This window comes from Helianthus annuus, chromosome 9 (genome assembly GCF_002127325.2).
Source record: "Helianthus annuus cultivar XRQ/B chromosome 9, HanXRQr2.0-SUNRISE, whole genome shotgun sequence".
Lineage (NCBI taxonomy): Eukaryota > Viridiplantae > Streptophyta > Magnoliopsida > Asterales > Asteraceae > Helianthus > Helianthus annuus.
The window spans coordinates 144,379,650-144,451,738 of NC_035441.2; the positions used below are offsets into that span (position 1 = coordinate 144,379,650).

General features: G+C 36.5%; 4 protein-coding genes and 1 long non-coding RNA gene across 7 annotated transcripts; 3 read left to right on the top strand and 2 right to left on the bottom strand.

The window, feature by feature from the left end:
• Window positions 1-6,735: 6,735 nt before the first annotated feature.
• LOC110876199 lies at window positions 6,736-8,021 on the bottom strand. The gene is made up of 2 exons (XM_022124375.1): window positions 7,430-8,021; window positions 6,736-6,926 (listed from the first exon to the last, which is right to left on the bottom strand). Exons 1-2 carry the CDS (start codon window positions 8,019-8,021, stop codon window positions 6,736-6,738), a joined length of 783 nt encoding a protein of 260 aa, XP_021980067.1.
• An 847-nt stretch (window positions 8,022-8,868) lies between these two features.
• Window positions 8,869-10,906, top strand: LOC110878363 (putative glycosyltransferase 7). 2 transcript variants are annotated; one of them, XM_035977673.1, is made up of 3 exons: window positions 8,869-9,558; window positions 9,646-10,372; window positions 10,726-10,906. In XM_035977673.1, the coding sequence occupies exons 1-2, from the start codon at window positions 8,985-8,987 to the stop codon at window positions 10,368-10,370; spliced, it is 1,299 nt and encodes a 432-aa protein (XP_035833566.1). In that variant the 5' UTR covers window positions 8,869-8,984; the 3' UTR covers window positions 10,371-10,372; window positions 10,726-10,906. The 2 variants fall into 2 exon arrangements, with proteins under 2 accessions (XP_035833566.1, XP_021982347.1); XM_022126655.2 differs by having other exon boundaries at window positions 8,879-10,372.
• A 6,311-nt stretch (window positions 10,907-17,217) lies between these two features.
• LOC110878364 (galactomannan galactosyltransferase 1) lies at window positions 17,218-18,686 on the bottom strand. Its single transcript, XM_022126656.2, has one exon. It carries the CDS (start codon window positions 18,619-18,621, stop codon window positions 17,326-17,328), a length of 1,296 nt encoding a protein of 431 aa, XP_021982348.1. The 5' UTR covers window positions 18,622-18,686; the 3' UTR covers window positions 17,218-17,325.
• A 2,244-nt stretch (window positions 18,687-20,930) lies between these two features.
• Window positions 20,931-24,548, top strand: LOC110878365. 2 transcript variants are annotated; one of them, XR_002557869.2, is made up of 4 exons: window positions 20,931-21,093; window positions 22,061-22,064; window positions 24,301-24,401; window positions 24,499-24,548. It is a non-coding gene; the product is annotated as an uncharacterized LOC110878365 (long non-coding RNA). The 2 variants fall into 2 exon arrangements; XR_002557867.2 differs by lacking the exon at window positions 22,061-22,064.
• Window positions 24,549-41,324: 16,776 nt separating this feature from the next.
• Window positions 41,325-44,467, top strand: LOC110876202. Its single transcript, XM_022124379.2, has 9 exons — window positions 41,325-41,395; window positions 41,544-41,792; window positions 41,869-41,989; window positions 42,084-42,232; window positions 42,298-42,555; window positions 42,629-42,730; window positions 43,666-43,737; window positions 43,905-44,206; window positions 44,302-44,467. The coding sequence occupies exons 2-9, from the start codon at window positions 41,715-41,717 to the stop codon at window positions 44,465-44,467; spliced, it is 1,248 nt and encodes a 415-aa protein (XP_021980071.2). The 5' UTR covers window positions 41,325-41,395; window positions 41,544-41,714.
• Window positions 44,468-72,089: the final 27,622 nt, after the last annotated feature.

Here is a 72,089-nt window from a genome sequence, read left to right on the forward strand (position 1 = left end):
TGTAAAATACAAATATGGGTAACACGTATTGGGAATTCAAAATTCGTTGAATAATACAAAAATCATAATAGACATATTAAAATTTTTATGTTTACAGAATAACACATAAGATATTAAATTCCTAACATAAATATTTAAGGTTTAGGTATTGGAAGAACACCTAAAGGACTTAAACCAGTGGCATAGCTCTGATACCACCTTCTGTCACAAACCCCGACCCTACCCTAGGAGCGCGAGCCGCGAGCCAGTCAGATGGTATCGACGTTTATTAATTTGGCAGCGGAAAGTTTCATCAGGACCGTAGTTAGGAAATATTTTTATCAGAGTTAAACACCAAAATGCTTAAAATAGATAAACAGAACAAAACCCAATTTTTCATTTATAGGGATAAACTCTAATTATATGAAAATAATTCTTCTTTTTATTTAGGTAACTTTTATAGCCACTTTTCTAAGCCTTTAGTGCTCTCCAGCGGACTTTTATAGGCTTCACACTAAGTTGCCTGTAACACATGTTTAAAACATTTTATCAGCAAGAAATACTGGTGAGTGCATCCCAGTTTAATCAAAACAGGTTTTATCATTTTACAGCATTGGGGGCAATCTCGCAATTACATTTGTTTATATTTCTACTTTAATTACCACCCACGGTACTGTCAATCCATGACTGGTGATAATGTTACTACTCATAGTGTAGTAACAAATTTTGTATACAAAACCCCAACATACCGACGATAATTGTTGAATACAAATACTCAATCACCGTTGAATATAATTTAAAACAATTGAGGTTTTGTAAAAACAGTTTGCAAAAGGTTTCACAAAAAGAGGATTACTCACAAATAGTGAGAGAAAACAAGATGTACTCACACTTCTAGATTTAGGTATTTCTACAGGCTTCCTGGTAATATTATAGCTTCCTGATAATAATGTAGTTTCCTGGTTAATTTAAACATTGCACATGTGTTAGGTAAAATAACCCAAACTGCATTAACCGTACATCTCGAGACAGAACTCCAATGACTGAGTCAGGCAAGGCCTTGACATGCATTACGGAGTCCTAAATCAATCGGGTGTACACACGAGACAGAATTCCAATGACTGAGTTGGGCAGAGCCGACATGCATTACGGAATCCTAGATCAATCATGTAGGGTAATAGCAGGGTTATAGTACTTACAACGAGGCAGAGCTTCGCTTCTTGGGGGGGGGGGGTATTTGGCTATATTTTCCGCCTACAAAAATTGAGAGAAAAGAATTGGGAATGATCGGTTGAAATGGCTGATTTCTGTTCCTTATATAGCTAATTCGTGACTCCCTCGCGCCCCGCGACGTAGACAAGGCGGGCCATCGCGCCCCCCCAGAGACTAAAAAGGCGGTGTGAGGTTGCTGAGTCACCGGGTGATGTTGACGCGTGTCATGCCACGTGGCATTCGGGGGTGTTCGCCAAGCAATAGGCTGTCGCGCCCCGCGACAGCTTTGTCTTCGTTCGTCGCGGCCCGCGAGCGAAGGGCAAATCTTGTTTTTTCTTGATTTTTGCAAGTACGAAGGTATCTCGTGTCCGTTTTTCATGTACGGGATGTATTTGGCAGCGTTTTAGGGTTACATTAAGGGTTCTAGGAGAGCTGTTACATCTGTGGTGGTTACTGAAGGAAGTACGTGGCTTTAATTTTGTTAGATTTGTTGTCATTTCTATTTGCCTACCTATGTTTAGCTATCTTTTGGACATAATAGAAGGGTATCTTAAAAATTTTAGGAGAGTTGTTATAAAAACGACTAATTAGAGTCGTATTTTGTCGGAAAGATTCAACTGAGTAACATGTTCCATTTTTAAAAAAAGCAAAAAAGTGAAATGACCAAATGTGTCAAAAGTATTTGAATGCTTAAAATGTTCTTAATCGTTTTATTAAAAAGAAATCTTATATCATACTTTTTATAATATGTTTTCGCTAGTCATAAACAATACATCAAACATTACAAAATGTCTATATATAAAAAATAGAATGCACAAAAGTTGTTGAAACGTTGGACTAACATGACTCATATCCTTTTGACACGTAAAAAAATCACCGTTTTGACATGAACCCATTACAACCTCAGAAAGAAGGAAAAATAAGATTCAAACACTTCATATTAGAAAAGAAACAAAAATCCCATTACAAATATGTGATTGATCTGAGTAGTTGATAACATTCACCTTACGCATAAATTGTTGTCAAATACAAGAATAAATCGGAAACCACAAGTAATATGTAGAGTATGTGAGTTATAGATCATATAAAAAATTTAAGCATGATTATTTTAAAAAAAATATTAAAATTATAGGTTTTAAAAATATAAATAATCGAATACAATAACATAATTAACATGCAAATTTGTTTTACCATTCATCGTCTTTTTAAATTCATATGTATAATTAACATAAAATTTTGTTTTAACATTCATCATTGTTTCAATTTCATGTGTATATAAATTTCATATGTGTATGCAAATGTAAATAACATATATAAAATAAAATGTTAAATTATCTCTTATTGTTAATATCAATGTATACACTACTATGAAGTTGTATTTAATGTGTCTTAAATTCGAAAACATAGAAGCTCTATGGTCAAAGCAAAAGGTTATAAATTCAAGTAGTCAAGAACTTGTTAAATTATATATAGAGTAAATTACTATTTTGGCCCCTGTGGTTTAACCAGTTTAACTCTTCAGTTTAAAAAGGAATCTTTTAACATATCAGACCCTGACCCTGAGATTGCATTTTATAACAGTTTTGACCCCTAACACTAACAATGTTTCTTTTCTCTAGTTAAGTCTAAGGGTATTTTGGTCCTTTTATAGCCTAGGGACTGTTTATGTAAGTTATAAAGTTCTTTTATTATTTATATATTTGTGTAATTACTTAATTTTTTTATTTCACGATTGAGTAAATTACAAAACTCCTCCTTCATGTATGTGTGTTATTACAAATCATGTCCTTTGTCTTCAATAATTACATTAACCATACCTAATGTTTACTAATCCTAACATGTTATATCCTTTACCCCAAACCCAGTTAATTTTATCAGTTAATTGTAGTCATGCGGGACCTACGTGAGGGCATTAATGTCTTTTAACCTACCAATCTTTTTTCCCATTTAAAACCCCAAACAACAACCCTCATTTAGGAAACGAGGAACAAACCCCTGCTTCATCATGTGTACAACTGTCAAATTAGAGCTCTAAGAACCTAATTCAAAAAGGATCTGTAGTTTTCAGAGAGAATGATGTTTACGAAATCGAGAGTTCAGAAGTTACGACGAGATCGGTGTATTCAGTTTTTATGAAAGTGTTGACAGATGGAAGAGATTCAGATAATATGCAAGTTACTGAAGAAAACAATGTCGTTTTCGTTTCATCTCGACGAGTTTCTCCTAAGCCTAAACTCGAATCGACTTCTCGTTTCAAATTATCAGATACAACAATCAACAAAGGTGAATCCGCATATTCGAAGACGTAATTCGAAGAGGATCTACAGGTTTGAGAGAGAATGGTGTGTGTGAAATCGAGAACTCAGAAGTTACGACGAGATCTGAAAGTTCAGTTTTTCCGAAAGTGTTCATAGATGGAAGAGATGCAGATAACCTACAAGTTAATGAAGAAAACGATGTCGTTTCAGTTTCATCTCGACGAGTTTCTCCTAAACCTAAATTCGAATCGACTTCTCGTTTGAAATTATCTGATGCAACAATCAGCGAAGGTGAATCAGTTGCTTCTGGTTTCGACGACGATTTTAACGATCGACGTGTGGAGATTAAGATCCGATGGTTCTGAATCGGTATAATGAGATTGTGAAGATGAAGCTTTGATTTTCTTCTTCCTTGTCTTCATCGTTGTGAGCAGTTACAAAAGCCTAATTGTTCTTCAGATTTGATGTTTTATCTTCAAGCTTGTTCAGGTGTGCAGGTTTTGGAATGAGGGTAGATTAGGGTTATTTTGGGGTTTTAAATCGGGGGGAAAAGATGGGTAGGTTAAAAGACATTAATGTCCTCACGTAGGTCCCACATGACTACAATTAACTGAGAAAATTAAATAAGTTTGGGGTAAAGGATACAACATGTTAGGATTCGTAAACATTAGGTATGATTAATGTAATTATTGAAGAAAAAGGACATGATTTGCAATAACATACATACATAAAGGACAAGTTTTGTAATTTACTCTTTCACGATTATAAATAACAAAATAAGTTTTAAATATACAAATAAACACATATTTCTTTAACAATTTATTTTTTTATATATGCTGTTTTAAAAAAGAAATTGTTTTCAACCTTTTTAAAACTGTCTAATGTATTTAAAATCATTTTTTTAAACTGTTTAAAATTGTTCTTTTTTAAGTCCTTCATTTTTTTTTAAATTGAGCAGTTCGTTTTTTACCATTCTTTTTAAAACCATATGTCTTTTAACAATTCATTTCTTAAAGTCGTTCATTTTTAAAACCGTTTATTTTTTAAAGCATCCCATTTATAACCATTTTCGTAAAACGTTTCTTTTATTGTTAAAGCGTTATTCGAATCGTTTATCTTTTTTGAAATCTTCCATTTTTAGACCGTTCGTTTGTTTGAAATTCGTTCATTTTTTAAACCTTTTATTTATTAAAACCATACGCATTTTATAACCTAATATTTTTAACATAATTTTTAGCATCTTTTGCTTTATTTTTATAAGTGCCATTTTTAGATCTTCGAAAAAAATCGTTCGTTTGTTTAAAATTGTTCATTTTTAAATTTCTTTGATTTTTAAAATCGTTCATTTGTGAATTCCTCTGAGTTTTAAAATTGTTCATTTTTAAGTTTATTTTTGAATTCGGCAATAAATAAATTATATAATACAAATGTTAAAAAAAGAAAGGTAAAAAATAAACAATTTTAAACAAATGAACGGTTTCTTAGAAGATTTTAAAAAACAACAGTTATAAAAAACAAATGTCATTAAAAAATTATCTTAAAAATAGAAGGTTTTTAGTCATCAGAAGGTTTAAAAATGAAGGAATTTCAAACAAACAAACAGTCCAAAAATGGAGGATTTTAAAAAGGAAAAACGATTCAAATAACGCTTTAACAATAAAAGTAACGCTTTACATAAACGGTTCTAAAAGGAACGCTTTAAAAATAAATAGTTTTAAAAAATGAACGACTTTAAAAAATGAATTGTTTAAATAAAAGTTTAAAAAATGTATGGTTTAAAAAATGGTAAAAAATTAACTGTTCAATTTTTTTTATAGCGAAGGACTTAAAAAAGAACGATTTTAAAAACAAATAGTTTAAAAAGAAACGATTTTAGAAATGATAGACGGTTATAAGAAGGTTAAAAAACAAATGTTTTTAAAAACGACATTTATAAAAAAACTAAGGGGCTGTTTGGTAGCCTCTGAATGGTCATTAAGAGGCTACCTCTTAATGGAACCATTAAGAATTTTACCAATGAGAAGGTAGAAGAATGTAACATGTGATGATTTACCATTCAGAGGTTACCTCTTAACCATTCAAACTTGAGGTTACCTCTTATTCATTCAGAGGTTTTAAACCATTAAGAGGTAGCATCTGAATGATCATTAAGAGGCTACCAAACAGCCCCTAATTGTTAAAGAAATATGTATTTATTTGTATATTTAAAACAAATTATTAAAGAAATACGTATTTGTTTGTATATTTAAAACGTATTTTGTTAAATAGTCGTGAAATAAAGAAATAAAAAATTAAGTAATTACACAAATAAAAATATTAAAAGAACTTTATAACTTACATAAAAAGCCCCTAACCTATAAAAGGACCATAATATCCTTAGGCTTAATTAGAAAAAACTAACATAATTAGTGTTAGTGGCCAAAACCGTTATAAAATGCAATCTTATGGCATGATATGTTAAAAAATTCCTTTTTAGATTGAAAGGGTTAAACTGGTTAAAACACATGGGTCAAATAGTAATTTACTCTTATTTATATAATATAATAATTCAAAATTAGCAAGTTTATTTTTCAGTCAACGAGCATTTAGGGGGAGCGGGGCACCCTCGGTGACCCCGTGCGGGGACCAATTTCGCCGATCGGGGCGGTGCCGCCATCCAGGCGGGGAGCCAAATCGGGGACCATGATCGGGGAGGAGGCACCGAAGAGGGGAGGAGAGAGAAGGTGGGCCCCCCATTCAATCAACCAATGATTTTTTTTCTTTTTTTTTAATAAAAAACAAGTCACCTAAGAGGGGAGTGCCGCCATCAAATTGGGGTGTGAGGGGAGTTTAAGAGGGGACTTGACGTGGCATAACCTGATTGGATGTGCGTAAGAGAGGGGACTCCCCTCTTAGGGGAGTGCCCCCCTCACCCTTAATATCAAATCTCTTGCCATCACTTTTCAAATGTTTAATCAATTTAAAGATAAGGGTGAAGGGTATAGTCAAACACCTTTGAGTGAAATCCTAGCCAGTAATATTATGCCATGTCAACTCCTCATTTCACTCCTCATTTTGCACTCAATCAGAGGGTATAGTCAAACACCCTAGGGTGTTAGAGTTATATATTTTTTATTTTCTAGAAATTATTCATAAATAAACAAAACATATTAAAAAATATAAAAACAAAGGTACTTTTAATTAAAATATAAAAACGCATTACATAAGAAAAAACCTAACTTAAAATATAAAAATAAATTTAAAAAAAAACTAATTTAAAATATAAAAATAAATTAAAAAAAAAAACCTAATTTAACCATTCGTCGTCAGAATCCGCTAAAAGGTGGGGTAAATCTTGTTCTCCAAGATGCTCCACAAGATCATATTTTAGTCTATAGTGCGTATCTTCATCAATGAGCTCGTTATAAACAGTGTCTTCGAAAACGGGCTCGACTGGAGGATCCCGAATATGTACCGGTGCAATCGCGTTTCCGTCGTCTTTTAGAATCATATTATGCATAATAATGCACGCATATACGACCATCCTAATTTTTTTAACACTCGTAGAACGCATCGGGCGATGAAGTATATGCCATTTTGCCTTTAAAACACCAAAAGCCCGCTCCACGTCTTTTCTTGCCGCCTCGTGTTGCCTCTTGAACTTCTTTTCTTTCACAATGTGAGGATACGGAAATGATTTCACAAACACGGACCAAGTAGGGTAGATTCCATCAGTAAGATAGTATCCACGCTTGTACAAGTGGTTGTTCACGTAAAATGGGCATTTTGGTGCAGTTCCATTTCGCTTAGTAAGAAATAACGGAGATTGTTGGAGCACGTTGATGTCGTTTTGTGAACCTGCTGGACCACAAAAAGCATGCCAAATCCATAAATGCTGAGAGGCCACCGCCTCGAGCATAACTGTCGGGGTGACTGTGATCCCCCCCTCATATATTGACCCCGCAACTCCGTTGGACACATTCTCCAAACAAAATGTGTACAATCAAGACTACCCAATATCCCAGGAAGGTGATGTTTCTCCTCATGAGCTTGGTACAAGAGCGCAACGTCGTGGCTAGTAGGTCTACGTAAAAACTCGGAAGCGTATAAATTACATACCGGTTCGCAAAAATATTCTAGACTTTCTCGTGAAGTCCTTGTGGACATATTTAAATACTCATCGAACTCGTCTGGAGCGTTGTCGGTTGCTAGTTGCTTAATCGCTGAAGTAACTTTTTGAATCGATGTAAAACTCTTCCTACCACTAGCATCCGCGACGTCTTGAAACCACGAGTTATTCGCTTGCACGTCACTCAAAATTTTTAAAAACAACCTTTTGGACATACGAAACCTTTGACGAAAAACATCTTCGTTGAATACGGGCTCCTCGACAAAATAATCTCTCATAAGGTTGTCGTGACATTTCACTCGATCTCGATGGACAGTTTTCCTTTTTCTAGAAGTGCCCGTATCTTCCAGTTGAGCGGCTTCGTTAATAAGATTTTGGAAAAAAATTAAACTACTATCGCTCGAGGAAGAATCATCGTCTTCACTAATATCAATCGGAAGGAATAGCGATGGTATATCATCCATTGAAAAAATAGGAGTGATGATTTTTTTTAAAAAAATAAAATTGGATGGAGAAGAGTTGTGTATTTTAAATTGATTGGAAATATGGGTATTTATATTAAAAATTCTAACGGTCGTAAATAAATTCAAACGGTCAAATAACGTTCAAACTATTAAAAAAATGGGTCAAAAATCAGTCACTTCAATAGGTGAACACTCACCGAATCTTGTCTTCTCTCTCCTGCTCACCGATAGCCTTGAAATGGAGGGTGTAGTCACCGAATCGGTGACTCAAGTCACCGCACAACTCAAACATCCTTATATCCTCCACCCTAAGATGAATTGTATTAAAAATGATTCTAATTACCATTACCATATAATATAACCCAACTTTACATGTATAGATTTAAAGTTACATATAATAATAATCTCAAATACCAACCAGAACAGAAAAAATAATAATTTTCCACAACAAGAATAAGATAAATTGTATTAAAAACGATTCTAATTACCATTACCATATAATATAATCCAACTTTACTTGTATAGATTTAAAGTTACATATAATAATAATCTCAAATACCAACCACAGAAAAAATAACAATATCCCACAACAAGAATAAGATAAATTGTATTAAAAAACGATTCTAATTACCATATAATATAACCCAACTTTACTTGTATAGATTTAAAGTTACATATAATAACAATCTCAAATACCAACCAGGACAGAAAAAAAAATAATTTCCCACAACAAGAAAAACATGAACAAGCCCAAAAAGCTAACAATTGGATGAAAGCGTAAATAATTGTAGAGACTACACTAACCATCCTCACATGACCAATATGTACGTGTCGATTCAAGTAACCCATCATGGTTAAACACACTGGGCCCCATTTCCCAACACCATTAAAGTCACCCTCTAAACCTTTAACAAACCACCACTCACATTTACTCTACCGACGAACCCACCCCTTTTTTCCAAAATGAAGTCCCCTGAACTTTACCAGTCCCCGTTTTCCGGTCAGATCGCCAGAAACACCGGCGGCGTACGGCGGTCATCCCTCTCCATCGCTTCCGACGCTTTCATTTTCTTCTCCGGCGCCGTCGCCGCACTTCTTCTCGTCTGGACTTTCTCCACTTTCTCAAACCCTCAACCTCAAACTCCACAAACTCATAACTTTGAGACACCGGTTTCTGATCCTAAACGCTCTGTTTCTGTCACAGATGATGTTTGTGCGGTTAATTCTAACGGGTTAAATTTCCGGTACGACCCGCCCGACCCGAATTTCTACGATGACCCGACACTCGGGTACACGATCGACACTCCGATAAAAAACTGGGACGAGAAGAGACAAGAGTGGTTGAAACAACACCCGTCGTTTGCTTCGGGTTCTGAACAACGGGTGGTAATGGTAACCGGGTCACAATCCGACCCGTGTAAGAACCCGATAGGGGATCATTTACTGTTACGGTTTTACAAAAACAAAGTAGACTACTGTCGGATCCACGGGTACGACATATTCTACAACAACGTTTTACTCCACCCACAAATGCACACTTTCTGGGCCAAAATCCCAGCGGTGAAAGCCGCAATGTTGGCCCACCCGGAATCCGAGTGGATATGGTGGGTCGACTCAGACGCGGCTTTCACCGACATGGACTTTAAAATACCGTTACAACGGTACAAAAACCACAATTTTGTCGTACACGGGTGGCCCAAGCTGATATACGAGAAGAAAAGCTGGACTAGCTTAAACGCGGGTGTGTTTTTGATCCGAAATAGTCAATGGGCGCTTGATTTTATGGATGTTTGGGCGGGTATGGGTCCTCAGACTCCGAGTTATGAAAAATGGGGCGAGATTTTGAGAGAGACATGCAAAGATAAAGCATTCCCAGAGTCCGATGATCAAACGGGTCTGGTATACTTATTATTAAAAGAAAAAGAAAAATGGGGGGATAAAATATACGTGGAAGGTGAATATTATTTCGAAGGGTATTGGCTGGAAATTGTGGAAACATTAGACAACATAACGGCTATATACAACAATATTGAGAGAAAGGTGCGTAGTTTAAGGAGGCGGCATGGAGAGAAGGTGAGTGAGAGCTATGCTGCGCAGTGGGAGCCGTACTTGAAAGATGCTGGGTACGGGAAGTTTAGCTGGCGACGGCCGTTTATTACGCATTTTACTGGGTGTCAGCCGTGTAGTGGAAAACACAATCAGATGTATTCCGGGCAGAGTTGTTGGGATGCTATGCAAAAGGTTTTGAATTTTGCTGATAATCAGGTTTTGCGTAATTATGGGTTTATGCATCGTGATTTACTGGATTCTGCGTCTGTTTCGCCTCTGCCGTTCGATTATCCAGCTTGATTGTAAGTACAGTTACTGGTTTTTTAAGTATTATTTGTTTTTTTGTTAACTAAATACTTAATTTTCAATTTAAGACGTATGTTAAAGTTGGTTTAGCTATTTTTATTGTTTGTTTGTGTGTTGAGTAAGATTAGATTATAGGTATAGTTTTATTTTGAATTAGTGTGATTGTCTAGTTAAAGGAACACGTGTGCGTATACCGACAAATCTACCAATACAAGTACCAATTGATTATGTAGACATAATATTATTAGAATCTGTGTATAAAAAAAGACTCGCAAGAGGCTAGAAAGCTGATTTTATTTTTTGTTTTAGTTGGAGAATATATATTAATATTTTTACGTGGTGATTGCAGATGGAAGCTGAGGAGAAAAGCAAAAGGGGGTGTTTTTATTATATTAGTATTTTTATTATACTATTGCTTTCTCCTTTTGCTTTTTTTATTTTTGTTTCTATATAAATATAGAAGTGCTGCTGCAATTTAGTTTGTGTATATTTTTATGACTTTAATTTGATGAATCTTTGTTTTCATCACATCTTCAGTTTGTTTATAAACTAGTAGATGCCCCGCCCGCGTTGCGGGGCGATGGCCGATTAAAAAAAGACTATTTTTGCTAGCGAAAAAAAAAAAAAAAAAAAAAAAACGATGATAAGACCGTAGTAAACCAATTAAAACAAAAAACCTTTATAGTTTTGGTAAAAAAAAAAACTAAAACGATGGGGAAAACGTAATTTTTAACTGAGGATCAAATCATAAATTTAATTCGGATATAAATTGTAAACTAAATGGACCAACGGGGGAGTACCAGGAAGTTGCCGGAACGACTGTAATTTTACACTGGGGGCAAAATTGTAATGTCACTAGGAAAACAAACAAAAACGATGGGAAAATGTAAAGTTAAGTTGAGGGTAAAATCGTAACCTGGCTGTGAGAAAAAAAACTAATGGCAAAACTATAATTTTATACGGGGCAAAATCGTAATTTTGAACCGAGCGCAAAATTGGAATTTTTAGCCAGGAGCAAAAGCGTAAATTTATTTTTAAGTGGGGGTAAAAACATAATTTTGAACTGATGGGAAAATCGAATTTTAAGGGAAAAAAACTAATGGCAAAAATGTAAATTGAAATGGGGCAAAATCGTATTTTTTTAACCGGGGGTAAAATTGAAATATTTAGCTGGGAGCAAAAGCGTAAATTTAGTTTTAAACAGGGGCGAAAATATAAATTTGAACTGATGGCAAAAGCGTGATTTTAAATCAGGATAAAATCGTAATTTTTTTGGGCCAATAGATAAGTGCCAGACAGCTGCCTGGCACTATTAGCCCTGCCGCCCATTTTGCCCAATTAAAGTTGTAAACTATTACCTGACGTCATCATCAACTTACATTTGTAGTAGTTTAAATTTAAATTATCAGGAAAACAAAAGACCTTTCTCAGTGATAGAACTAATTTTAAATAGATAGAGCATAGCAATTGATATATAATAAGTGTTAGAAAAAAGTGATATAAACGGTCAAATAACAACATTTAACACAAAATCCAGACGTGTTTATATTGTTATCACTAGGGGTGAGCAAGTTTAGGTCCGGACCGAAAATAACCGAGAACCGAACCAAAAATATACCCAACCTGACCCGAACCTAAGTAACTAGGTATTTAGATCGGTTCCAATTTTTCATATAAAATAGGGTCGGGTCGGTTTTCGGTTCTTTTCATGGTGAAACCCGACTTGGACCTATGGACCGGAACTGACCCTATATCTAGGGTAGTGAATCGGTTCTGTATTTTATATTTGATCAGTTCTCGGGTCGGATCGGGTAATGGTTGGGTAGGGTCAGGTTTTTCCTTTTGCTCACCCTAATTATCAAAGTTTTCTGTTTTAAATTGATGTTGCATTGACGTCCCTTCATACTAACTATAGTGTTAAGAACTATGATTAATGTTTTTCTTTTATTTTAAAAATTGATTTGAAAATGAATAATATATGCACGTGTCTAATCAATAATGATTAGAAAATGTGGGTAGAGCCAATAACGAAGGTTGTGCGAGAGGATATGTTGAGTATGTTGAAAATGTTTAGATTCTCCTCTACTATTTGGGAGAACTTTAGTAATAAATAGTTGGGCCAGAGTTAAGAGGCAAAATGTCAGGTGGTTAGGGTTTCTTTCTTTAATTAAGCGCTACTAATACATGAAAATTGTGTAGAATGCTTTAATCACATTTTTTAGGTCAAATATATATAATATATATGTCTTAGTAACAACTACATTACGATACTCGGGGTTAAGTTTGCTTGGGTAGTACGACAAAACCACCACCGCACCCTAGGTTTGGATCCATTGGCTTGTAGGAAGATGGAGATAGTTTTGTAGTACCCCATTGTATGGGTATGAATGAAGATGGAGAATGTCTTCATTAGTGGCGGACCTAGGAATTTTTTATGGGGGTGCGGAACATTTTTAAAAATTTTAGGCCCCTAGGTATATGAGTAAAAAAATCGGTTCGTATCGGGTCGGGTCGGGTCATGTAAAACAAACGAATATCAAAGTAAATTTATATAATAATAAAAAACATGTAAACTTTGTTACAAACATAGTTAAAACGTCGACGCCCTACGGGTTTTCATTTTTTGAAATCTATCCAAGACATCTTTAAAACTAATTTTTTAAACAATTCTTTCTCTATATAACATAAGTTCATTGCTCCATAACATAATGTTTCAATTTTAATTTTCAACTATCCAAGCCTAGAAATCATAACGTTAGTTGTAATCACCCTAAAAATATATAAACAACATAATAACCCTAAAAATAATCTAAACAACCATAAACAATGTCAAAACACACAAAATTTCAAACCTATTTAACAACTTTATTACCTTTTTTTCTCCTATAATATCAACCAAAATCATCAAAATAACAAAGAAACTTACCCGTTTTCGGATTCCGGTTAGATTTTTTTTTTAAATAAGAGTTTACTAAAAAAAATAAAATATTTTTTTTTTCGGATTCCGGTTAGGTATTAAAAGTTATATAATTTAGGTAGTATTTTTTTTTAAATAAGAGTTTACTAAAAAAAATAAAATATAAATTGATAACACTTTTTACCTACGGGGTGCGGACGAAAAATTTCATGGGTGCGGTCGAAAAATTCCAAGGGGTGCGGACGAAAAATTCCAAGGGGTGCGGATGGGATTTTCGACGGAATTTAACACTAAAATTTTTTTTCCCCGGGGGTGCGCCCGCCCACCTTGGAGTGGGCTTGGGTCCGCCCCTGGTCTTCATCAACTTCTACCTTGGGTACTTGTCATATGCTTCGAGTAGCTTTAAAAGTAAAGATGTGACATATGCCGGAGCTCGGTTACTCGGCATGTGCTCTGGGTACCCTTATCTTTCATTTGGGAAGAAGCATGTAATTGACAAAAGAAAGCCTTTACAAATTATTGTAGGGTGTTCAGAATTAGTTAGAAGTGACCGAAGCGCAAATACATTCAAATCGTGTAAAGCGAATGGTTCAAACCATAAAAAGTTAAGCCAGTTTGCGGTTTGTAACATGAAATCGTCTGTGTAAACCGGACCAGTACATTATTATTATTATTATGCATGTGTATATATATTATATTCATGAAATATATGATTATATGAAATATATGAGTATATATATTATATTCATGAAATATATGATTATATGTTCATATAAAGACTTGTCTAAAACCGAATTGTTTAATCTATTCCAACCCTCGTTAGGGGAGTGGGGATGGTCACTAGTGATAGAATTCCATCACTCACAAGCATCCAATCAACTCCTGCCATGTCATCAGCTACTATTCTATCACTCACAAGCATTTTGTAGTGGCGGTGGTCATCACTAGTGATGGAATTCCATCACTCACATTTTTTTTTTAAATTAGAAATTAACAACAAAAGACTAAAATTTTAAATTTCATTAAAATTAAAACATACTAGTTCAATTTAATATACTAGAAATATTTTAAGCTACAATTTAAAAAAATACTAAAAAAACTCTACTCCTTATCCGACTCATGAAACTCCAAACCTAAAGAACCTACTAGTTCGATTAAATCGTATCTCAACCGAAAGTGAGTTTCTTCATCACGCAATTCTTGTTGGATATTTTGTGGAACTTGAACTTGTGTAGGAGGATCCGACACCCAATCCGGAGATATTGCACGTCCGTCTTCTTTGATTATCATATTGTGCAATATGATACATGCATATACTATGCTATGTATTGCTTTCTTGTTCATCGCACGAACCGGTCGGTGTAGTATACCCCATCTACCCTTTAAAACACCAAAAGCCCTCTCAACATCTTTTCTTGCCGATTCTTGCAATTTTTTGAACACGATTTCTTTAGCCTCGACAGGAAATGAAGGAGCTTTCACAAAAACAGACCATGATGGGTAGATATCATCCACAAGAAAGAAGCCTTGTCTGTAATATCGTCTGTTAACATAGAATGGAGAGAAGGGTGCGGTACCATCCGTTATGGTTTGAAACAACGGCGACGTGTGCAACACATTGATGTCGTTGTTTGAACCTGGAACACTGAAATATGAATGCCAAATCCATAAATCATTCGACGTCACTGCTTCTAGTATGATAGTTGGTCTTTTGATGTCACCCCTAACATACGCCCCTTGCAACTCTCTTGGACAATTTTTCCACTCGATATGTGTACAATCGATGCTACCGAGCATCCCTGGAAAATGCCATCTAGCCTCATGTGCGGCGTAAATACGTGAGATGTCGTGGCTCGTCGGTTTACGTAAAAACTCTTTACCATACAACTTAATGACCGCGTTGCAAAAAAATTGCAGACATTCACGGGAAGTTGTGGACGCCATAGCTAGGTATTCATCATATTGATCGGGAGAGTTACTTGTCGCTAGTTGGCGAATGACGGACGTGCATTTTTGTATCGGCGTGAAACTTGGTTTGCCTCTCGCATCGTAACCTTCTTGAAACTATTCCTCGCTTGCTTCGATGTCTCCAACAATCTTTAAAAATAATTCTTTGGGTAAACGAAACCGATCTCTAAACGTTTCGACATTGTAGAGCGGATTCTCCACAAAATAATCGTTCATTAACACTTCGTTGGCACGTATACGATCACGGTCTACCATCTTCTTCTTTGGGCGGGACGAACTAGTATCAAGTTCGTTATACACCGACACAAAATATTTTAGCGTCTTATTGTTGGAAGACGACTCGGTATCGGTATCGCTATCCATCGGGAACGTCGAATCCATAGGAAACTCCATTTGCGAAAAATGTAGATTGTGTGAAATGTGTTTGTGTTTTAGTGTGGGTGAAATGGTTTAAAATGGAGAAGTATATATACAAGGTTTAAAGGGTCTTTTTTTTAATATATAACCGTTGAATAACGGTCAAAAAGCATAAACAACGTTCAAATTTCAAAAGTTTCAAAGCGTGATATTATCAACGCGTTAATCTTTTCATGCGTTATGGAGGTGGTGGCGGCGCCGCGGCAGTGTGCTTCTGATGTTTCACGCGTGATGGGGGTGTCATCACGGACCACCCCCAGTCCCCTTAGTATTATACAACAATGTTGTAATGTTAAGTTCTTCATATAAATGATGCTTTTAGCTCTTCATGATTGATGTCGACTGCACGTATGCGCTTCTCTAGTAAACAAAAATGTTTTGAAAAGCTCTATACTCTCACGTATACTCTCGCGGAATTTTCATCCCATCTTTGGAAACATCAAACCAAAAGTAGTTCTTTTTTGTCCTTTCAGAAAAATATTTAATGAACAATGATTTGATAACTCACTACTACTAAAAATGAAAAAGAAAAATGGTAAATTTAAGACAACCGTAAAATATATGACAAGTTTGATGATTATACCCTCATAATTATTCCATATATAAGTTTACAAGTTTTTTTTGTGCATTATTAGTTGTAACTTGTGCTTTGTGAGTTTTTCAAAAAAAACTTGATTTTTTTTACTTTTAACCTCAAGGTTATTACCTTTTTCATTTTTAACCATACATAATTTGTTTTTTAGTTTTAACCCAAAACTTTTCATTATTTGCAATTTAGCTTCGCAACTTTTTTCACTTATGCTTGCTTTTCATTTTTCGCAAAATTTTGTTTTACGTATAGTTCTAAATTTTTCGAGTTAATACGACACAACGTGCATGTGTGGTTCAACATTTTTACCTCTATTTTTTCATGTTTGACAGGTTCGTCGCAACACGCATATCCTAGGTCGAGTCAGTGTTGGTGGTCGATGACGGTTGTGTGACATTAGTACTATTTGACACTGTTTTATGTCATGCCGCAACGCGGGGTGTGCTTTGGGGGTTTTCAAAGAAAAAATGGTTATGCATATTGTTGTCGTAACGTTGGCTTTGGGGTTTTAAAAAAAATGTTTTTTTTTTTACTTTTCACCCAAAATATTTCATAAATTACTTTTAACCCAAAACTATTTGTTTTTTACTTTTAACCAAAAACTTTTTATCTTTTGCAATCTATCCTTATAACTTTTTACTTTCAACTTTGGTCATTTATAGTTTTCATTTTTCGCAAATTTTTCGCTTTATGTTTGATTCTAAATTTTGTGACTTAACACATCGCAGCTGTGTCTTTGGTTTAACATTTTTACGTTTCATTCTAAATTTTGCGAGTTAACACGACGCAACGTGCGTGTGTAGATGAACGTTTTTACATCGTCTATTTTTCCACGTTTGACAGGTTTAACATAACATGCGGGTCCTAGATCCACTTAGTTATAACTAAAGAATCTCCGCCGCAATGCGGCGGGTCGCAATCCTAGTTATAATTAATAATTAAACGCCCATCATAACCCCCTTTCCAAAAAATAAAAACTAGAAAAAAACCCCAAAAGCTTATTATAATTGCAAACTACACCAACTTTAATCTTTACAAACAACATACGTATAACTCCCTCAGGCGGGATAATCAAACGGGAGAGGCATCACCGACTCCGAATCCCCTAAACTCGTGTGCACAAAACCATAACTCCGCAACACCTGATTGTCCGCAAAGTTCAACACCTTCTCCATAGCGTCCAAACAACTATGCCGAGTGTACAACCCGTTATGTGTACCACTACACAGCTGACACCCTCTAAAATGCGTCATAAACGGCCGTCTCCAACCCTCCCCTTCCAAATACGCCTCCCACAACGCAGAATAGCCCCTCACCTTTTCAGCATGTCGCCTCCTTAACCCACGCTCCGATTTCATAACGCCGTTATATTTCTCCGTTATTCTTTCCACTTTTCCCACTATGTTCTTCCAATACCCCTCCAAATAATACCCATCTTCAATATAAATTTTATCCCCCCATTTTTCTTTTTCTTTTAATAACAAATAAACCAGACCCGTTTGATCATCGGATTCGGGTCTAGTTTTATCCTTGCATGTTTCACGCAATATTTCGCCCCACTTTTCATAATTCGGAGTCTGCGGACCCATACCCGACCAAACATCCATGAAATCAAAAGCCCATTGACTGTTGCGGATCAAAAAAACGCCCGCGTTCAACCCGGTCCAGCTTTTGTTCTTGTAGATAAGATCCGGCCACCCGTGCACAACAAAATTATGGTTTTTATAACGTTGTAACGGTATCTTAAAATCCATATCGGTAAAAACCGCATCTGCGTCGGCCCACATGATCCATTCGGCTTCGGGGTGGGCCAACATCGTGGCCCGAACCGACGGAATCTTGGCCCAGTAAGTGAACATCTTGGGATGGAAGAGTAGGTTGTTGTAGATAATATCGTACCCGTGTATCCGGCAGTAGTCAACTTTGTTCTTGAAAAATCTCAATAACAAATGATCTCCAACCGGGTTCTGGCACGGGCCGGTTTGTGACCCGGTTACTAACATGACCCGTTTCTCTATACCGGATATGAAAGAGGGGTGTAGCCATAGCCATTCTCGTCGTTTTTCGTCCCAGTTTTTTATGGGCTTGTTGATGGTGTATGTTAGATCCGGGTCGTCGTAGAATGTGGGTTCGGGTGGGTCGTGGGTATGGTTAAATTCATGACCGCTGATGGTGGGACCGGAGAATATGTTGTAAGTGTTGACTCCGGTGTTGAAAGTGGTGGTGGTGTTTGGAGATGTGAAAGTGAAGGTGATTATGGGCCTGAAAGCCCAAAATAGTGATAGGGCGACAATGGTTCCGGCAATAATGGGGATTATGTTCGAGGAAAAAGATGACCCGGTTTGGTTCGGCATGTTGGTGATTTGGGTCGAGTGGTTTTATTTGAGGCCGTTTTATTGCAAGGGTTTGGACCATTTTGTGTGTAGCTTTGAAAAAAGTTGAAGCAACGGTGTTAAATCGGGGATGAATACAAATTTTTTTTCTATATTAAGGATTGATTAGTAATACAGTGATGGATGACGATGATTGATGATAATGATGTCGGTGAAGATGAGCCTTTCTGGTTGTAATTGGAGTCTCTGATTGCATGGTTGACACGTTGGTGTATAGGTGGCCACTTTATCCACGTTTTCGAAGACCATTGGCTGCATTAATATTTTTCTTTTATACCGTAAACACAAGATGAGTAAATCTTACCGGTATTGGTATTGAAGTGTATTCGGTATTAATATCCACTTTTAAGAATTTTTGATATCAGCACTAGTTTGATACTAGTTGGAACCAAACTCATCCCTACACATACCCGCTATTGTATTTTAATCTTCATCACCGTCTAGTAGAGTCCCTTAACCCGAGAGGAAATACATCATTGCCAAAATAGTAACGATTTTCTATTGGTCAAAAACTTTTGGCTATTGCGTTTTTTAGGTTAGCATATATACAATCGAAGGCAAACATAAGTATGAAAATAGCATGTGGTGGAGTGACTTCGACTAAATGTGCTGAGTTTGAAACTCGAGTTGTGTAAAGTTTTTTTTTTTTTTTTTTTTTTTTATTTTTTATGAATATATTACATTTAATATGCTTAAACTCTAATAAAGGTAATCTACGGTTCCTAAATTTAATAAATATTTTTTTGACGTGTGTATTTTTATCTACGTCTTGATGTTATTTTTATTGAGTCTGTGTTATGAGCATGGTTGCAGAAATCGGCCTAGGCGGCCGATTAATCGGCGCCTAGGCGCTAGGCGGTCATCTACTGCCTAATTTTGAGCTAGGCGGTCAATTAATCGGTCATGGTCAAAAATCGGTCCTAGGCGGTCAAAATCGGTCCTAGGCGGTCAAAAATCGGATTAATCAGACAATATTAGTCGGTCAAAATCGATAAAAATCGGTCCTAGTCGGTTCTAGGCGGTCCTAGGCGGTCAAAATTGGTCAAAATCGGTCAAAATCGAACCATACTATCTGAAACTTGAAGTATTTATGTGAATTTTGAAGATTTATTTTTATATTATTGGGTATATATATATAATTTTGAAAAAATACATATAAAAATCCCATTTCGATTAATCCCGATTAATCCCTAGGCTGTACCTCACCGCCCGACTAGCGCCTAGCGCCTTCTACAACATTGGTTATGAGTAGTATGTATAAGTAACCGAATTACAAACGTACATGTTATCAAACTAAAAAATATCCGATTTAGCTCAGTTTAAATTACTGCTCTTAGACTTTAATAACGTTACTCCACTTTATAAATATTTTTTTCTTTGACGAATGTATTTTTATCTACGTCTCGATGCAATTTTTATCAAGATCGTGTTGTGAGTAGTATGTACAAGTAACCGAAACACAAACGTACATGTTATTAAACTAAGTTGTATTCGGTTTATCGTGCAGCAACGCAAGCGAGATATAAAACTAGTTATCTACACAATTTGATACTATAGACTAGAGTCTTCTTAAATGATTTGGTGTGGAGGTCCGATCATAGGAGGGCGCCTAGCTATAGTCTTGGATAGGCTCACACAGTTTATAATTAGTAGTAAATTAGGTTTTAATTTAGCTGGCCTTAATTATCTTTATACAGGCTTGATCCTAACTTGAGGATTAAGTTTCCTAAACGTAAATTAGTCTCTATATAATAATTATTTGTATTTGTAGTTTCTTATAGCAGTCAGATAATAAAAGAAACCCTACACTAGTACAAAACTGGGTTTATGGGACGGTTCAAATAACATTTTTGGGCGGTTTAGAAAAATACAGTGTCAAAAAACCTCTACAAAATTTCATTGTATAAAAAAGTGGGTCAATAAGGTTTATTTGGGCCAGTCTAAAACAAACCGGGTTATTAAAAGAAATCATTTGGGGCGGTGCATTATTTTGGGACGGTTAAAGTATTTGGGGATGTGGGCCGCATTCTTCTGGGACGGTTATACCTTTTGAGACGAATGGTTTATCTTCTCAATCTCTCTGCCACGAACATTGTTTTAAAATCCGGTTTTTATACCGTACCGGATTTGGCTCAAAAACGGTTTAACCGGGTGTATCAGGCGGTTCAACCGGGTGTACCGGGCGGTTTAACCGGTTTTACCGGTTTTACCGGATGGTTCAACAGGTACAACCGGCCGGTTTTAACTGGTTTTTAAAACATTGGCCACGAACGACAATAATCTTCGCTGAGATCCTCCTCCTTCCCAAATTAGACTAGATCAGAGCTCCTTTGTCTTCCGAAGCATCTTCCAAAGGCGCCGCATTTGGATTACAACAGTGATTTTCCATTCTTCCCGGCACACCTCGGCGAATTTCTGTCGTCCAGCGTAAAGGTGAGTTTTTATTTGATGCTCTGGTATAACGCATGCATTTGTTAAAGAAGATTATGCTTTAAGAACATACATTTAAGGATCTTTTGTTTGAAACCCTACCCGACCCGTTAACACCACCAGGGACCATCCATAGTTAAACCCCTAGTGAAATGTTAGGTTTGCTTAGTGACCCACTGGCATCCATTTCACCTCCAGCAATCATATTAAAAAGGATTATACTTTAAAACATAAATTTAAGGATTGTGAGTTTGAAACCTTACCTGACCCGATAACACCCCTAGGGACCATCCATTTTTGCACCCCTAGTGAAGTATTAAGTTTGCTTACTGGGTTGCTTGAATCCATTCTTGTCAATAGCGAGTGTATCAATCGCTATAGTGCGCTACGTAGCGTATAGGTCTAGGCTCACTATTAGGGTTGTAGCAATAGATAGCTATTAGACAATTTATTTATTCTTTTTTTTCATATAAATAGCAATTAAATATAGCTATAAAGTAGCTGGATTTTAGGTTTTTGTTAAATATACATGTAAAATACCATATATACCATGGTATTTTGATATAATATACATATAAAATATTTTAAAATATTTTTTCAAGTGTATCGCCATGTATAATATTTAGTTTTTATATATGCAGATATACCATATTTTTTATATGGTATTTTGATATAATATACATATAAAATATTTTAAAATATTTTTCCAAGAACACCACCCGACACTTTCTGCACATGATTCGCTACCTCGATAGATGATTTTCCGCCACCCTTAACTGTCATTTCCTCGGGCAAACGCTCAAGGAACGTGATCTCATGTGTTGGACTCGGGTTCCTGATGTAGAAATACGGGTCCCAGAACTTAACACCACGAACCGTTGTACCATGGAACATGTTCTGTTTAAGGTTCATAGCCACTGGGACAATCCTGTCACTTAACTCAGCAAACAAGGGACCGAACCGTAGTAAGAAAGGTTCATGACAAGTGGTGCCTTCCGGGCAGAACACTAGGTCCCCTTCTGGAGTAACTCTTTGATACGGGCAGCATCCACTTCACGGTCACGAGTGAGGGCAATTGCGGGAGTTGGTGACATGAATCTCGAGAGTTTGGTAACACTGTAAGTATTGAATATGTGTGATGACTCGTCACATGTTCGAATACGTGTGATGACTTGTCACATGTTTACTTCTATAACTTTTTTTTCCGTAAGCATAATATTGGTAGCTACAGCTCAGTTGAGTCCACGCTTTTTTATCTTTTGATCAACCCCATCTTATATTTCTATTTGATGACTCGTCACATGTTTACTTGTATAAATTTTTTTCCTAAGTTAAGTTCAGAAACTATTGTTTCGCTATTCAATATTTCGTTTCCTGCATTGAAATTAAACATTTTAGTTTTAACACTAATTCAACTCTCATGTGATGCTACATCACTATCCTCATCTCCTTTAGTTCTTCTCAACACACAAATCAGTTGATTTTACAAACAATTAATTCTAACTTACTGTATTTTTGTGAGTTGACCTACGACTAAAAAAGTCAAATGTTGAATCCACATCATTGAATATATGTCATCTACTCATCTACCTCCGGGTTCAGAAAATCACATAAATTTTGATATATCCATAGAAAATACTGTTAACTAAGTAAAACTTGCAAAGAAAGTAAAAAAGTTTGACTTTTTAAGACTAAAAAGAAACATTTTGTTTGTTGGCAACTATCATGAGCATAGCAAAATAATGGTTAAAACAAAAAACAAACCAGAGTTTTACAATGGCTATGACTTGCACTTGGACGCAAACCGTTTTGTGTTACTTACAGTGTTAGCAAACTCTCGAGATTCATGTCACCAATCTCGCAATTGCCCTCACTCGTGAACGTGAAGCGGATGCTGCCCGTATCAAAGAGTTACTCCAGAAAGGGGACCTAGTGGTCTGCCCAGAAGGCACCACTTGTCGTGAACCTTTCTTACTACGGTTCAGTCCCTTGTTTGCTGAGTTAAGTGACAGGATTGTCCCAGTGGCTATGAACCTTAAACAGAACATGGTACAACGGTTCGCGGTGTTAAGTTTTGGGACCCGTATTTCTACTTCATGAACCCGAGTCCAACATATGAGATCACGTTCCTTGAGCGTTTGCCCAAGCAACAGAAACTTTAACCAGTAGATTTGAGATCACTTATGGATTAAGGCTTATAGTTGAATTTACTGTGGATTTTTGTTTAGAAGAACCAGGTACTTTCAATTAATGAATGGTTTCATATTAGGTTGAATCTTGTTGACTAATTATTAATTTTATTAGCAAGTAGCTGGGTTTAATTGTGAAAATTTAGTTGCGTTTATGAACAATTTTTGTTTGGGTTTTCACAAGATACATATATTGATACCAGAATATAGCAAAACTTGAGTTCTTTGTTTGATTATACCTATTAAAGATGTGTAAGTTTGTAAATTGTTATAAAATGCTCTGCAAATGTGGACTGCAGAGGCTAGCAGTTAAAGACTTTTTATGTAATATGCTATAAAGATTTTGAAGGTATGATGTTAGGACAAAAGTATGAAATTTAATTTTTTTTATGGTTTAGTAAAAAAAAAGGGTAAAATGGTCATTTTCTAATCTATTTCTAAGGAAATCGAGTTTGGATTTAGGGTTGGGTTGGGTTGCGGGTCAAAATGGGTTCGGGTTAAAACGGGTCCGGGTCAGAATGGGTCAAATAAAAAAGGGTTGTTTTGGTTCGGGTCGGGATGGGTTCGGGTCAAAACGGGTTCGGGTTGGAACGGGTCCGGGTTGAAATGGGTTTCGGGTCGGGTTGTACTGTACTGTTTTGGATACCTCATTTTGACCTTCTCAAATCATCCGAGATATACGATTTGAGTTTTGATTTGAAGTCATCAGACTTGAGCTTAGATCCCATTAATATTATGATTTTTAATAAATGTATGCGTCTTAAACTTGGTGACATGTTTTAATTATGTGTTTAGTTTTTGTTATATCGTTTCCTGATTTTTTTTCTTTTTATTAGAATCACCAGAAAGAATATTGTATATTTTGGTCAGTTTGAACCTCTAATGATGAGTTAAAAAGTAATTACTTATTGAGATACCCATATACGCAAGTCATGATGCCACAAAAGTGACTAAGCTCGTTCATTATATGCTTTCTCTTTTAATATTTTTCTAACCTCTTCTTCATTTTATTGTAGTTCAGAAACACTGTTACTCCCAAAACCATAGCCACAGTCCACTTGATTGAGTTAGCTGTATCTTCTCAAATCTTCAGCTTTAAATTCATTCAACAACCCATATAAGGTAGGAAAATTTCATTTTGTTTCATTAATTGTTAATATATTTTTACCTCTAGTTAATTTCATTCATGTATTAATTGATTATATGCTGTTAATTGTAGTTAAAAATTGAAGAATTATAATTTCGTCAACTCTTCATTCTATCACCAATTTAAAGGTACGGAAATTCTATTCATATTCCATTTGTTGTTATATATATTGATTATATGCATATACATCTAGATCTAGATAACCTTTAGAGTATACCCGTCCGAAATTTATCTAATAGAGATAAATTTCGGATTGTCCCCATTTTGGGACTGCTTTTTGAATATTCTATCTCATTAGGATCTGTATATGTTTTAACGGGTTGGCTGTTTAAGAAAAAATCGGTAGCATTTCGCCTTAGCTCCTTCGAGTTTGCGGGTTATACGCATACTTGGGGAGTTAAGGCGAAATGCTGTCGATTTTTTCTTAAATAGTCAACTTGTTAAAATATATACATATGAGATAGAATATTCAAAAAGTGGGTTAGGATCCACCGCCTTAGAACACTAGTTTACACCATATATGTGTGTGTATATATATGCAATTATATATGCAATTATATGATTTATTTGTTTATTTTTAATTTGCAGATGGATCGTACTTACTTACTGGATGTACCATAGCACACGTACAAGCTCGACATATACAGATGGCGTTCGAAATTTTCTTAGGGTTGCTGAAACACATCGGTTGAATAGTGGAAGTGGATTGATTTGTTGCCCTTGTACAATTTGTAAAAATTTCCAAAGATTTAATGATATCAAAGACATACAGTTTCATACAGTTTCATTTAATTACACGTGGTTTTATGCCTAGATACACATGTTGGTCAATGCATGGGGAATCACTTACCAACACTAGCACAACGTCAATCAATCTAGATGATGATAATAGGGAGAACAATGATTCAAATATTGATGACGATAATGACCATTTTAATGACCCAAATGACAACTTAAATGAAATGTTTCATGATTTAGAGACTAATATTGGTGCGGATGATCAAGAAAAATTACAACAACTCTTTGAAGAAGAAGGAAAACCGTTGTATCCCGGTTGTGAAAAATTTTCGAAACTTAATGCTGTGTTGAAGTTGTTTCATTTAAAGTCAAAAAACGGATGGAGTGATAAAAGTTTCACAAATTTATTAGTGCTTTTGCACGACATGCTTCCCGAAGGTAATGAGTTACCGCTTTCGACATACCGAGCAAAAAAGTTGATGTGTCCTATGGGATTAGAAATTGAAAGAATACATGCATGTCCAAATGATTGTATGTTATATAGAAATGAGTTCGAGAATGAACATAAATGTTTTAGATGTAATGCATCAAGGTATAAACGTAAAAAAGAAACCGATGAAGTTGATGATGATGTGACAAAAAATGGGCCACCGGCTAAAATGTTGTGGTATTTTCCCATCATACCGAGATTGAAACGTCTGTTTTCAAACGAAAAAGAGGCAAAACTATTACGTTGGCATTCAGATGAGCGTGTAAATGATGGAAAATTAAGACACGTGGCAGATTCACCTCAGTGGAGAAACATTGATAACATGTATCCAGAATTTGGAGAAGAGATTAGAAACATACGGTTTGGACTTAGTTCAGACGGAATCAATCCTTTCGGCAGCATGAGTAGTCTCCGTAGTACTTGGCCGGTTCTTTTATGTATCTACAATCTTCCACCGTGGTTAGCCATGAAACGAAAATACATTATGATGTCTTTGTTGATTCAGGGTCCGAAACAACCTGGTAATGATATTGATGTTTATTTGTCTCCTTTAATTGAAGACTTAAAAACTCTATGGAGTTCAGGTGTAGATATGTATGATGCTTACAAGAAAGAACAATTTAAATTGCGGGCCATGATTTTTTGCACCATAAGTGATTTTCCTGCGTACGGTAACTTGTCAGGGTACAAGACGAAAGGTAAGAAAGCATGTCCTGTTTGTGAAGATGAGACAAGTTCAGTATATTTAAAAAATTGCAAAAAAACTGTATACATGGGACATCGAAGATTCCTTCCAGATGGTCACATTTATCGAGAGAAAAAGGAAGAGTTTGATGGTAGTACCGAGCTCCGAAAGATAAGGAAACGATTTGATGCATTTTCAAGAGTTAAAAATTTAAAAACTGTGTTGGGAAAAAAAACTGTGTTGGGAAAAAGAACTCGCGTTGAGAAAGGTGTTATTTGGAAAAAGAAGTCAATCTTTTGGGAATTACCTTACTGGAAACATTTAGATGTTAGACATTGCCTAGATGTTATGCATATCGAAAAAAACGTATGTGATAGCTTGTTGGGCTTATTATTAAATATTCCCGGTAAAACGAAAGATGGGATAAATGTCCGTAAAGACATGGTAAATATGGGAATACGTAAAGAGCTTGCCCCTGTTGAGAGAGACAACCGTATTTTTCTGCCACCTGCATGTTATACTATGTCAAGAGAAGAAAAAACAAAGTTTTGCAAATGTTTACATGATATTAAGGTACCATCAACTTATTCTGCAAACATTAAAAGTTTAGTGTCAATGAAAGACTGTAAACTTCTTGGTATGAAGTCTCATGATTGTCATGTTTTAATTACACATATGATTCCTATTGCAGTTCGTGGAGTGTTACCAGAGAACATCCGACATACAATCACAAAACTTTGTTTGTTTTTTAACACGATTCACTCGAAAGTTATTGATCCCGAGTCACTGGATACATGGCAAAAAGAAGTTATCATCACGCTCTGTGAACTAGAGATGTACTTTCCACCGTCTTTTTTTGATGTTATGGTTCACCTAGTATCCCATATAGTAGGGGAAATTAAGGCTTGTGGCCCTGTGTTTCTACGTTACATGTACCCCTTTGAAAGATATATGGGTTTTTTAAAAGGTTATGTAAGAAATCCTAACCGACCTGAGGGTAGTATTGTTGAGGGATATGCTTCCGAGGAAGTGCTTGAATTTTGTACAGGTTATTTGGAAGGTGTGGATAGTATTGGTGTACCTCAATCTCGTCACTCGGGTAAACTTGATGGGGTTGGAGGTGTTGGTATGAAAAACATCATCCCAAGTCGTGACACTTTACAAATTGCACATTTATTAGTCCTAAAACACATGACTTGTCTTGCTCCATTTGTTGAAGAACACATGAACATTTTACGGGCGACATACCAGGGTAAGGATAATATGTGGTATATAATAAAGCATAATAAGGAGTTTTCTAGTTGGATGAAAACTAAGGTAACAACAACTAAGGTTGACAGAATTGTGGAAAAGTTAGGGCAAGGTCCAGATTTTAAAGTTAAATCTTACCAAGGGTACGACATTAATGGTTACACGTTTTATACTAAAGATCAAGATGCAAAAAGTACAATGCAGAACAGTGGAGTTACAATAATAGCATCAACGGCTGAATTTGATAGGATGAATCATGATACAATGATAAGAATTGCTAAAGATTCTTATTACGGTGTCATACAAGAAATTTGGGAATTAGATTATTATGATTTCACTCAAACTGTGTTTAGATGTAAATGGGTGAATAATCGTACAGGTGTCAAAGTTGATAAATACGGTTTTACTCTTGTAGACCTTAAAAGTGATGGCTATGCATCTGAACCATTTGTTCTCGCAAAACATGTCAGACAAGTGTTTTTTGTCAATGACCCGAGCAACCCAAGATACCACATCGTCTTGCAAGGTAAACGACGTATTATTGGTGTCGACAATGTCGCTAATGAGGAAGAATATGACCAGTTTGATGATCTACCACCATTTTCAGTCGGTATTCAACCAGGTAATTACAGGATTGAAGGCACCACATACTTACGATCTGACCACACGGAAGGGACGTATTGCTGATAAACCACATCAAACTAAATGATCAAGGTTTGAGATTATATATACACACACACATTTTGTATTATTTTTTTTAATTGTAGTCTATTAATACAATTTTTTTTTTTTTTTTTTGTACAGGATAGACAATGATGAAGATAAGCCATGTGATAGATGATCTCATTTTTATTGAACTTTTTCTAGTGGAAACTTAGTAAAAGATTGTTATTTTGTGTCTAATTTTTTTAATTATCACTAGATTTTTTATTGGTTTTTTCTTGTGGTAAAGTTGTATAGTCAAATAATTTTTCTTTCGCATCTTAATTAATGATTATTGTTTGACTGGAAGTACTACATGATATTACTCAACTAGATGATTCAGCCTGCACGTTGCTGCCGAACCTAGGCGGAATTTGATAGGTATTCGTTCAGTTTGTCATAGTAACGACACTTGCTATAGCAAACTAAAACATAAAAATAAAGTCTTAATAGTACTCACACTTGGCATAACAAATAAAAAAGACATCCTAATTATTTTTAATATTTATACTTGTTTATAATAAAACTCAACAATTTAATAAAAAAAACCGTTACGTCGCAAGGAACTAGATTTCGCCACCATAAATTTTGGCTGGGAATTTGCGCATGGATCAAACATTGTTGACCAACTTTTTAAAAGTTATTATATTAAAATTATAATATTTATTCAAAACAAACTTATTCTAATTAACAATGACCCACATTTGACCAATTTGACAACGTCACGAACATCTTTACACACACTTCAATGATCCGCGAACAATATTATTATAACTTGACCGGACATTGAACTGGTGGCATTATTGGTGCGCTGGTCAAAGTGGTCTAACCGGATTTAGTAACCGCATAAATGTATATAGAGTTAAAATATAGAAATGCAAAAAAATCAATTAGATAACAAATAATTAAATGTATTTTTTTAATAATGTTGGCACTCATGTAAATTGCAATCATTAAACCCCAATTTCAGGTATAAGGCTATGGGGTGTGGGGCATTGGTTGTGGCGAGGGTTGCAAAGCAACGTTGGCTAAACCACACCGGGCCAGCAGCGTTGGCTATGGCGTTGCCTCGCTGGCGTGGAGCGGGGGGGGGGGGGAGGTGAGGTGGCTGGTGAGAGATGACCATTTAGGCTAGCCGTTGCCAAACGGCTACTTTGTTTAAAAAAATATTTCTTTTTTAACATTATAAATCCTCACCCATTTTTTTTTACCATTTTTACCACTGCTCGTAATCAAGAGCTTGATCGTAATTTGGATGATTTTGATGAGTCTCCTTCCCGCCCACCAGGTAGAGACACATCAAAAAAGCGGATTCAAAGAGGGAGATCGGGTTCGGCCTCAGGTAAAGGGTTTTACTGTAACAACTGTCACTAAAATCCCTAATTAGGATAGTAATTAGCTATTAAGGAAACTCTAATTGAGGCACCCAAGTGATTCTACACAAACCCTAAAATTTTCAGAATTTTCAGAATCAGGATCAGGGCCCCTAAAACTCAGGGGGGGATAAACCCTAGCCAACGATTATCTTCATAACTAAATGTAAAAATCGAATTTTAAGAAACTGACAACACAGCAAGCCTACACGCACGAAGGGCTACTCTATGAAAATAGGGTGGTCACTCGCGTAGCGCGACGCCTAAGGGGGTACCCCCTCGCGCTACGCGACGGTGTCAAAATTTCAGTATAAATAGCAGGGGTTGGGACTTGAATTTTGGCACTTGAACGACGAAAATCGGAGTTACGTAGGTCGAGTTATAAGCAAAACAGTCCAACACACACACACAATTATCGAATCGCTGCCGCAAAACAGGGTAATTAGTCGATCGTTATTACGATTCAGTTTCCGGGATCAATATACCCAAAGAATGTCTAAGTGCCGCCCACATTGGGCTATGCTTTATCGTTGTCAATAATTCGATAATGAGCCGAAGCATTGTACCTTGTCGTTGTCGATAATTCGATATACGAGTTGAAGTACTCTACTTTATCGTTTGTCATTTTGATAAATGAGCCGAAGTATTGCACTTGGACATTCATTGTCAAAATTGATCTCGGGGAATTATCATAATCGTTGTATTGATCACTAATCCTGTTTTGTGTGCATTATTGTGAAATTAGAAATAATCAAGGCTAATCAGTAGGCTTATACACTGCTCGTTAAATCTGCAATGTGAGTCATTCTTCTTTTTTATCAACTGTTTTACAATACTCCAAATTATTTTCAAAGTGTTATAATTACAGGGACTAAGTCGTGGATATCTTGATTTATTGGTTAGTGGGGTATTGTGCACATTACTATTTCTCCCAGTTAGGTTCATTGACCTACTAGGGAGAAACGTCACTATTAGAGTTCATTGACCTAATAGTGGTATGACCATCGTCACCATTGTGACTTGTCACCATTGTGACAGAAAGCCAGATAAAAATAAGATATGAACCATTGTAATCGCTCTTATGCTGTAATTTATAACTATGAGTCATTTCCTAAAAACTGAATGAACTCACTCAGTATTTCCCCGCTGACAAAACCTTTTTCAAACATGTTTCAGGTAATCTGTTGTGAGCAAAGAAAAGTGCCAGGAAGCACTACCAGCTTAGAAAAGTGGCTCAGTGTAAATAAATAAAGGAACATGTTTTAAAAATAAAGATTTCCATGGAAATCACAGTATTGTAAATTACTGGGTTTTATCCCTAAATTATATAATGGGCAGTTTAATACTAAAGATCCTGTTTTAAAAAGACTTCCGCTGTCGCCTAAATTAAATATCGCGGGATTTCTGTTCCGCGGCTCCTGAAACGGGTCAAACCGGGTCGGGGGCCGTGACAGAAATAAGGTGGTATCAGAGCCACTTCTCAAGCCACTGATTTAAGCCAATTAAGTATTTAGAAAATACTTAATTTCCATTAATTGCTATTTTGTGATTATTTGTTTATTTATCTGACTAATTGTGTACAGTATGAGCAGATCTTTATATGCTAGTCAATGTAGTAAGTCATGCAAATTCTTAAATAATTTGACTCAAGTATTAGTACCTTTATTATCTACAATCTAGAAGTCTTATCAAGAAAATCATAAAATAAAACCTCGTATGATGTAAATTTCAATCATACCCAGTAGGAACACAGATTTAAAAAGTTTTCTATAAATTTTATGAATTCTGACTATGTCTATTTTGCTAAACAGCATGAGTAATTTGTCTGAGGCCCTTCAGAATTTAAATCTCTATCCAGTAAGAGTAGAGGTTTCCAGAGATTTCAATAGGTATATACCAGATATAAAAGAACCTATAGAATTCGATGCTTTACCTCCCAAGAAACCCACGCCCAAGGACATAGAAATTGGGGAAAGTTCTAGGCAAATTGAAAAGTTACCATCTCAGGAAGAGTTAGATTCTATAATGGCAAGCCATAATACTATTAAGCCTGTTAATGAAACTATTTTTAATCGCTCTCTTGAAACACCACTACCAATGAACTTAGAACCATCTATTCCAAACCCTTCAATCCACTCGCAAATAGACGAATGGTTAATTAATGAAATACAGTTACAAAACTATCCCTATAAGCTTTTTCCTTAAAATTCTATCTAGAACCTTTACCAAATCCACCAATGAGTAACAAGAATAAGACTGAACTTCGCTTTGGTGAAGAACTAATAGATACTGGGAATAGAATCCAAGAGACTGGGAAACAGATCTCCTGGAAATACGATAAGAGGGAATACAGTTACTAGAAAATCGTTTACAAAAGGATAGGGGATTTATGAAACTGTTATTGTAATAGTAATAGTAAAACCAGTATGTGTAAGATAAATAATAAAACAGTTGTATATAGAAGCATGAAATTTTAGAAAATTTACAAATTTTGTTCGTATACGTGATTATGTGCAATTAAGTATAATATTTTGTATACTAATTATTTATCTATAACTTAGTTGTCAAATGGAAAACGCTAATAATGAACTAGTTAATGAGGCTAATGATTCTGAACAACAACCGGGGGATCAATATATGACTAGGCAGGATATAGAAAATATCGTTGCTCAAGGGATAGCCAACACTATTCCAACAATGATAGCTCAAGGGATAGCCAACGCTATTCCAGCCATCGTTGCTGCTGTTAAAGATCCAATAGAACCACAACAACCCGTTCCTAGCAAACATATTTCTGAAGATAACTTCAGTAATAGCGTAAACGAAGGCAATGATCATGTTAATCATGACAATGAACCACAACCAGCGCCGCTCCCTAAGAAAATGAAAGTTGCAACGCCTGGTTGCACTTACAAGGAATTTCTTGCTTGTAAACCATCTGAGTTTGCAGGCAACGAAGGAGCGACTGCGGCACTACGTTGGTTAGAGAAAACTGAGGCAGTAATTGCCATAAGTAAATGTGCTCAGGATGATCAGGTCATGTACGCGTCAAACCTTTTCAAAGAAGGAGCGCTAGAATGGTGGAATACGGTGTTACAATCAAAAGGAAGAAGGATGGCGTATGCTATGAACTGGGAAGAATTTAAAAGCTTGGTAGAAAGAAAATTCTGTCCCGAATATGAAAAGGAACAAATGACAAACAAGTTTTTAACCCACCGAATGGTTGATGTAGATTGTCGAAAGTATACTACGACATTCTTCGAATATGCTCGAGTAGTACCAACCCTGGCTTCGCCAGAGCCAGTACTTATTTCTCGATATATTTGGGGATTGATTTCTGAAATCCGTAACATCGTCAAGGCTGCGAAACCTCGCACGATTGATGATGCGGTAGATTTAGCCAATACTCTGACTGACGAACTAGTACGGACAAGAGAAGAAAATAGAAGGAAGGAAGTAGCCCAAAAGATTACCCAGGTAATCCGTTCGGATAACCATAACGATTTTAAGAAAGGAGGGAATGGGCAATCTTCTACTAGTTCATTTTGCAATTTTTGCAAAAGAAAGCATTTTGGAAGATGCAAAGGATACTGCAATTTTTGCAAAATTCCGGGGCATCAGGAAGAAGACTGCAGGAGGAAGAAATTTTCAGTTTGTTACAACTGTGGAGAAACTGGACATCTTAGGCCAAATTGTCCAAAACTGAACAAACCATCTGACACTAAAGCCAAACCTGCAGAAGAAGCAAAAAGGAATGCAAGAGCCTTTCAATTGACTGCTCAGGAGACAGAGCTCATTCCAGATGTAATAGCCGGTACGTCCTAGGTTACAACGTTTACACAAAAAGTATTAACTGACTCTGATGCACACCAAAGTTTTATAAAATACTTCATTCTGTCAACCTAAGACAAATCTTTACAGTCAAAACATGCAAAAAGGAAAATATAACTTTCAGGTCATATAATTCTTCGCTAACCTAATTCCTATGAAATTAGCCAAGTTTAATGTTGTGTTAGAAATAGATTAGTTAGTAGCCAACCCTACTCGAATTCTCTGTGATAAGAACTTTATAGAAAATCCAGGTAACCGCCGGAGAAGTATTTATGATTATAGGAAATAAACCACGTAAGGTCACATGATAAATCATGAAGATATTCACTTAGATCCTGCTAAGATAGCAATGGAAGAGTTCGCAATCTTTAAAATGGAAAGTAAGTATTTTGTAAAATTTAGCCGGATACTATAGGCAGTTTATTAAGGATTCTTTTAGATAGATATATCCTTAACTAAGTTAACACAGTTAATTCTAAATAAGAACCCGAACAAAAAGAAGCCTTTAGCTAGCCTTACCAGAAGGAACAAAAGATTTTAAAGTATACGGTAATGCTTCAAAGTTAAAATTTGGATATATGGTAATGCGACACAAAAAGGTAATTGTGTATGCATCAAGGCAATCGCAAAAGCACGAAGAAAGCCTTACCACTTGTAAGCCTAAAAATTAGAAACCACAAGTTATCCTTAAGATTAGGAAACATTATCTAAGCAAGCTTACTATCCATATGGGTCATAAGATTTTAAGATACATATTTGAGCAACAAGAATTAAACATGAGGAAAAAGGGAAATCCTCGATGACTACGACTATGATATTTAGTATCACGAAGGAAAGGCTGAAGACGGTTAGAAGAACTATACAAATAATAAACAAAAGCCGTCGAAGTCCAGGTTGGAGACAAAATACTATTGAAAGTATTTCCTTGGAAAGGAATTTATAAATTCGGTAAGAGAAGAAGCTAAGTCTCTTATACGTAGGACCATTACCAGTAATCCAACACATAGGACCAGTAGCTTATCATTTACAACTACCAGAAGAATTAGCTGAAGTACATGATGTGTTTCATATATCCAATCTCAAGAAACATCTATCAGGCGAATCCTTGGTAGTACCTCTTCAAGATATAGAGATAAATGATAGAGAAACCCCTACAAATAAAAGATCGGAAAATTAAGTTTCTCAAACACAAACGACTAGTGTTAGTGAAAGTCCAATGGGAATCCAAAAGAGAACAAGAGTATACTTGGGAACTGGAATCAGAGATGAAGTGAAAATACCCTCATCTATTTCAGTGAATCTCGAGGACGAGATTTTTCTTAAGGTGGGGAGGATGTAACAACTGTCACTAAAATCCCTAATTAGGATAGTAATTAGCTATTAAGGAAACTCTAATTGAGGCACCCAAGTGATTCTACACAAACCCTAAAATTTTCAGAATTTTCAGAATCAGGATCAGGGCCCCTAAAACTCAGGGGGGGATAAACCCTAGCCAACGATTATCTTCATAACTAAATGTAAAAATCGAATTTTAAGAAACTGACAACACAGCAAGCCTACACGCACGAAGGGCTACTCTATGAAAATAGGGTGGTCACTCGCGTAGCGCGACGCCTAAGGGGGTACCCCCTCGCGCTACGCGACGGTGTCAAAATTTCAGTATAAATAGCAGGGGTTGGGACTTGAATTTTGGCACTTGAACGACGAAAATCGGAGTTACGTAGGTCGAGTTATAAGCAAAACAGTCCAACACACACACACAATTATCGAATCGCTGCCGCAAAACAGGGTAATTAGTCGATCGTTATTACGATTCAGTTTCCGGGATCAATATACCCAAAGAATGTCTAAGTGCCGCCCACATTGGGCTATGCTTTATCGTTGTCAATAATTCGATAATGAGCCGAAGCATTGTACCTTGTCGTTGTCGATAATTCGATATACGAGTTGAAGTACTCTACTTTATCGTTTGTCATTTTGATAAATGAGCCGAAGTATTGCACTTGGACATTCATTGTCAAAATTGATCTCGGGGAATTATCATAATCGTTGTATTGATCACTAATCCTGTTTTGTGTGCATTATTGTGAAATTAGAAATAATCAAGGCTAATCAGTAGGCTTATACACTGCTCGTTAAATCTGCAATGTGAGTCATTCTTCTTTTTTATCAACTGTTTTACAATACTCCAAATTATTTTCAAAGTGTTATAATTACAGGGACTAAGTCGTGGATATCTTGATTTATTGGTTAGTGGGGTATTGTGCACATTACTATTTCTCCCAGTTAGGTTCATTGACCTACTAGGGAGAAACGTCACTATTAGAGTTCATTGACCTAATAGTGGTATGACCATCGTCACCATTGTGACTTGTCACCATTGTGACAGAAAGCCAGATAAAAATAAGATATGAACCATTGTAATCGCTCTTATGCTGTAATTTATAACTATGAGTCATTTCCTAAAAACTGAATGAACTCACTCAGTATTTCCCCGCTGACAAAACCTTTTTCAAACATGTTTCAGGTAATCTGTTGTGAGCAAAGAAAAGTGCCAGGAAGCACTACCAGCTTAGAAAAGTGGCTCAGTGTAAATAAATAAAGGAACATGTTTTAAAAATAAAGATTTCCATGGAAATCACAGTATTGTAAATTACTGGGTTTTATCCCTAAATTATATAATGGGCAGTTTAATACTAAAGATCCTGTTTTAAAAAGACTTCCGCTGTCGCCTAAATTAAATACCGCGGGATTTCTGTTCCGCGGCTCCTGAAACGGGTCAAACCGGGTCGGGGGCCGTGACATTTACACCGACCTGTTGGAAGAAATTGGGACGAAAATCGACACATTCAATTTCATCCAACAACAAAGGATCGAGATGGAAAAAAATATCCAAGTGTCATACTATAAAAAAAATATCTCTAAAAGAAAAATGCGAAGATATGAAATTTCTTGTCATGCCCATCAATCACCGTACCGGCCCATAATTGGAATTGACATGCAAATGAAACAAGAAATCTTGAAAAAATATGACATTAGGGTTGTAAACGAACTGAAGTTCAGCGAACAGTTCGTGAACCATTCGGCGGGAAGTTCATTTATGTTCGTCTGTTTAATAAACGAACAAATATGAACAAGAAATTTCGTTCGATTAGTTAAATGAACGAACATGAATAGAGGTCTCATTCGTTCTATTGTGTTCGTGAATGTTCGGTAAGGTGTTCGTGAACATTCGTTCATTCGTTCTCTGGCCATCCACCTTTAGCATTTGTCGCGTTCGCCAAATTTATTAGTGTTCTTGTGTGTTCGTGAACCGTTCGTTAACATGCATAATTCCTTAATGAACGAACATGAACATAAAATGTCGTTTGGTAAGTGTTCATGAACCGTTCATGAACACATTTATTTCCTTAACGTACAAACACGAACAAGGCCTTGTTCGTGTTCGTTCTGTTCGTTTACATCCCTATATGACATGGATAAATCATGAAGTTTTTAATCTTTTTTTTTTGTTTTAAGTAGCTTTTTTTATTTCATGTAGTTTTTTTTAATTTTATTTGTAGTTTTTGAAAAAAAAAATATACAATCTTCTATTTTAGTTAGTGTGTTAATTTAATTAATGGAATTTTAAATAGTTAAAAAAAAATCAAAATCTACATGGCTGGGCACGCCAGCCGAAACCACGCCACCTCACACCCCTTCTTTTGAAGAATTACCTTATGGACCCCACACACCACGTGTCAAGCAATGCCCCAACCCAAGCCGCCCACACCCTGCGTTCTAATGTTTGAAATGGTTATAATCAATGTTTTCATGACCGGACCGGATAGTGAACCGGTCGGTTTACCGGTTCACTGGTCGAACCGGTTGGATCGGTCGGACCGGATTCAAGAATCGGATGATATCATAAATAATTTAATCTTCAAAAAATATAGAAAATATACCAAAATTGTTTCTCAAACATTAAACATAAATAGACAACATCATATATAAAAGCCAATACAAAAATTAAAATCGTATTATTAATTGAATACATCTATATCTATACTATATAATAAAAGAAACCATGTTTGGGACACTTGTCATTATTCTAGACCATCCTTAATTGTAGATAATTATTATTTAATTTAAATTATTAAATATTAATTAAATTAATATAAATTTTATCAACTCTAAATTATTGGCATAAACTTAATATTTAATGAATAAAAACTAAATGAATAAAAACTAACGAAAAACAATGAATAAACTAAATCTGAGATATTCGTTTACACGCTTAAAGGATATAATTTAATCAGACAAAACATAAATTTAAATTCTAAATTTAAGTGATGTTCACTTATTAATTATTAAAAAAATAAAACATAGTATAAGTAAACGGAAATTTGAAGGTGAAAGCAAATTGAAATCCTTTAGTATAGATTATATTAATTAATTAGATTTATCATATTGTTTATATAGTATATATTAGTTTTAGACTATATTAATTTTAGATCATACGGAGTGGGAGGGCATGAAGAGAGGTAATAAGCGTCATGTGTTTGCCAAATAGTAAGGGAGCGTGGTAAAAAAAAACACAAGGTGGTGTTGGCGTGAAAGTGACGTTTTTATTCAAAAAAAAAATATCAATTAATTAAAACTAACTCAAACAACACTCACCAATCAAAATCCGCCACCTCACACTGCACAATCCCTCCACCCCGGTGAAAATCTTCTGCCCTCCTCCCCCCGCCGCTCCTTACGCCACCCACGGGCCGGTGTGCCTGGCGTGGAGAGGCTTCCACACCACTTTTCAACGCCTACTCCGTTCCGTATGATCTTACAAGCTCAAGTGTGGTTAATTTAAGAATCCTAAGTTTATACAAATAATTATAGTATAACAAAAATAAGGCTAATGTTATCGTACAAAGTATCCTAAAAATGAGAAGGGAACAAAGACACAATGAATCACAAAATATAACACAATGGTATAAATATAGAAAACACACCATGTTAAATAAAAAGACACGTAGATCTAAACAAAAAATCTAATATCTAGAAGTTAAAAAACCAAAAAGCGAAAATTCACAATCTCATATCGTAGAATTACGGTTCCAATGTCGCTCGAATGAGGTCACTCGGAGTCCGTTTGATACTCTTCCCATGACTTCTTATTTTTAGGAGACAATGTATTTGATTCTAACCCAACAAAATAAATTTTTACTAATATAAACTTTATATTGTTTTATTAATATAAACTTTATTTTGAAAAGTATATTAGTTTCAAAGTTTTTTTAACGTTAATCAATATTGTTTCACTTAACAGTAGATAAACATACATATTATTTATTGTTAATGTTATTATTGTTCACTATGAGAAATTATATTAAACAACTTATTAATTAAACCAAAAGTTTAAAATAATATTAACCTAATTTAAAAAATAATAAAAAAAATCCATTTTGATTTAGAAAGATTTTTTTTTAACAATAGATAAACCTGTATAATACACATGGTTTTAAAGATATAAATTTTTTTATTATTTGCTATATAAAGTTAGATTTATTCAAGCCATACAATACACAAAGTTCTTTTAAAGTATACCTTTTTTTGTTATTCAGTATATAAAATTACATTTCTTCCACCCGTGAATACACAGGGTTTTTTTTTTAAATATAATTTTTTTATTGTTTGGTATACAAAATTATATTTATTCAAACCGCACAATAAATGAGGTTTTTAAAGATATAACTTTTTATTATTTAATATACAAACTTATATTTACTTAACACATGTAATAAATGAGGTTTTTAAAAGTATATTGTTTTTTATTTAGTATATAAAATTACATTTATTCAACTCGTGTAATACACGGGGTTCCAACCTAGTATGTGTATATACTGTACGTGATAGTAATTGTTAATTACTTAGGGTTTTTTTATATAGGTTCTAAAAATAAAAAAAATACAAATCTAATGTTTTAAATAAACTAAAAAGAATAAAAAAGGAAGTGAAAAGCCATATGGGGAACCGGAGACAGCTGTTATATGGGAATTTGGAAAACAAATTTATTAACTTTCTTAAATTATGAAGGCTACAAGCACACAGAGATTAGGTGACTTTAAAATTGGTAAAGCAAATATGGAGGAAACCCTAACGCCAATCTCTCCATCTCTCTTTGCATTCGCCGTCTCGTTGGCACTCACCACTACCGCTCCACCTCCCGCACCGTTCTATTCCGCCACTAATCATGATTATCTCATTCATCTCCCCGTTTCCACTATACCGATTCCTAGAATGGCTCTACTCTGGTGGCGACGCAAGCCGGTTTGACTGAGCTTCAGCTGATTATGTGAAGCAATGGCGGCCTCATAATCCATCCTCCACATGAGATTTTTATATCCTACGTTTCGATTTAGGCTTTTTCAGCACAGATCCGGCGAATTAGAGTATGCATAAGGTATAACTGAGTTTGGGTCTCCGGCCTCGTCTCCGACGGAGATGGTTTTCCGGCAATTAAAAAAGAAGCCCTAAATGTTTTCTTTTTTTTTTTTGGAAAAAAAATGGGTGAAAAACCGTTTCAGAAAATCAAGATTTTCTCATAAAAAACCCACTCCCGCCACATTATCATAAATTTCTCATAAAATACCCGCTCCCGCCCCATTTACCACAGTCCCACGTTAGTTTTAAACCTAATATTCTTCTCCAAACCGTCCACGTTGTTTTGCCATATTAAAACAGTGAACGAAGGTAGCTTCTTCCCTATTTCCCTCATTTTGATTTGTAAGTATCTTTGCATGTTAAAAGCTTTATAGTCCTGTTTAAATTGATGATTTGCATTTTCAACAAGTTTAATGTTTCTTATTGTTACCTTGTGAATCATGATTTATTTGACTAGTTGTTATATATATTTGTTACCTTTTTGTTGATTTTGCAATTTTGATTGCTGAAATTAAGGCGTGGATTCAATTCTTAGATTTTGTATTACACACTTTTGATTTGATGATTTTAAATTTGTGATCTTAGGAAAGTGGCCTCTAAAGTTTACTGGAAATTGCAAATTCACCATTCTAATTGGATTTATGAATTTCAAATGCAAGATATAGCTTTTCATTTTGTTTCTTTTGTGTTATATCCATATGCTTTCAAATAAATCAAATATTAGGTAACTAATCTAATTAACATAATTACACCTTTAATCAAGATGTTGATAGCATTTATGTCTTCTTAGAAACCGTTATTTGTTCTGCAATATCACTTTCTGAAGTTACGGTGACCTTTGAGTTCATAGTTTATGTTTAAACTGATGCTTGGTTGTTGACTAGGGCAAATATGTATATTGGTTTTGTAAATATGTATGTATATGTATCTAATTAAATAACTTAGTTATTTCTTTTGCTTAATTGTAATCTATAGCTATGTCGAAAAGAGGCAAACGTGGTGTTGCTTCTTTTCAAAAGAATTATAAAGAGGAGGATTATAAGGTAGATTTTGACAAAAATAATCGCCCGGTGGGTGCAATGAGTTCTCCATTTATGTCATGGTTTGGGCTGAAAGTTAGACAAACGTTTCCATATCATATTGACACGAAGGATTTTGAAAGAAACCGGTGGGAAGAATTATGGTTGGATACCAAGGTATGGTTTTTTATTTTTTTTACACATTATCATAAGATGAAATATTTGTTTAGTATTATGTTTAACCTTTTGTTTTGTAAATTTTTAGAGGTTATGGAATATTCAAACTGATGGGGCAAAAAAGTTTATGCTTAAAAAAGCAAAGAAGCTTTGTACAAAATTCAGAAGCAGGCCTGTTATCAACTATGTTAATAAAGGAAAAAAGCCTTTTGAGAAATATGCATATCTCGATCCTGCGCATTGGGATGAATTCGTTCAGAAAAAGACAAGCAAAGAATTTTTGGTATGTATGAATTAATTATTATATTATTGTTATTATTATTATTATTATTGTTATTATTATTATTATTATTATTATTATTATTATTATTATTATTATTATTATTATTACGTTTGCAAGTATTAATTGTATTTTGTTGATTTGTGTGAAGGATATAAGCGAGAAGGCCAAAGCAAGTGCAAACGCGAACACAAACTTCTCCCGACTAGGACGAACTGGGTTTGCGGGATTGGATGCTAAAACCGATATCATATGGCCTCTACTTGAAGCAAAGTATCCATATCTTAAAACTATACAAGATAAACGTGCCAAAGCGTGGATAATGAGTAAAAAAATAAAAAACCCAGAAACTAACTCGTATGAACTTGCACCAGATTCGCATGAAACAATCGAACGTTTGGTAAGTAAATGTGTTTGATTATTTTTTTAAAGTTGTATATATCTGAAACGGATGATTTAACAATATCTTTCTATAGGTCCGCACCGAGAGAGAGATGATAGAAGATGGTAGTTATTTTGCCGGAAAGGATGACCCGATTGTTAGAGTTATGGGACGTGAACACGGCGGAAGAACACGGGCAGTCTCCGAGCTTATAGGTAATGTCAAACACACACACACATATATATATATATATTTGAGTTTTTTTCATCTATTGATGCTGATGTAGTTTTGGATTTTGAGTTTATGTAGGTTCAACACAGGTTCATGGAGGATTGTTCAACAATAGTAAAAAGCGAGCAAGAAGGTGCAATAGTTTGGATGCGAACAAGGAGAAAGGCTCGGTATCATGGGTGGACAAGAATTCCGGTGGACCGATCATATCCTATCCACCTATCGAGGTAATATATTTATAGGCTGTTAAAAATGTTATATATTTTTTAAAAAATGCTTTATGGTTTCGCAGAAATTGACACCATGTGAGATGCTTTTTCCATTCCAAGTTAGCGATGAGTTGACGGTGGCTATAGGGCAGATATGGCCAACTTCTGATAGGATTCTACATGGCAAACTAATAAGCGAGGGTTTTGTAAAAGTTCAAGTAGATAATGTCATTGAAGGTTGCGAGAAAATGCCTGTTCTTGAAGTAACTAAAACTGTGGACATTAAATGTGTTGGAGACATGCTTCACTGTTTTGTTCAATGGCCAAGGGATGCAGTAAAGGTATATTTGTTTATATATTACATTATACTTTAGTATATTGATGTTTACTCTAATTTTTTTTGTTAAATTGTAGATTGTGAACAAGGAAACATCCAGCAGGTCTGTGAGTTTCCTGGAACGAACCCGAGGCTCGATTCATCAAGCCACACAGGCGCCTCGCCTCAAACACAAGCCGGTGACATCTCGGCGATTTCATGTTATCATCCAGAGGTAGTTTATATTAATTTAGCTTGATTTGTTCATATTCTAGCCATAGTTATCAAAGGCGTTAGGCGCACTCGAGGCGCATAGGCCTCGCCTAGGGCCTAGGCGCAAAGCGCAAAAAAAGCGAGGGCCCTAGAAAAAAAGCACACGTAATTGAAAAAAATAATATAATGTATTATGGGTTGAAAAAGATAATTAATGTATCTTGTAGGTGTATAAAATTAATAGTACTCTCTAAATATATTTGTAGAACTTATATAGTTAGATATTAAAATTATCTAACTAGTTTAAAAAAATAAAACTTTTTAAGATAATCTTTTTGTAAAAATTCTAACATATATAGTTAGAGTAGTTTAAAAAAATAAAACTTTTTTAGATAATTTTTTATAAGAAATTCTAACATATATAGTTGAGTACTTGCTATAATAATTTTGAATATTTGGAAAGGAAAAAGAATTTTGTTAACTATTGACACAGTCTTCTTTCTACATAGTGCCTAGAGTGCCTAGCTTTTTCTGCAAAACACTGTTAACGTAAGCTTTTAAGAAAAATTTCTCCACTCCTTTTCAAAGGTCAAAGGTCAAAACTGAGTATCCTTTCTGCAAGTCATAATGCCTTTCATTCTTTCATCTTTTTTTTTCTCCTATTCAAATTTTTGTCTTCGTTGAACCATCCACAACCACAAATATGTCCATACGGAAAGTATTGTAGAAGTTCGCCGGAAACTGGGCAGGAATCTGGCCGGAATAGTCTCCGGAAAGTTGTTTTTTGGCTGGAAGCTTACTAGAAGAGCGCCTTTGACGGCACAAGGCGGTATGGTTGCGCCTCGCCTGAAAATTGCGCCTAGGCGCAGCAGGCGAGCGCTTTTGATAACTATGATTCTAACAGTTTTTTTTGTTATTTTAGATTGAGGAAGACCCGTATGAACTACAAATGCCTATTCAACAAAACATTGATCAGATGAGTTTTATGAATATGGTAAAGCATCAGCAACTTGTTTTATATAACAATCCACACACAAATGCGCGTGTACACACACCTCTCTATCTCTATATATATGCAAACATATATAAAAGAGTACTAATCAGATTTTTGTTTCTATAATAATCCATAAGTACTAATGTTGTTTTTATAATGCTTTTTAGTTAATGGAAGTGCAAGAACTACCTGAAAAACAAATGGCAAACAGTCATGCTCCTAATCTAGATCCAGAATTTATCGATCCTGAAGTAACTACTGCTTTGGAAAGAACAAAGACTAGGCCTCGTGCAATTCAAGATATGGTTGAACTATTATCAAGGTGTGTTGGGGATAACCATAGCATTCAGATTTCTTCACCGGCCAGGATGTATCCCCAAACGGTTCAGGATAGTATTCCATATGTGGAGTTGTTACAACTATTTTCTAATGATTGGCTTGACATCACTGTGATACATTGGTTTGCAATGTAAGTTTTTATTATTGTTTTACATGGTACTGTAACATTTTATAGATACAATTCAGTTTACCAACTTTATCATTTTTTATTGTTCTTGATTTAAGGTATTTTTATGAGTCACATAATTCTCGAAGCGCATTTTTTAATCCGCACCACATCAAAGGTGATTCATGCACGAAAAATTCTGAAGGCGTTCAAGAACATATCATAGATATGTTTATGTTCCATACCGACAAAACATTTTTTCTTGCGCCATATTTAGCCGAGTAAGTTATGTTCTTCCACCATACATACACACATACATACTTAATTTTTGTATGATTTTTATTTTTTGTAGTAACCACTGGACCCTAATTATCATTTGTCCATCAACTGAGAGAGGCTATATCATTGATTCTATAAGTAGAGAAAAGGACCAGCATAGTTACCTTCTTACGTCTGTCATTGATGAAGCTTTTGGGTTTCCATTTCTTTGGGATATGGTGAATGTATGTTTTCTATTTTATTATCAGTTTATTTTCATGCATTTAAAATTCTTAATTCTTAATTCTTAATTCAAAACAGTGTAAGCAGCAAAAGAATGGTTGGGAATGTGGTTTTATGGTTATCAAAAACATGTACGAGTTTGTCAATACTATTCAACATGACTTTCCCATTAAGGCAAGTGTTTTCTATATATTTATATACTTTGTATATTTGCACTAAATTATATATTTTTCATATTACATGTTTTCTATTTATTTGTTTTAGCTTTGGAACGAAAAAGGTTGTCTTCCGCAAAAAGAAATTGACAAACTGATCCTAGAATTAACGCCACAGTTTATCAGTAGGGTGTTTCCAACGGGTCAGAGGCATGCGTGACAACAGGTAAAATGTATTTTCACATGTCAAATATAGTAAACAAAGCTAATATAATTAGAAAATGAATAATATTCTCATATATAGTCTTATTGTTAGTACACTGAATATAATTAGAAAACTAATGCTATTATATAAAGTTTTGGGACATCTACTGAGCAAATATCTGAGCAAATATCTCATGTGTTGACTTAACTTGGGAAACATACTGAAAATGCTTAGTTATTATCTTTTAGTTTGGTTGTGTCTTGAATATATTGTTTATTAATATTTTTTTTTTATCTTGATTGATTTTGATTTCAATTTTGTCAGGTGTGGTGATGGAAACTAAGAAGAGAGCAATGCAAAAAAAAGGTAAAAGTTGGAGTTCTACAACTGGATTGGAGTTGAAGTTTTTGTTTTATGTTTGAACTTTTGGTGGCAAATTTGTTTCTTTAGGAGTTAAAGTTTTTTCATTTTGTGTTTGAACATTTGGTAGGAGATCTGTTTCTGTAGGAGTTCCAAGTTTTTTTTATTTTGTGTTGAAGTGAGAGTTCGACTATTATCATTTGGTAGCAAAGTATTATGTTTTATGTTTGTTTTGAATCTATCGACTCTTAACCTTTCTTTTGTTATGCTAATATAGAAAATTACCAGTATTGTTATTATTATTATTGTTGTTGTTATTATTATTATTATTATTATTATTATTATTATTATTATTATTATTATTATTATTATTTATGTACTAGCACTTTTTTGTTATCTATATTTAATGACCCGGTTGTTTTTATTTATTGACGTGGTTTCTTAACAGCGCTAAAAGAGAGCCTCATTTTTGACTCCCTATTTGAAGTGGTTTTGGACACCGTTGTTTCTATTTACTGACGCTATTATTTCTTTTTAAAGACGCGTTTTCTTAACCGTGCTAAAAGATAGCCTTATTTTTTGACTCCCTATTTGTTGGGGCGGTCCATAAACCATGTCAAAAAACGATTTTAAATGCCCCAATAAACCATTTATGTACTAGTGCTAGTTGAGGCATAGTAGACGAAGTTAAGCCAACTGAACTACTTTAAACCTTTGTATTCGTTTACTGCGCTTTTGTGCGTGTTCAATACTAACAAGCATTGCCCATAGAATATTAAGAAAAGTAAATGGAAATAAGAAGCTTAACGTTTACAAAGTATTTGAATATTTTTTTAATTATTGTCGGTCCTGTTGGATATCATGAAGTGTGATTTTTTGGATATCATGAAGTGTGATTTTGTTCTTTCGTTATTTGGAAAACCTTATCATTGCTGTAGTAAATAGTTTATACAATTCAGACAACGAGTCTAGTTGGTTTCTATGAGTTGCTACCAAAATGAAAATAGAGAAAAAAAATATTTACTAGTGTACTTAAAAATATTACTAATCTGGGTATATTTAATTTACTTATATTATTTTTAATATATAAAACAGATACAAACCGTGTTTCCTATTCACGACCATCGCTCTCCCACGACAAATCACTCTCCAATAATCACTAGTCCTCTAAACGAAGCAAACGAATACGAACATGATTATGTTTATGTTCATTCGTTTAACTTTAATCGAACATAAACACGAACATATAATCGAACAAAGTTTTTTGTTCATGTTTGTTTACTAAGAAAATGGTTACGTTCGTGTTCGTTTAAAACCTGAATGAACAGTTCACAAACGTAAACGAACACAAACAAATTTAAACGAACATAATTGAACAAACATAAACGAACGCAAATAAACATAACCAAACAAACATAAGCGAATATAAATTAACATCAATGGATACAAACCAACAAGTCTAAGACATCATAATTTATTTTAAAAACGCATCTAAAATAGTGGTTTAAATGTATATAATTCAGGTACGTAGGTTTTTTTATATATAAATTGGTGATCAATTACGATACATTTCATTGGAAAGCCCATTTTTTATTATTAGAAATCCCAATTACTAAATATTCATATTTATATAAGTAGTTTGAAGGCCACTTTTATGTTTAAATTCATATAAATATAACTACATATACATTTAATTAAAATTTAAACGAACAAACATAAATGAATGAACAAGACGTGTATCAATGTTCGTTCGTTTAATTAAATGATTTTTTTGTTTGTTCTTGTTCGTTTGTTTATTTAAATAAACAAACATAAATTAACTTCCAACCAAACAGCTCACGAACAATTCATGAACATTTGGTTCGTTTACTGACTAAATAAACATGCAACCAACCTGTGATTCATACGGCGGATCATCGAACGATTACAAGTTTGGGTTTGATTTCAATTTCTAAGTTGTTTACAGGTTTTGGTCAGATTTCGATTTCCAATTCCTAGGGTTTGTTATCCCTTCGTCATGTTCACAAATCAGTTCAACAAATTTTCTTTGTTTTTTAGTTTTTTGGTTGAAACACATCTTTTGTTGTTATAAAAACAAAGAAACGATATGTTTCTTGCCTAGAGATTGATAATATGATCCATATCAGATTTTAGAGTTAAATTCCTTGAATAATATTGCTTATCATGTTGTTTTTAGTTAGCATTACTATTGTGTATTATCACACAGTATACTGGTTCACATACTTTTTTTCATTTTAAGATTACTCAAGACCATCCTAAACTAGATGATAGCTTGATCGCTCAATAAATACAAAACCTTATAGAAAGAACAACATTTTTATTAGCATTACTACGTTGAAAACTAAGGTAATTAATAAGTTAGGATATATACTCCTTCATACAAGGTTTGATAAGGAAAACAAAAGGCAACTAAACATGTCTTCGGGGATTTGGATGAATCTTATATTATTTAATGTAGCATTAAAAAGTGTGTTGGAAATTTAATAATTAATACTATATTATGAGTTAATATAATTAATTATTAATATTTAAGCCAAGATGAATGAGAGATCTTGTGCATTAAGTTTGTGTGTTGGAACCATAAACATGTTGGAAATTGAGCTTGTCCCACATAGGTGGAGAGATAAATTTTTTGTGAATTTATAATTAGAATTCTCCACACGAATGTATTCTTGCATGACAACTCACACCCAGTGGTAGCCAGGAGGGTGCGAAGCACCCGACCCGCGCCCGGGCACGGGCTCGGGACCGGGACCGGGACGAGGGCGATGGGCGCAATGTGGCGCTTTGATGGCGTCTTGGCTTGTGGTCAACTAGAGACTATTCAAGTTCGTAACTGAAAATAGTTAAGTATCAGAATTAATTTTTATTGAATTTTGTATTCAATATAGACTGTTTAAATTCATAACTGAAAAAATGATTAAGTCTTATTGAATTGTGTATTCAATAGAAACTAATCAATTCAAATTCTGGTTGGTTGTTATATACAAAGCTTGGTGCTTTGTTTTGGATACACGAAAATACAGAAATTCGTATGGTTCATAGCACACACAGAGAATTTCCAAACTTCGAATCCCTAAGAACTCTTGTTTCAGGTATCTTTTCAGGTGCTAGGCTAATCCCGGCAGTACAATCTGCTTAGGCTGTTGTACCCTGGGAAACAGACAGGTTCACCTGGGTGGCCCGAAATCTGTTTTAAGGGAAGCGTGATCTTCACGTGCCTCAGTCACCATTGATTTTGTTTTCCTGATTTTCCTTGTAACCTGTTCTTACTTTAATTTAAATTTCTTGTATTGTAATTTCTTTCAGTTTAGTTATGTTCTTCTTTATGTATTGTATTCATAATGTTTATTAATAAAATTGTTATTTTATTTATTTTGTGAACGGTTTCCTACAAGCTTAAAACAGATTTTAAAACCCGTTCACTACTTTGGTTTTTAAAAAATTTTATAAACAGTTTGTTTGTTCATTAGCAAACTTTTGTAGTTTGTATTGGTTTTCTGTAAACCAATCTGTTTCTGCTATAAACTGATTGAATTTTCATTCTTGTTTCAGAAATGGCTACTGTTGCAGCAACCACATCAACCACCGTTGGATCCACATCCACTACCATGGGACCATTGGTTGGTACCCAAGCGGCTCAAGCAGTTGCTAATCATGCTGAAAAACCAGAGAAGTTTACTGGTTTGAACTTTAAGAGATGGCAACAAAAAATGTTGTTCTATCTGACCACTCTAAACCTTGCGAGGTTTTTGACAGAGTCTCCTCCTGTTCTCGCAGAAGGGACATCTGATGTCCAATCTGTGAGTGCTATTGATGCTTGGAAACACTCTGAGTACCTATGCCGCAACTATGTGTTGAATGGCTTATCAGACGCCTTGTATAATGTGTATCTCAAGGTTCCAACTGCCAAAGAGTTATGGGAGTCATTGGAACGGAAATACAAGACTGAGGATGCGGGTACTAAAAAGTATGTTGTGGCTAGGTTTTTGGACTATAAAATGATTGATTCAAAAACTGTGATGAGTCAAGTCCAAGAACTGCAGATTATTCTTAGTGATATTCTGTCGGAAGGGATGAATCTGAGTGAAACATTCCAAGTGGCAGCAATTGTTGAAAAATTGCCTCCTAGTTGGGTGGACTTCAAGAATTACCTTAAGCATAAGCGAAAGGAAATGACCATCGAAGACCTTGTGGTTCGTCTTCGTATTGAAGAAGACAACAGAATAGCCCACAAAGGAGGTCAAGTTGAAGCTTCTGCAAAAGCAAACCTTGTGGAACATGGTCAATCCTCAAGGGGTCACAAGGGTAACAAAGGCCACAAGTTCAATGGAAAAGGGAAGAACAAAGGTGTTGACCTTGGGCCAAAGAAAGGTGGTGTGAAGAAGAAGGCTGGACCTTTTAAAGGGAAGTGTTACAACTGTGGACAAACTGGTCACCGTGCTGACCAATGTAAAGAGCCTAAACGTGACACGGCTCTTATGGTTGATGATGATGGTATGCCATTAGTGGCCATGATTTCAGACCTCACTGCCATGGCGGAGGAGGTAAATTTGGTGGGTAACGAGCCAAAAGGGTGGTGGGTTGATACTGGGGCAACCCGCCATGTGTGCCCAGATAAGACCCTCTTTAATACATTTAAAGAGGTGGTGGGAGAAAAGTTGTACATGGGTAATGCTGCTACAGCTGACATCAAGGGTGAAGGTGATGTGATCTTGAAGTGGACTTCTGGGAAAGAGCTCACTTTGAAGAATGTGCTTTATGTTCCAGACTTGCGCAAGAGTCTTGTGTCGGGTTGGATGCTTAACAAGCATGGTTTTCGTTTGGTTTTTGAAAGTGATAATTTTGTTTTAACTAAGCGTGGTATGTTTGTTGGAAAGGGCTATGCCCAGAATGGCATGTTTAAACTTAATGTAATGGCTGTTAAGAAAAACATGAATAAAAGTGCTACTACTTCTGCTTACTTGGTTGAGTCTCCTAATGTTTGGCATGGACGTCTTGGTCATGTAAATTTTAATTCGATGCGTCGTTTAATTAAATTAGATTACATACCAACTTTTGCCATTGACTCTAAAACAAAATGTAAAACTTGTGTTGAAGCCAAACAAACAAGATCATCCTTCAAATCAGTTGAAAGAATAACTGAACCCCTTGATCTGATTCACACTGATGTGTGTGACTTAAAATCAATTCCTACCAGAGGTGGTAATAAGTATTTTATTACCTTTATTGATGATAATACAAGATATTGTTATGTTTACTTACTTAAGAGTAAGGATGAAGCAATTGACAAATTTATCTTGTATAAAGCTGAAGTTGAGAATCAACTCAACAAGAAAATAAAACGTGTGAGAAGTGATAGAGGAGGTGAATATGTTTCACCATTTGGGGAATTATGTGCAAAAAGTGGCATAATACATGAGTGTACCCCTCCTTATACACCCCAATCAAATGGCATCGCGGAGCGAAAGAATCGTACACTAAAAGAAATGATGAATGCCATGTTGATAAGTTCTGGGATGAGCCAGGACATGTGGGGGGAGGCCATTTTGTCGGCTAATTTTTTGTTAAATAAAATACCTTTCAAGAATAAGGACATAACACCTCATGAGTTGTGGTGGGGACATAAATCATCCTATAAATACTTGAAAGTGTGGGGGTGCCTGGCTAAGGTGATTGTTACACCCCCCAAGGCACTTAGAATAGGGCCAAAAACTGTTGATTGTATTTTCATTGGATATGCCAACAATGGTACCTCACATCGTTTTCTTGTATATGAATCCAAGAATCCTGATGTGCACAAGAACTCTATCATAGAGACAAGGCCAGGAAATGTGACATACTTTGAAGAAGAGTTTCCAATGTTAGTACAAACTCGTGCGAGTTCTTCAACAACAAATCATGCAAGTTCATCAACAATGGTTGATGAGACTGTTCGAGAGGAAACTCAAGAACAATTAGAGGTTGAAGAGGGTGAGCCAAGAAGAAGTAAAAGGCAAAGGACTGAGAAATCCTTTGGGCCTGACTTTCTTACATTCATGGTTGAGAGTGAGCCTCAAACCTATCGAGAAGCAGTTACCTCTTCAGATGGACCTCAATGGAAAGAAGCCATCAAGAGTGAAATTGATTCTATCTTGCAGAATCATACTTGGGAGCTAGTAGATCTTCCACCAGGGTGCAAGCCACTTGGATATCGATGGATATTCAAGAAAAAGATGAAAGCTGATGGCTCTGTCGACAAGTATAAGGCAAGGCTTGTGATCAAAGGGTTTAGACAAAAGGAAGGTCTTGACTATTTTGACACATACTCGCCTGTGACCAGAATAACCTCAATTAGATTTGTGCTTGCAATTGCAGCTTTGAGAAATTTGGAAATACATCAAATGGATGTAAAAACTGCATTTCTCAATGGGGAATTAGAGGAAGAGATTTACATGGAGCAACCAGAGGGTTTTTCTGCTCCCGGCCAAGAGGGCAAAGTGTGTAAACTCGTCAAGTCATTATATGGCTTGAAGCAAGCTCCAAAACAATGGCATCAAAAGTTTGACCAAGTTATGCTTAACAGTGGTTTCAAAATAAATGAATGCGACAAATGTGTCTATGTGAAAGACACTTCCAAAGGTTATGTGATCTTATGCCTTTATGTAGATGATATGCTTATCATTGGGAGTGATGATAAGATGATCAGATCTACTAAAGACATGTTGAAAGCGAGATTTGACATGAAAGATATGGGTCTAGCTGATGTGATTCTTGGAGTAAAGATCATTAGAACCCAAACTGGTTTGGTGCTAAGTCAATCTCATTATGTGGATAAGATCCTTGAGAAGTTCAATCCTGGAGACACGAGTGTAGCTCAAACTCCAATTGATACCTCTCAACATTTATCAAAAAATAGAGGCGAGAGTGTTGCTCAATTGGAATACTCAAGGATCATTGGCAGTCTTATGTATCTCATGTCATGTACTCGACCAGACTTAGCATATGCTGTGAGTAGGCTAAGTAGATATACTAGTAATCCTAGTTCAGAGCACTGGAAGGGTATGACAAGATTATTACGGTACTTGAGATACACGAGAAATTATGGACTGCATTATGGCCAAAATCCAGCTGTTGTGGAAGGATTCAGTGATGCCAACTGGATATCCGATACGAAAGATTCTAGATCTACAAGTGGTTATGTGTTTACCCTTGGAGGAGCGGCTATATCTTGGAAGTCGTCCAAACAAACTCTTATAGCTAGATCCACGATGGAATCTGAATTTATCGCGTTAGATAAAGCTGGAGAAGAGGCAGAATGGTTGCGTCAATTTTTGGAATATGTTCCAAGATGGCCTAAGCCTTTGACTGCTATTTGCATACATTGTGATTGCCAATCAGCTATTGGTAGAGCTCAAAGTGCAATGTATAATGGCAGATCAAGGCACATGCGACGTCGGCATAACACGATACGACAACTACTCTCAACTGGAGTTATCACGATTGACTATGTGAGGTCAAAGGATAACATTGCGGATCCGCTTACAAAAGGCTTAAGCAGAGAGGTAGTACATAAGTCGTCGATGGGAATGGGTCTAAAGCCCTTGGAGTAAATTTGTACAACGGAAAACCTATCCTAGAAGATTGGAGATCCCATGATCTAGGCTCAATAGGACCACCTAACTGTACGAACTGCGATCACTGTGGGGGAGAACCTCAACATACAAAGGGAGTTACAAACTTCCTAGTCCATTCCTAATTAAAATCAGTGATATAAAGAGAGGTTAAGCATACGGCTTTTAATGATTTGTAAATCACCTATGTTAGAGAGAAGTGGGGTCGCTTCAAATGGAATTGGGGGCACAATTCCTAGAGCTCTCGCAGAACCAGGATGGTGTTCCATGACCATAACGGACACAACTATGAGGGGTTAGCCAGACCAGGAAGAGTAATGTGTGATGTGTAATAACGTCTACGTAAAAAGGGGTTGGTTCAAGGACATCACGTCTACTAACCGCTAGGAGACTAAGTATATGTCACAAAGGAGGGTTCAAAGGGAAACCTACCTATCCTGCATTACTTAACCGCTGAAATTTTATCATGACACTTGAGTGTATGGGACGATCTCTATTCATGTGGGGGATTGTTGGAAATTTAATAATTAATACTATATTATGAGTTAATATAATTAATTATTAATATTTAAGCCAAGATGAATGAGAGATCTTGTGCATTAAGTTTGTGTGTTGGAACCATAAACATGTGGGAAATTGAGCTTGTCCCACATAGGTGGAGAGATAAATTTTTTGTGAATTTATAATTAGAATTCTCCACACGAATGTATTCTTGCATGACAACTCACACCCAGTGGTAGCCAGGAGGGTGCGAAGCACCCGACCCGCGCCCGCGCCCGGGACCGGGACCGGGACCGGGACGAGGGCGATGGGCGCAATGTGGCGCTTTGATGGCGCACTTTGCACTTCGCACGCTCGCATCGCCGCGAGCCGCTTGGAGCCGCCTTTAGTATTTTTTAGATGTGTCTTGGCTTGTGGTCAACTAGAGACTATTCAAGTTCGTAACTGAAAATAGTTAAGTATCAGAATTAATTTTTATTGAATTTTGTATTCAATATAGACTGTTTAAATTCATAACTGAAAAAATGATTAAGTCTTATTGAATTGTGTATGTTTATTAATAAAATTGTTATTTTATTTATTTTGTGAACGGTTTCCTACAAAGTGCAATCCAGGGACCCTCGTTGAATGGTGCGCTTTGAGACAGACTGGCGTAGAGCATGTGAAGTTTAGACGTGTGTTTTGGGTATTTAATCCTTCTATCATTGGATTTAAGCATTGTCGCTATGTTACAAGCGTTGATGTCACACATTTGTAAGGCAAGTATAAAGGTAAGACGATGATTGAAACATGAGTTGATTATAATAAACAATACTACCACTTGCTTTGCTATTGTTGAAAATGAATGTTACACTAGTTGGGGTTGGTTTCTTTCTCATGTTAGGAAACATATATGTGGTGAAAGATACCGTAGGGATATGTCTAATATTCGATAGTCATGTTGTCTTAAAGGCAATTAATGAACAAGAATCTCCTTGGTTAGAGCCACATTGTTTTCATGGATATTGTTGATGAAAATCATATTAATTTTGGTTTCTTTTTCCTGTCAATAAATTATCATTTTTTAACATGAATCGCTTAAGGCATTTTATTAACAACTTTAATGATAAGTTTCACAATTCACAATTGAATGCTTTAGTTTACAGTGCTGGGAATCAAAATCAGATAAGTAAGTTCAACTCTATTATGGAGGAAATTTGAAAAATAAATCAAAAAGCTCACAATGGCTCGAGGCACATGAACTAGACAGATGGACACTTGTACATGATGGTGGGAAACGATATAGGCTACGCACTACAAATTTGTCAGGGATTTTAAAAAGTGTACTTAAAGGTGCTTGTTTCTTACCAATCACGACATGTGTTTACCTTACATTTTATATATTAGTACACTATTTTGATGTAAGACATCCTATGGAATCTAGTGCTCAAGCTAACGGAGGTATGTCTACTCTATGTTTGGCAAAACAAGCAGCTTCAATGTTAAAAGCCGAGGCACATTCTTAAGGTCTTTTAACCGGTAGAAATGTATACTTGAGGTGATAAATCAAAAGGAAAGGAATGTCCAGGTAGTTAATTTGAGTAAAAAAAAACTTGCTCGTATGATAGGTGGGAGATATTTAAATAACAATGTTCTTGTGTTTTGAGTAAATGTGTTGAACTTTCTTCAAACATGAAAGAACCAATTACAATCTTTCTTACTACATTAATATTTTATACTAACAAAACCAACAAGAAAAAGTTATCAACAGCAAGCTCCAACAACATTGCTAGTGAACTTTTAAATAGCAAAGCCAATATGAGCCTCTTTATACTATGACTCTTGAGAGCATCCGTAGTGGGATGCTTCACCATGATACACCGATAAATATTGGAAATAACAAACTTAGGTGTTGTTTGGTTCATGGAATATATACGATGGAATGTTTGAAAGGAATTGGAATATGAAGGATCTGGAATTAGTTCCAATTAAAGTTAGTGTTGTGTTTGATTTGCAAAAACAAATCATTTACACGATTACCCAGTGTAACCTCACTCCTAGATATAATAAGAAGGTAATTAATGGAAAGATGTGTGTTTATTGGCAATCTTGAAACATTCATTTGGAAAGTTTATAATTCCATCCCATATAGGAAGGATTGTTAAATTCCTTTAATTGATGAAATTTGAAGAAATGTTTTCCAATTGTAATTCCATCAAAAACCAACCAAACACAATTTTTAAAGAAAAGTTTTCAAATTCCAATTCCATTTCCCTCGGATTTCATAAACCAAACGACCCCTTAAGTTTTGTAAACCTTAACCTTTTCTGTGAGTATTGTTGACTTTTTAATCACTTGACTTCTTAAAAGCTTATAATTAATATTAATATATAAATAAGTAGAGATTTATCACTTGACATCTTAAAAAGTTACAACTAATATTAATATAAATAGATAGAGATTTCATCCATTATATTAAACTAGCAGCTATACTCGCACTACACGACGGAATAACGCATTTTACTATGCTGCAATTGGTTGTCTTGAAACAATTTTATACTAACGCATAATCAGCTTTTTCTTTGCTTATCTAACGCAATTTTGTATGGTTATCGTTTTTAATTATTTACAATGAAAGAAGAAATCTAATACATTTTTACTAAATATTTAACAACTTTATAACTTTTCAGAAACATTAATGATTCTTAGAGTCAATCTTAATTTTTAAAATGATCATTGTAAATGCATTAGAAGTTAACATGATCATTATAAATGCATTAAGTTTTTAATGTTTTTTTTTAATTGAGTGAATTAAAGAGCAAGTGATAGGATAAATAGGAATGTGAAGGGGTATGGTCCTAAATCTTGCACCAGAGCGGTCGCGAGTGATCATCACCCTTATCAAATACTGTCATATAACACCTCGAATTTTTGCATCCAATAATGTGTTAACACGTGTCATTTGTTTACACGTGGCATTAATACTGAATAAAGGATTAATTTTGACAAACCTTGAAAGTATATAAATTCGAGGGTTATAAATGTCAACAAGGGTAAATATACTGAATAGTAACCCTAAATAAATGCTTGAACCTTCAAACGAATGTATCATAGATCGTACGAAAGCGAAACACGAAAGAAAGTGAGAGATTACAAGCTACAGGGGTTAACTGTGTCAACATGTTTAATTATACCTCTGAGTGACCCTTTAACGTTCCCAAGGCTTTGTAACGGTATTATACACTCACCAAAATATAATATATAAATTTCGCAAAGTTTCGTTATGAAACGAGAAAGTTACGATCGAATTCGTAGGAGAAGGGTTAAAAGCGTCAATAATGAAAGTTAAGGCTTTCTGAATAATTAATAAACTAATCGGGGACTTAACAACACGGGTAAATAACACGAGGTCCTTAGTTGTAATTAACCGAGGGCCAAACCGCAAAGTTACCCCTTCAAACCCGAAAGGTCAGGTAAATCATTACGAAAGATTTCGTTATTAATTACCAGATTCTGATAATCATTTCAAAAGATTTAAAATTTCTGGAAACCAAGCCTCTCGCGACCCGCGTTAAGTAATAGCCTAAGTGTAGGCGGGCCGCGAGCCTCCTGTTTTACGCGCCTGTTATTTGAATTCCAGGCGACCCGCATTAAACATACATGGGACTCCCATGCGGGCCGCGTAAAACGCCCAGATGCAGAAAGTTAGTAACTACTTGCCTTTTTAGCTTGTGAATGATCAAAACCTCAATCAATGAGGCATGGGCGCCCCCTACTCGACCCATATCACTTAGGGGCACCTGCCCATCATCCATACTCAGTGTAGCATGTGTTGTATTGATCCTAGAGCCCAAATTTCACTATAAATAGCCACATTATGTGCATAACATTCACACAACACAAAACACATTCATCTGATCATTCCAAGAGCTCTCTAGCATTCTCTTCTGCTCTCTAAGCAAGATACCACTTCTGTAAGTCGTTCATAACCATTTTGGTCTTACATTTCCATAGTTATAGCTTATAAACACAACCGTCGTAACTAACGGTTGTCATTACAATAACTTGCAAATGGTTCAGTCTTATGACGAATCAAAAGTGGTTTTGAGTTGGTATTTATGTGGGTAATAAACCTCTAAAAGGGTTCCCCCTGATCACCACTCTAACTATGTCAAATATCGAGTCAAACGCGCACTTAAAAAGTCAACAGAAAGCTATTTTAGCGATTTATGCATAATCTGTAATGTACATACTAAGAAACCTGTTTTGACACTCATAAAATATGATATTAAGTATATAAACTTGTTTGCGCTCGTTTGAATCGACCATTTGCTATATTGACCCGGTTCGGAGCCGAATGTCGCAAAAGTTTGACTTTTGCATTGACTTCAGTTCTGACCCGTTTTAGTGAGGTATAGATATACCTTAGGACTCTCTTAGGACCAGGTTACAAGATGGTATAAACCTCTGTAATCGGTTCATGAGTTATCCGAGTCTTTTGCGCATTTCCGTTAATCGCCTAAAAGTTGACCGTAACGCCATTTTGAAAATAAAACGAGTATTTCGGACACATGAACGGACCAGAACCTTGCTTATTAAAATATAAGCATGTCCTTAAAGTTTCACGTCAACCCAAGGTCTAGAATGAGAGTTATGCTAAATAGCGCAATTAAAGTAAACTTTTGTAATAAACGGCGCAATTAGCATAACGCCTATCTAAACCAAGACTTCGACACCAAAACTTTTACCCACTGTATTAGAATAATATTTTGGGAATTTTAAAGATTTTTAATAATTTTTACCTCGCTCATAACCTGCGGTTATGGCCACGGTTCGGTAAATACCGAATATGCCCTTTTTGGCCAAAACATGAGTTCTACAAGGTCTTTTGACCCGATTCCAGTTGCTACTGGTTCCAAATAATAAATAAAGTATTTTAAGCTTTATAAGCTGTACGGGAAACTCAGATTTCCTGTAGAACTCGAAAAGCTCTTTAAAAGTCTTTAAAATGACCGAAAAGCCCCTACGGGGCGTAATATTAACTAAAACTCGTTATGGGCATCACGGAAGGTATCCTACTGATACCACAACCTCTTTAAGGCATATTGACTTAGGAAATAAGCGTACGACTCTCATGGTTAACCGTTTCGCCTATTGCGCGCACGGTTCGGCTTATGAAACTAGTTTTCATAAATTAGCCGATACGGGTCAAATTATATTATTTGGACCCCAAAATCCAGAGTGTGAACCATAAACCCATATAAAACAAGTCTCTGAACTTGTTGGGTCAGAATCGCACTCCATTCTCGGTTTTCGCCTTTTCACGCGATTAAACCATATTCACATATCGGAACCAACCGGTCTAGGCTACGGCCATTATAACGACTCGTTAGGATTCTAAGAGGTTAATTAAAACCTTCGTTCCAGATTAGGAGCCCCAGTAAAAGCTATCGGTGATTTAATCCAAATTAAGGAAGTATACTTGCAAAGGTAAATACTTTAACTTATTTCCCCTATATGGGCTTGGGTTACGGTATATTAATACCGCTTGATTGAGCATTATATTCTTCCATCGCTTAGGTGGTTAATTAAATAATATGATCGGCTCATTTAAACAGTTTTGTTTCTTAAAAGCCTTTGGGGGGTTTAATAACCGTTGTCCCGGATATCCTTGGCATCATTTTACGAAATGGCCACGACCTTCGACATCCCGGTGTAGGCGTACACCCGGTATATATTGTCGACATTAAATTTAAAAGACGTAGCCGTTGGTTTTTATACTACGATTTTACGCAATGTGGTGTGTCTATAAATCTTTAACCCGGCACGACCCGGGCTACTGAACGCATAAAAGAACATGTAAAACGTTCACAAGATTTTAATAATTTTCCCAAGTTATAAAAGAGTTTGTGCCTTGTGCATTCAAATCAATTTTAATAAACATTTTCAAATGTGTCAGTTGAATGTATTTACCAGTGTAAACTGACGTATTTTCCCCAAAAAGATTAAGTGCAGGTACTATACGAAATGGGCTGGTATAGGCGTCCTAAGCATCGTACATAGTCTCGCAAACTCGATGCTGCATCTGAATGAGCAATATTTATTACTTTTTGATCCGCTGTGGATATATTCAACTTCTGTAATACATTTGATATTACAACCAGAGGTTGAAGTTTATATATTTATCTTAAGCTTCCGCTGTGCATTATATAATTGTGTGGTTTGACTATATTGTTGCCAACATCGTCACGTTAATCCCCCACCGGGCCCACCGGTGAGACACGTGGAAATCGGGGTGTGACAGGTTGGTATCAGAGCCAACATTGAGTAAATTAAACACTATCATAATGTGTTTAATCTCAATGACACAATTGCACATACTTGAGTCTAGACAATAACTTAGGACAAATTCGAATTGTTATTCCAATTTTGTCTTTTCTTTTATTATTGGAATTTAAAGTTTTATAAAGCAGGAAAATGCCACCTGTTATATTCCGAGGAAGAGGAAGGGGAAGAAGAGGCAGAGGAGAAATCGTGACACATCACGATAACGAAGCTGGACCATCAGGTACAAGACATCCTTCAATGACACGGAGTGAAGAACCACAACGACGAAGAGATCTGTATGAACCTGCGAGGCATTCCACCTCGCACAGCTCAACGCCATCCTACCGGCACTCCTTTGGGCCAAACTCAAAGAATGATCCCAACAACCCACAACCTTCCTTCATACCTCTACAACGTTCGGTATCGCACCGAAATTACGACGACCCTACTCCATACTTCATAGGTCAGTTTAATCCGGCTGACTACATACAGGAACCTTCAGGCTTTGTTCCATTAGGGCCACAAGATCACTTCTCCGAAGACCATATGGATGAAGATACTGATCCAACAGAACCTGCTCGTGGTACGCCCACGCATCCGATAGAAGTCTCTGATGGGTCATCCTTCCATGGCACACCCTATCAGGGGCCAGACAGTTTCCAAGCGTTGTTTGACCGACATGAGTGGTACTACACGCCACCTCAACAGACATCTCAACAACCGCGACATCCACAGGATCCCTCTGAGGATTCACGCTTTGAGGCAGTTACGCCACCACCTCCGCCACCGGCGCAACCAGTAATGCCTGATCCGCCGAGCCGTAGGAGGACAAATGCTCGTATGTCTACACGAGGAGGAGGGGGTATCCACTTCAGCACTCCTCGACACTCTAGTAGTAGCCATTATCCGCCACTACAAGAAGAAGGACCTTCAAGTCCTATACAGGAGGCGAACTCCGCACCAGCTGCACCAAATTCGCCACCATTTGGGTATGACCAACCCATACCTGCTTATACGGGTCCGACGGCTTACAACCCGTTCGAACCGTCACAAGCACAATACAACTATAATTATGAGCGCGACCCATATGTGGTGTCGGCTAGATATAATGCGCGCTACCCTGACGGAGCTCATGGGAACATGGGACCACCGGACTACTCAGCTCATGGGTATCCAATACCTCCCAGACCCCCAGTTCCGCATCAAGCGCCGCAACCACGTTTCTCTCCTCCTGAACAGGAAGAGATACTCCATCGACTAGATCGTGTGGAGAGAGAGTTCGAGGAAGAAAAGAAAAGCCACCGAGGATTTCTCAAGGGCTTGGCAAACCTACTAAAGGGCAAAAAGAAGAAACGTGACCACTAGCCCTTAATAGTTGTACTAATGTAATTTCTACTTTGAAATAAGTCCCTGCGTGGACACTTATCGTATTTCAGTCCCTATGTGGACTTATTTTTGTCCTTGCATGGACACCTATCTTATGTTAGTCCCTGCGTGGACTTGTCACTTATTTTATACCTCTATGGAGGTATATACTATTTGAAAGACCCGTTTAGGGCGATATGTAATTGTATTTGAGATTATGGAATGTATGTTATGAGTTTTGTTTTAATATGTATGAAATAAATCAAAACCAATCCTTTTAATTGATCTGCCTAAATAAAGAATCTTAAAAGGTGAAACCTAGCTTGGTGTCTTTTAAGATCCAGTCAAGATGGTACGACCTAATTGAAAAGATTCTGATTCCCTGTTAACCTCTGTGTGCTTGTTAACAATCATGGCAGATGTGATTCGTTAAAAATCACACACGTCATTCTTATACAATAATCCTTTAAGGATTTCAAAAACCCAACTAAACGATTTATAAATCATGGGTTAAATCATCAATGAAGATGATTATTTATAAACATCCATTTGTGATGTAACATCCTTTAGAGATGTAGTGCCTACGGGCCAACCATATTAAAAACATCCATTAGTGATGTAGTGCCTACGGGCCAATATTATTAAAAACATCCATTAGTGATGTAGTGCCTACGGGCCAATATTATTAAAACATCCATTAGCAATGTAGTGCCTACGGGCCGATATTATTAAAGCATCCATTAGTGATGTAGTGCCTATGGGCCGTAATAATTGTCTTATAAAGACAAAAGACAGTGATGGTCTATGACTCCCTGCCAGAAAGGGGTAAGAGAACTACGGTACAAACCTCTATGCCTTTGATTCTCTGAAATCTCGGCTAATATTATAAAACATCATCATGATTAGGCTTTATGCCGCCAATACTATTTATATAGCTGAAATAGGATATATTCAAATCCTAATATATAATGAAGTAATAAGTTAACCAAATATGGTCTCTGTACCATGGTTGACAAATTGTCATAAAAGACAATTATATAATAATCTCCTGAATAAAATTTTGTTATCTTCTGTAACAGATTCAAGTTACAATGGCGGATCCCAACGGAGAAAATAGCCATACTAATGAAGATGACTACGACAATACGCCCGTGCATTTGACAGGCGCACAGCTGAACGCTCTGATTGACAATGCTGTTCAGGCAGCTCTTGATCGTCAATATACCGAGTCCCAAGGCAGAACCGTGTCAAAACCACCCTCTAAACCAAAGACACACTCCAAACCACCCTCTCAACCCAAGAAAGATGACGACAAACACTCGTCCACTGAGAACAGCGTTCATCGCGATAGAGAATATACTGATGCATCAAATGCTAAGGGTTGCACCTACAAATACTTTGTATCTTGTAAGCCCCGGGAATTTACAGAGGAGAAAGGTGCTGCGGATTGTATCACCTGGCTAGATGAGATGGACACTATTGTGGACATCAGCGGGTGTGCAGAGAGGGATGTGGTGAAGTATGTGTCCCAGTCATTTAAGGGCGAGGCCCTGGCATGGTGAAGGGCGTTGGTGCAGGCATCTGGTAAGTCTGCTTTGTACAAGATGACATGGGAGGAATTTATTGCTCTCATTAAGGAAAACTACTGCCCTCAGCATGAGGTTGAGAAGATCGAGGCTGACTTTGTGTCACTAGTGATGACGAACCTGGACTGCCAGGCATATTTGACGAGCTTCAATACGATGTCTCGCCTAGTCCCATACCTTGTGACACCAGAACCCCGAAGAATCGCCCGTTTTATTGGGGGCTTGGAGCCCGCAATAAAGGCGAGTGTAAAGGCCTCTCGGCCGACGACCTTCAGGTCAGTTACTGACCTCTCCTTGTCTCTCACCTTAGACGCTGTCCGTCTGAGGACACTAAGGAGCAAGGAGGCTGAGAAGAGAAAACGTGAGGATGATACCTCACGAAGATCTGGAAAGAAGCACCGTGGAAACGGTGACGGCAAGAAAGGGGCTGAGACAAAGAAAGATGGGCAAGCTGGTGAAAGGCCCAACTGCAAAATCTGCAAGAAATCCCACTCTGGGAAGTGCAGATTTGCATCAAATTCACAGTCGCAATCAAAGACTCCTTCCTGTGGACTATGCAAGTCCAAGGATCATAAGACTGTGGAGTGCAAAAAGATCAAGGATGCAACCTGCTATGGTTGTAACGAAAAGGGGCACATCAAGAGTAACTGCCCTAAGTATGCCAAGAAGGCGGAGGAGACCAAAAAGTCAAATGCGAGAGTTTTTCGCATGGATGCAAAGGAAGCGGTCCAGAACGACAACGTGCTTACAGGTACTTTTCTCGTAAATAATATATTTGCAAGAGTACTATTCGATTCTGGCGCCGATAAATCCTTTGTAGACCAGAAATTTTGCCAACTACTAAATATGCCTATCAAAACCCTTGATATGAAATACGAAGTAGAGTTAGCAGACGGCACGATAGAAACCGTCTCAACTGTTCTAGAAGGATGTGAAATGTCCATTAGGAACCATTCTTTTCCTCTATCTCTACTTCCCTTCAAACTAGCGGGTTTCGACATAGTCCTAGGCATGGACTAGTTATCCCGTAATCAGGCCCAAATCATTTGCGGCAAAAGGCATATAGTAGTAAAGACTCCGAGTGGTGATTCGCTTACCATTCGAGGAGATACGCAGTACGGGTTACCCGAGGACGTATCTATGCTCAAAGCTTCAAGGTGTTTGAACAGAGGCTGTGTAATTTACATGGCTCAGGTGATAATAGAAGAACCTAAGCCGAAGATCGAGGATCTTCCTGTCATTTCTGAATATCCCGAGGTTTTTCCTGAAGAACTACCGGGTTTGCCACCAGATAGACAAGTGGAGTTCAGAATAGACATCATTCCAGGAGCGGTTCCAATAGCAAGAGCACCTTACAGGCTTGCTCCAACGGAAATGAAAGAACTGAGGACCCAGTTGGATGAACTGCTGGCGAAAGGTTTTATCAGACCTAGTTCATCTCCCTGGGGAGCACCAGTCCTATTCGTAAAGAAGAAGGACGGATCGATGCGGTTGTGCATCGACTATCGAGAGCTAAATAAAGTGACCATAAAGAATAGATATCCTTTGCCGAGGATCGATGATCTATTCGATCAGCTGCAAGGAGCAAGCTATTTCTCGAAGATCGACTTGAGGTCGGGCTATCATCAGCTAAGGGTCAGAGATGAGGATGTACATAAGACAGCATTTAGGACTCGCTATGGTCATTACGAGTTCCTAGTGATGCCTTTTGGGCTCACAAATGCACCGGCTGCGTTCATGGATCTCATGAATCGCGTCTGCAAGCCGTATTTGGACAAATTTGTCATAGTCTTCATCGACGATATCCTTATATATTCCAAGAACCAAGCAGACCACGAGAAGCACCTCCGTTGCATTCTCGAATTACTACAGCGTGAGAAACTCTACGCCAAATTCTCGAAATGTGAATTCTGGCTACGAGAGGTTCAGTTTTTAGGACACGTTGTGAGTGAGCGTGGTATTCAAGTAGATCCCGCTAAGGTAGAGGCGGTCATGAACTGGCAAGAGCCAAAGACGCCTACCGAAATCCGTAGTTTCCTGGGGTTAGCAGGATACTACCGGAGGTTTATTGAAAATTTTTCAAGGATTGCTGCGCCCTTGACTTCCCTAACCAAGAAGAAAGAAAAATTTATTTGGGGCCCAAAGCAGCAAGAGTCCTTCAAAATACTGAAGCAAAAGCTAAGCAACGCACCTGTGTTGACACTACCTGAAGGTACAGATGAATTCGTAGTTTACTGCGATGCATCACACACAGGCATGGGGTGTGTGCTTATGCAGAAGGGCAAGGTGATTGCCTATGCTTCAAGGCAATTAAAGGTGCATGAAAAGAATTACACCACCCATGATTTGGAGTTGGGTGCCGTTGTATTTGCACTGAAATTATGGAGGCATTACCTTTATGGTATTAAGTTCGTGATTTATTCTGATCACAAAAGCCTCCAGCACCTGTTCAATTAGAAAGAGTTGAACATGAGACAGCGCCGTTGGATGGAAACCTTGAATGACTATGATTGCGAGATCAGGTACCATCCCGGCAAGGCGAATGTAGTCGCTGATGCCTTGAGCAGGAAAGAAAGGGTAAAACCTATTCGAATCAATGCCAAGAGCATTGAGGTCAAGAACAATTTGATTGAAAGGATATTAGCTGCACAGCGAGAGGCTGTGTTGGAAGCTAATTATCCTAATGAAAAGTTAGGAGTAACTGAGGAGCAGTTGACTCTTAGCAGGGATGGAATCCTTAGACTGAACGGACGTATATGGGTTCCGATTTATGGAGGACTACGAGATGTTATCCTCCAGGAAGCCCATAGTTCCAGATATTCAGTCCATCCTGGTGCTGACAAAATGTATCAAGATTTAAAGGCAAATTATTGGTGGATAGGCTTGAAAAAGTCTGTGGCCGCCCACGTAACAAAGTGCTTGACTTGTGCTCAAGTCAAAGCCGAGCACCAAAAGCCGTCTGGCTTGCTACAACAGCCTGAACTTCCCGAGTGGAAGTGGGAATGCGTAACTATGGACTTCATAACCAAGTTACCCAAAACCAGGAAGGGAAACGATACAATATGGGTCATAGTTGATAGGCTGACTAAATCAGCTCATTTTCTACCCATCAAGGAGACGTATAGCTCCGATATGTTAGCCCAACTTTATGTGGATAAGATTGTAGCCTTACACGGCATACCTGTGTCTATTATCTCCGACCGGGATACTAGATACACGTCTCACTTCTGGAAGAGTTTCCAGCAATCTTTGGGCACGTGTTTGAACTTCAGTACGGCTTACCATCCACAGACGGACGGTCAAAGTGAGCGTACCATCCAAACGCTAGAAGACATGCTTCGTGCATGTGCAATCGATTTAGGCGGTAACTGGGATAAGAATCTACCCCTGATCGAATTCTCTTACAATAATAGCTACCACACCAGCATAAAGGCTGCGCCTTTCGAGGCATTATACGGTAGGAAATGTAGATCGCCTGTTTGTTGGGCGGAAGTAGAAGAGGTCCAATTATCAGGACCAGAGATTGTTTTCCAGACAACGGACAAGATTGTCCAGATCCGGGAACGTCTCAAGGCTGCCCGCGATAGGCAGAAAAGCTACGCTGATCCAAAACGAAAGGATCTTCACTTCGAAGTAGGTGAAAAAGTGTTGCTTAAGGTATCACCCTGGAAGGGGGTGATGCGTTTCGGCAAGAAAGGCAAACTGAGTCCGAGATACATAGGACCTTTTGAGGTCATTGAACGGGTCGGGTCAGTCGCCTATAAGTTGAACTTGCCTGAAGAGCTCAATGGAATTCACAATGTGTTCCACATCTGCAACCTCAAAAAGTGCTTCGCCGATGAATCATTGGTGATTCCACACACAGATGTGCATATAGATGAGAGCTTGAAGTTCATAGAAAACCTTTGTCGATTGAAGATCGACAGGTGAAGAAACTTCGAAGAAAGCACGTACCGATTGTAAAGGTCAAATGGGATGCTCGTAGAGGTCCCGAATATACGTGGGAAGTCGAAGACATAATGAAAGAAAAGTACCCCTATTTATTTGAGTAAATCTCGGGTCGAGATTTATTTTAAGGGGGTGAGGATGTAACACCTCGAATTTTTGCGTCCAATAATGTGTTAACACGTGTCATTTGTTTATACGTGGCATTAATACTGAATAAAGGATTAATTTTGACAAACCTTGAAAGTATATAATTTCGAGGGTTATAAATGTCAACAAGGGTAAATATACTGAATAGTAACCCTAAATAAATGCTTGAACCTTCAAACGAATGTATCATAGATCGTACGAAAGCGAAACACGAAAGAAAGTGAGAGATTACAAGCTACAGGGGTTAACTGTGTCAACATGTTTAATTATACCTCTGAGTGACCCTTTAACGTTCCCAAGGCTTTGTAACGGTATTATGCACTCACCAAAATATAATATATAAATTTCGCAAAGTTTCGTTATGAAACGAGAAAGTTACGATCGAATTCGTAGGAGAAGGGTTAAAAGCGTCAATAATGAAAGTTAAGGCTTTCTGAATAATTAATAAACTAATCGGGGACTTAACAACGCGGGTAAATAACACGAGGTCCTTAGTTGTAATTAACCGAGGGCCAAACCGCAAAGTTACCCCTTCAAACCCGAAAGGTCAGGTAAATCATTACGAAAGATTTCGTTATTAATTACCAGATTCTGATAATCATTTCAAAAGATTTAAAATTTCTGGAAACCAAGCCTCTCGCGACCCGCGTTAAGTAATAGCCTAAGTGTAGGCGGGCCGCGAGCCTCCTGTTTTACGCGCCTGTTATTTGAATTCCAGGCGACCCGCATTAAACATACATGGGACTCCCATGCGGGCCGCGTAAAACGCCCAGATGCAGAAAGTTAGTAACTACTTGCCTTTTGAGCTTGTGAATGATCAAAACCTTAATCAATGAGGCATGGGCGCCCCCTACTCGACCCATATCACTTAGGGGCACCTGCCCATCATCCATACTCAGTGTAGCATGTGTTGTAATGATCCTAGAGCCCAAGTTTCACTATAAATAGCCACATTATGTGCATAACATTCACACAACACAAAACACATTCATCTGATCATTCCAAGAGCTCTCTAGCATTCTCTTCTACTCTCTAAGCAAGATACCACTTCTGTAAGTCGTTCATAACCATTTTGGTCTTACATTTCCATAGTTATAGCTTATAAACACAACCGTCGTAACTAACGGTTGTCATTACAATAACTTGCAAATGGTTCAGTCTTATGACGAATCAAAAGTGGTTTTGAGTTGGTATTTATGTGGGTAATAAACCTCTAAAAGGGTTCCCCCTGATCACCACTCTAACTATGTCAAATATCGAGTCAAACGCGCACTTAAAAAGTCAACAGAAAGCTATTTTAGCGATTTATGCATAATCTGTAATGTACATACTAAGAAACCTGTTTTGACACTCATAAAATATGATATTAAGTATATAAACTTGTTTGCGCTCGTTTGAATCGACCATTTGCTATATTGACCCGGTTCGGAGCCGAATGTCGCAAAAGTTTGACTTTTGCATTGACTTCAGTTCTGACCCGTTTTAGTGAGGTATAGATATACCTTAGGACTCTCTTAGGACCAGGTTACAAGATGGTATAAACCTCTGTAATCGGTTCATGAGTTATCCGAGTCTTTTGCGCATTTCCGTTAATCGCCTAAAAGTTGACCGTAACGCCATTTTGAAAATAAAACGAGTATTTCGGACACATGAACGGACCAGAACCTTGCTTATTAAAATATAAGCATGTCCTTAAAGTTTCACGTCAACCCAAGGTCTAGAATGAGAGTTATGCTAAATAGCGCAATTAAAGTAAACTTTTGTAATAAACGGCGCAATTAGCATAACGCCTATCTAAACCAAGACTTCGACACCAAAACTTTTACCCACTGTATTAGAATAATATTTTGGGAATTTTAAAGATTTTTAATAATTTTTACCTCGCTCATAACCTGCGGTTATGGCCACGGTTCGGTAAATACCGAATATGCCCTTTTTGGCCAAAACATGAGTTCTACAAGGTCTTTTGACCCGATTCTAGTTGCTACTGGTTCCAAATAATAAATAAAGTATTTTAAGCTTTATGAGCAATATTTATTACTTTTTGATCCGCTGTGGATATATTCAACTTCTGTAATACATTTGATATTACAACCAGAGGTTGAAGTTTATATATTTATCTTAAGCTTCCGCTGTGCATTATATAATTGTGTGGTTTGACTATATTGTTGCCAACATCGTCACGGTAATCCCCCACCGGGCCCACCGGTGAGACACGTGGAAATCGGGGTGTGACATCTCACCAGCAAGAATTTATCTGCGTCCGTGCGGGCACGCGCGAACGCAGCTACCGAATCCAATCGGTCAAGTGATGAGAAGACTTACCTTGTGTATGAAAACGGATGTTGCACATGGCGATGCGGCTTAACACCGCATCCTATAAACATTTTCGTCACGACAAGGGATAAGGTGACAATGACAGTTACCGCACATAGCGATGCAGCTTGGCACCGCATCCTGTGCACATCTTCGTCAAACCAAGGGACGCGGAAACAACCGCGGTTACCGCAGATAGTGATGCGGCCAAGCACCGCATCCTATTGACGACGCAAGTGGGACTGACACCTTGACTCAGGTGGCCAAAACAGCAAGTGGCACCAATGACAGTCATTTGTCAGCCCACACGTAAGCAACGCTCGCACACATACTGACAGCCGCAGTGGGACGTGGCGTCACCTCCGTGACCGACAAGCCTGACACACTTGCAAGGGGCTACGCGTTGTCAGTCTAGCCACTCAATTACTCTCCTTCACTCCTCGGCTATAAATACCCATCCCGGACCAGGTTTGAGGTATTGCTTATCAAACTCTCTAACTCTTACTACTATCACACACTTTGCTCTCAAGCAAATTACTGATTCACACGCCGAAGAGTGGTAACAAGGAGCACCACCCACCCCATCCTCCTTGTTACGAGTCACGGTGTGTTTTCCTTGTGCAGGAGACATATCAACGGACGATCTAGCCACCGATCCTCGGAAAGAAGGGATTAATCCTACTTGACAAGACCAGTGAATTAACCTCCCTTGGTTAACCACTGTTTCATCAGAATGATACACATTTTATGCATGAGAAAATTGTACCTTACACATCAAAATTTGTCTTAAGCGTATTAAAATTTAAGGTAAATTACAATGTTACCCCCTCAAATCTTTTGTATAGTAGCATAGACAATAACCATTTTTAATTGGAATGTTGAAAGATCCATTTTTAATTTGATAACTATATATATCAAATGTTGAAAGATCTTATAGATAGTGAATAGTTTATTTTTTCTTTTTCTATTTTTATGGTCTTTGACTTTTAGTTGTTATTTTTTTTAACTTGTAAGAAAAACTTATTAATTTTTATTTCCTTTTCACCTCTATACTATCTACAATGCATGCTTTTAATCATTTAACTTTTTATTAAGTTGGTTTATCTATGATAATTTGCATTCCTTATTTTTTTAATTGAATACAGAGTTATATTTTTTTTCTTGATCATATGATATAATTTTTCTTGAAAATGGAGATATTTAACATAGATTATTTCATTGGTATTTTAAATTATATGAGTGTCGGTATTCGGTATGCTACACTAAAGAGTCAAAACAATTTTAATTGAACAACTTCGGTATCGATATTATCGAAACTGCTAACGACATTTGCTATATACGCTTTTGACCCATTTAATTTTTATCTAGTTTGATTTTTTTCTAATAAATTGTGTTTATACGGTATTATCGAAAATGTATATACGAAAAAAAAACTTTGTTTGATATGATTTGATCTAGGATGCTCATAGTTCAGTTCAAAACAGTGAAACCGTCTAAACTAACAATTTATTTGGTTTCATGGTCGATTTTTTCTTTAACCCTTGGTTGGTGAGTCTCAAAATTTTTAAAACGTAACGAACTGTTTGTTTTGCGGTTTTCATAGAAAACCGCTTGTATATTGTAAGATTTGAAAATATATATTTTTTAAAAACATTTCATATTATATGTATTTAATGGTTTATATTATAGGGTTATTTTTAAGGTTAAGTTGCCACGATTAAGTTCCCAATCTACAGAAATTAAAATCCAATGAGCCTAAACTGTGAAACCAAACTAAAATCAAATCGTTAGTAACGATTCGTTTTGGTTCGCTTTTTATTTAACGGTTCGGTTTCCGTTTTTATAACAAAAACCGTTACCAACGGTTTGACTTAAGGTTTGAACTAAAAACCATCAAACACGGACCATTAAAACCTCTAGCTTGATCTATAGTGACACCTCCTTTATTACTCCTCTAAGTGGCAGATCTCGACCAAAATTTGAGTGGTAGCGTTGAATTTTTTTTACCGTACTTCAAACAATGTAAATAATCAAAAAATAAAAACACAATAATAAAAGGCTCCAAAATGGGTGCAAACGAGCTTGAGCCCGAGCAGAACTTGAGCCCAAACCGAGCTTGAGACCTAGTGGCGGATCTAAACTAAAAAACGGCTCGCAAGCTACTCGAGATCTACTTAAAAAGAGCCGAGCCTTATCGAGCCCGAGCCGAGTTTAAGAGTTAAATAAAGCCCGTTTATTTATCAAGCCCGAGCTCTAGCCTGACATGTGAAGCTCACCAGGCTTGTTGAGCCTTATCGAGCCCTAGTGTAATATTATACATCATCGTACTCAGTAAATCCCACCAATAACAAAGCTAAGGTAGGGTATGAGGAGGGTATGGTGTAGACAGTCTTACCTCTACCTCATAGGAATAGAGAGGCTGCTTTCAGTGAGACCTCCCCCCCCCCCCCGCTTGATAGTAGTTTTGCATCAAACCTTAGACATAAGACATATAACACTTAACAATTGAGACAAAGGCCGATTAGTGCATGAACCCTTTTGTCTTTCAGCTATCAATGTCACCACATGATGCATGATTAACTTGTAACATCCGTCAAATTAGATTCCCAAAATCCGACCCGTTTTAAAATCTGAATTATAAACTTTGAAAACCTCGGAATTTTTCGTGAAATAAATAATTGTCAAAGGTTTTACTCTCTAGTTTAATCCATTTATTTATCCACTTGTTAAATAAATAACTAATTTAATTAAAATCTCAACAAAAATTTATTTAAATTAAATTAGTTAATATTATTCTTTTATAAAAGTTCAGTTAGTCTTGTTAGATTTCAAATTAGAATTTAGGTTATGAAAGTAACCTAGTTTGTTAAATTAATGAATAAA

Bases quoted from the DNA above. Each gene is read 5' to 3' on its own strand.
- LOC110876199 (XM_022124375.1), bottom strand. From the start codon at position 8,021: ATGGATGATATACCATCGCTATTCCTTCCGATTGATATTAGTGAAGAC. The intron at 6,927-7,429 runs GTACACATTTTG...TGATTCTAAAAG, and splicing joins GATATTGGGTAGTCTTGATT to ACGACGGAAACGCGATTGCA.
- LOC110878363 (XM_022126655.2), top strand. From the start codon at position 8,985: ATGAAGTCCCCTGAACTTTACCAGTCCCCGTTTTCCGGTCAGATCGCC.
- LOC110878364 (XM_022126656.2), bottom strand. From the start codon at position 18,621: ATGCCGAACCAAACCGGGTCATCTTTTTCCTCGAACATAATCCCCATT.
- LOC110876202 (XM_022124379.2), top strand. From the start codon at position 41,715: ATGAGTAAAAAAATAAAAAACCCAGAAACTAACTCGTATGAACTTGCA. The intron at 41,990-42,083 runs GTAATGTCAAAC...GAGTTTATGTAG, and splicing joins GGCAGTCTCCGAGCTTATAG to GTTCAACACAGGTTCATGGA. The intron at 42,233-42,297 runs GTAATATATTTA...ATGGTTTCGCAG, and splicing joins TATCCTATCCACCTATCGAG to AAATTGACACCATGTGAGAT.